This window comes from Cavia porcellus, unplaced genomic scaffold (genome assembly GCF_034190915.1).
Source record: "Cavia porcellus strain 051 isolate PalLab524CR breed Dunkin Hartley unplaced genomic scaffold, mCavPor4.1 scaffold_7, whole genome shotgun sequence".
NCBI lineage: Eukaryota > Metazoa > Chordata > Mammalia > Rodentia > Caviidae > Cavia > Cavia porcellus.
Genome location: NW_026947490.1, coordinates 26,015,701 through 26,087,789, shown reverse-complemented (window position 1 = coordinate 26,087,789; position 72,089 = coordinate 26,015,701). Strand labels below are relative to the sequence as shown.

The 72,089-nt window shown below is 36.5% G+C and overlaps 1 protein-coding gene across 1 annotated transcript; it reads left to right on the top strand.

The window, feature by feature from the left end:
- Window positions 1–36,344: 36,344 nt before the first annotated feature.
- On the top strand, window positions 36,345–58,285 carry LOC134476884 (epididymal sperm-binding protein 1-like). Its single transcript, XM_063253003.1, has 7 exons — window positions 36,345–36,579; window positions 44,277–44,370; window positions 51,211–51,348; window positions 51,894–52,040; window positions 54,148–54,306; window positions 56,640–56,804; window positions 58,101–58,285. Exons 2-6 carry the CDS (start codon window positions 44,301–44,303, stop codon window positions 56,795–56,797), a joined length of 672 nt encoding a protein of 223 aa, XP_063109073.1. The 5' UTR covers window positions 36,345–36,579; window positions 44,277–44,300; the 3' UTR covers window positions 56,798–56,804; window positions 58,101–58,285.
- The last annotated feature ends 13,804 nt before the right edge of the window (window positions 58,286–72,089 follow it).

The following is a 72,089-nucleotide window of genomic DNA, read 5'->3' as shown; positions in this document are numbered from 1 at the left end:
AAACAGTGTTAATTCCATGTTGTGTTGAACTCTTACATTGTTTTCATAATTTTGTTAGATTTGGTTATGTTATGTCTTGTTTTTTTAGAACTTACTGTGTCTGAAGTTAAGGGCAGGTGTTTTGAAGATAATTGGATGTACTAGGGTAAACTTTGTTGTATTTCTGTTATTTTTTTAAAGTCTTGTTGTGATTCCATTCTATTTTAATTGGTTTTATTCCACTTTGGTTTGATTTTATTATGTGTGATGGTGTGGACAGTTATTTTGAAGAAAATGAGAAATTGTGACAGCCATTGCTTCATTTTGTTTTGTTTGGCTGTATTTTAGGAGAATGGAACTGTCTTTTTTTAAAAAGTCCATTTCACTCAAAGTTCGAAAGAAAGAAAAAAAAAAAGGAGCAAATCTACAACAAAATATCAAATCATGTAAATCTGAGGGAAACAATGATACATACAGTGTGCATTTTCATTCCCAAACCATTGACCTAAAGAACAAGACATTTAAGTTCAATTGTCTGAAAAATACCGGTATGAATCCTTCTCTTCAGTAACTCAGAGTAACCAGTACTATAATTGTCTTAACAACTCATAAACACACACACATATGCACATGTTATTTCTTTCAGCTTTTCACACTAATGAAATAATATGAGGTTTACATGTGTGTGTCTTATTTAACTAATTAGTATATTCACGAGGTGTACATTTTTGCCTATAAAAGTGTCCAGTACATCTTTCTTTATGGCTGAGTAGTACTCCACTGCATAAAAATGCCACATCTTTTTATATATTTCTCAGTTGATTTGCATTTCATTTGCTTCCAAGATCTGACCGTTATAAAGTGTGCTTCTATAAATGTGAGTGTGCATATATCGCTCCGGTAGGATGTTTTCAATTATTTTGGGAAGGTCCTCAGAAGGGGAATAGTTGGGCTGAATGGATCAAGACCTGCTTTTGTGGAATGTCCACACTGATTTCCACAATGGTTGCACTACTGTGCAGTCCGACCAGCAGGGAAGAAGAGTTCCTTTTTCCCCACAGCCACTCGGGTTTCTTCATACTAACATTTGTTTCCGGGGCAAGGGGCAATCTCAGTGTTGCTTTAATTTGCATCTCTCAAATGACCATTGATGTTGAAGATTTTTCAAGAAATTATTTTCTGGGGAGTCCTGCAGATGGCGGTTTGATAGGTAGCAGGGTAGAGATCCTTTCTGAGAGAAACGTCTCAGACACTAGAATTTAGCAACATGGAGAAGACCAGATGAAAAAAGAGGGGTTCTCATGACCCAAGAAGAAACAGAGGAAAAAGAAAAGGAAAGAAAGGAAAGAAAAACATGAATGAAAGACTGGACCCAGACATGCTCACTGGGACACATGCTGTGCTGGGCAGGCCTTGAAGTCAGAAAATTCATGGTTGCACTTAAGCCACGGCCATCAAAATTGGGAGTTAGTGAGTCTGAGGCCCTTGGCAGAAGGATGTGGCACAGCATAGAGTGGAGCCAAGGTGGAGAGCTACATTAATTTGCAGTGAGTGCTGGAAATTGGGTCCAGAGGCAGGTATGGCTGGCTGGAAGATATATCGGAGTTGGGCAGGACAGGCTGGAACCTGGAGCCACAGTGGCATCAGTCAGCCACCCCTGGCCCAAAGAGGATTGGGGTTTGCTTGGGCTGGGTCATGCCCCTTGTCAGGACCCAAGAACCAGGGATGAAACTGTCCCAAACTTATGACATCTGCACAGCCCAGACTAACTTGCTGAAGGCACTTGCCAGTTGACTGGCTCATAGAAGAGGGGTTAGCCCACATCATCCCTGTGTGTATCTCAGAAAACAGTTAACTGGAGAAGGCAGCAAGCCCCCAGCCATTTTGCTTACGAAAACCCATAAGCAATATGGAAAGGGCCTGACACCTCCACTATACACCTCTCTGAAAGAAACCAAAAACATGAAAAGAGAAACAAATAAGAATAAGCCTCCAGCTGCTGACCCTTGGAAAATAAGTGCAGGACAGGTAAATGCAGAAGAGATCTAGGGCAGCAATCATGCAATATCTGCCACAGCATCCGTGGACATAAAGAAACACCTTCGTGACCTCATAGACAAACTTAAAACTGAAATTCTAACACAAGTGAGGCAAGATATAAAAAGATTATAAATTAATAAAAGAAGTGGTAAGCCCCTCTCAAAAAGGCACAGATAGAAAAATGGAGGGGCCCAGAAAAAGAAGAGAAATCTTTGGTGAAGAATGTAAACACAATCTAGAATACATGAAACAGATCCAAAGAGATTACCAGGAAATTAAAAACTCCATTGAAACATGGCAAAATGCCTTGATAGAAACTAAAGTTAGCCTTTCAAAATTTGAAGATAGATTTACAATATGTGATTGTGAAAGAAAAGACCAGTTAAAAATAGAAAGGAGTCAGAAAGTAATAATACAAAGGCTAGAAGATGACAAGAGTATCTATAACTTAAGAATAAAAAATGTGAGTGAAGAAGCAGGAGTAAACACAAATGATTACAAAGGCTATTCATAGAAATAATTAAGGAAAACTTCCCAAGCATAGGAAAAGGAAATTATATCCAGATAAATGAGGCATACAGAACTCCAGTCAACTATAACGAAAACAGATCTACACCCAGACATATAAAAATCAAGATCCCAGAAATTCACCACAAGAACAGAATATTAAAAGTGGTCAGAGAAAAGAAACACATCACCTATAGTGGAAAGTCCATCAAAATCATTACAGAGTTCTCAACACAGTCTATCAAATCAAGAAGAGTTTGAAGTGAAGTAATCCAAGCAACCCTGAAAGAAAATAACCTCCAACCTAGATTGATGTACCCTGAAAAACTCTCTCAAAATTAATGGAGAAACAAGATATTTCCACGATAAAGAGGAACTGTGGGAGTTCGTGACCACCAATCCAACACTACAACAAATACTGAAGGACATTCTAGAGACAGAAAAAAATACCAGGATTCCAGGAACATTGGCAGAGGCCTCAACAATGGGGAAGACAGTGGAATGAAGGAAAAAAGTGGACAAATAATAGCAGAAAAATAGAATAGCAGAGATGAGGCAGAGAAGATTGGCTATAATCTCTAATATAAATGGCCTTGGTACACTAGAAAAAGAAATACAGGCTTAGTAGATCAGGGGATAGGATACATTGAGATGCTCTGAATAGGAAATATATTCAAGCTGAAAGAGGGTTAATAAACCAGAAGTCAAAGATGAGAAAATGATGCTCTATGTGACAGGGAACCAGGGAGAAATAGGAACAACTCATCTAGCAGCTACAGATGGGTTGGAAAATCATGACACTTTTATGCAGTGGAGAACTACTCAGCTATAAGGAAGGAAAACTTGAGGCGTTAGTAGGTAAAGGAATACAGCTCAAGATCAAGCTCAGGGTTAAAAAAGGTTCAGCACCACTTACATAGGTAATGGGTTGCACCCATAATCTAAAAACTAAAGGAGTTAGTTGAACTCAAAATATACAAAACACTCTGATAAAGGGAAAGGGGAAGAACTGTCTAAAAAATGGAAGGCAGAGGACATTGTTAATAGTGTATCAGGATTCAAAAGCCACATTAGTCTTATTGCTCTGTTTAGTTTGGTTTTATTCTCTTCCAGTCTGTCTACTCATACTAGATTTGAGGGCACAGACAGAAATCCCAAAAATAGCAGGATATGCTACAGTAACTACTCTTAATTTCCTATTAATTTAAATTGAAGGCCAGTATCACAAACATTGTCTTACTCTGACTGATCTTATTTGAATCTAGTTTGTTAGACTACTGTTTGTCTTGACTAATTTTATTCTAATTTGGTATGCTTGATAGTATCAATGAAGTCCTACAATGTCTCCAATGTTGTATTTTTATCAAAATTGCTGTGTAATTCTATGTTCCATTATATTATGCCTGATGATGTAGACAATTCTGTTGAAAATAACAAGAGACAGCACAGTAACTACTGTAGATCACCTAGTATTGTGGTTTATATATCTTTTACATTTCATGTTTTTCTAGGAATTTATTTGCTGTCTTGTTTTGATCTATTTTTCCCTATAACACAGAAATTATATATATATATATATATATATATATATATATATATATATATACATGTAGAGATTCACACATGTGTAGAATTTCTAAACAGTTTACAGGACCAAATTATATAATGCATGATGTAATGAACAGATACTCTCGAGAAGAAGAGACCCTAAGATAGTGCTAATTCTGTAGCATTATGATATAAAATCTAGCAATACTGTTAATCACCGTACAGAGTGATAATAGTCTATCTCATGTTTAATTTCAACATACATAAACATATGGCCAGCTATTTTAAAGAGAACAAGAGACATTATGGCAGCCATTGTTGACTTCTCTAGTGTCTGTTCTTGAAGACCTAAAATGCCTTCATCATCCTGTTCTGATTAGATGAGTACTATATTGTTCACATATATTCATTCTGTGTGAAGATGTGGACAACTATTTGGAAGAAAACAAGAGACAATATGATGGAAAATGAAGATCTCTAGTGGTCTTGCTTTGAAATCTGTGTTTCTTAATATTATTTCCTTATGATCTGTTTTGTTCTGTGTAATTCTACACTCTTTAAAATAAAAAAAAGAAATTATTTCCTGATTGTATTTCTTTGTTTTTGCAAATTTCTTTAGCTAATGTTTTGAGGATTGTGTGTAAAAACAGTGGAGATGGTGCACATCCTTGTCTTATTCCTGATTTTAGAGAGAAAGTTTTCAGTTTTTGTCAATGTAGTGTAATGTTTACTCTTTCTTTGTCATGGATGAAATTTGTCAGATTAAGACAAAGACAATGCACTTCAATTTTCTATAGAGCTATTATCATAAATGGGTTCTGAACTTCGTCATAATTTTATGTGCATCTATTGTGATGACCATATGATTTTTGTCCTTAGCTCTATTAATATAATGTATTAAATTTATGGATTCACATGTTTAAGCATCCATGTATTCCTGGGATTAATCACAATTGATCATGGTGCGCAATTTGCTTGACAATTTCTTGCAGTGTGCTTGCCAGTATCTTAATGTGGATTTTTATTAGGGATACTGGCCTGTATCTCTCTAAAAAGAAGTGACAGACCAATACATACAAACATGTGTAAAGTTTCAACAGTGTATTAGCAAGTAAATCTCATGATGTATAAATATTACTTTGCACCCTGACCAACTTAGATTCATTCCAGATATACAATTGTGGTTGAGTATTGAAAATAAATTAATGAAATATTTTATGCCAGCATACTAAGAAAGGAAAATCATATGGTGATATCAACAGTTGGAGAAAAAGTATTTGAGAAAATTCACCGTTCATCATGATAAAAACTCAGGAAACAAGGATGAAGGACTCCAATTATAACATCTATAATGACTACATATTTGATATAATCCTTGTTAATGAGTGATAATGGTTTCCACTTAAAATTGAGATTGCAATCTCAGGAGCAGAAGGGAACCTTGGTCACTCATTTTCCACACCCAGAGCATATCAGCAGCAAAAAGAAAACTTGACCACTCATACCTTACACCAGGCCACCTCAGCAGCTGAGTGGAGTCTCATCCACACATTCTCCACATCCAGAGAATCTCAGCATTAATGGAGTGCCTTGGACATCCATCTCTAATAATCAGATGACCTCAGCAGCTGAGGGATTCTCAGCCACCCATTCTCCACATGTGGAGAGCTTCAGCATCCAACAGGAGCCTTTCCCCATACAGCATCCACACCCAGACAACCTAAAAAGCAGGCTATCCCTGCCTCACTCCTGGAAAAACCTCAGAAGCTCATGTGACCACCAACAACCCCTTTCACCACCTGCAATACTTCAGCAGGCTTGTGGGAACTTTAGTAACACCTCCCCACCATAGGAGCTCACACACTGGAGAGAGCGTAGTGAGCCTCCCTCAAGCTGAGGACCTTAGCGGGTCAAGAGTCTTGGAAACACTCCTCCCACCCTGGAGCACCTTAGTGAGCCAGTGGGAACATGGGTGAGTCCTTGATCTATGCAGAAGATCCCAGTGATCTAGCAAGAGCACCAGAGTGGCCTCTCCCCACCTGGAGAAAGCCAACTGGGTCGAGGAGAACCCCAGTGATGCAGTAGCATCCCGACTGGGAAGTACACAATATAGACAAGTGGGTCTTCATGACTGAAAGAGCCTGCAGCCACCATAACAATACAAGTTAAGCATTGTTTTATATCAGTACTCCTAGGCAACTCAGCCAAGGAAGAATATACGATTCACACAAGTTGCCCACAGGAGGAATTCAGGTGACTAATCCCTACCTTAAACCATAGAACACAGAAACTAGGTGAATGTCAGCCAAAAGTAAGACACTAAGATACAAATGATGAATAGTTGAGACAAGCAGGAATGAAAGGACTGGAATATTAACCTAAGAGATGAAAATGACAAAATAAAAAAGTAAAATTTAGTCTCAAACATGTCACCCATGCATGGCAACAATAGGAGTAATGGCAAGAGAAGTCACTGGAAATCACACATTTGAAATTTCTGAAAAGATAACAAATGAAATAAATAAAGAAGTCTATGAAGCTAGAGAAAAAAATCAGATAAGAAATAATATCTCAGGCAAAGAAAGACATGACAACCTTAATAAAGGAGTTGTTCAGCAATGCTAGAGAAGACATAGATAAAAAAAATCACAGCAGCATGAGAAAATGTTGGAAAACTTGAATGAACAATACAGGAAAAATAGAATGCATTAAACAAACTCAAACAGATGTAGAAAAATTAAAAATTATATTAAAAGCTGGAAATACCACTTAACTAAAACTGAAGATAGATTTTTCATACCTTGAAGACAGATCATACTAAATGGAAAAAAAAACTGAAAGCTTTCACTGTGAAATCAGAAACACAAAAAGGATTTCCACTATCACCATTCTTATTCAGTATAGTCCTAGAAATGTTAGCCAGAACAATTGGACAAAAGATAAAAAAAAAAAAAAGAAATAATGTTAGCAAAGGAACAAGTCAAATGCCTATTGTCAAATTAAATGATAATCTACACAGAAGCCACCAAAACCTGCATTGAAAGACTACTAGAGTTAATAAGGAAAGTGAGCAACACATCTTTTGCATACCAAGTCAGAACTCAAAAATCAATAGTTTTTCTGTACACAAACAAAAATCTTACTGAGATAGAAATTATGAGAATAACATCTTTGACCATAACATCAAAAATGAAATATTTAGGAATAAATAAAAGGATACAAAATATCTATACATTGAAATCTTTAATACTCTGAAAAAACAAGATTGAAGAAGATATCAGAAAGTGGAGAAATATACCTTGCTCTTGAAACCAACAGAGAAAATGGTCAAACTCCCAAAACATGTCTACAGCTTTAATGCAATCCTGATCAAACTACCCTTAACATACATCACAGATCTAGAGAAAAAATTCTTAATATTTGTTTGGAGATGAAAGTGACCTAGAATGGGAAAGATAACCCTGGGCAATGAAGGAAAGGTAGGAGACATCACAATCTCTGATGGGAAATTGTAATGCAAAGCTGCTGCAATAAACTCAGCATGGACTAGCAATAAACAGATGGGAGGATCGATGGAACAGATTAGAAGATATGAATACAACTATACTCTATACTAGCTTATTTTTGAAAAAGGGCCCAAACATGTTTAATGAAAGAAAGAGCCTCTTTAATAAATGCTGCTGGTAAAATTGGCTTCCCACATGCCAAATACTGACAATACAATCATGTCTATCACCATTTACTAAACTAAAGTCAAAATGGATCAAACATCTAAATTTTAATAATAGAAACACTAAATCTATTGGAAGACAAGGGAGGTTGAAATGTTGAAGACATATGAGGTAGGCAGAATGTTCCTGAACAAAATGCAAACCACATGGCAAATACTTCAAATAATCAAAAAATGAAATCTCATCTTCTTAAAAAGTTTATGCATTTCAAAAGAAATCATCCATAGAGTGAAAGAAAACCCACACAATAAGAAAAATTTAGTCAACTGTCTCTCACACAAAGGACTTATATCTAGAACAAGAAGAACTGAAAAATATCAGGTATCTAAACTCAAAACCCAACACAGAAATTGGCATCTTAGATGAATACGCATTTCTCAGCTGAACATATACAAATGACAAATAAATATATGAACAATAATCAATATCAGTGGTCATTCAAGAAATGCAAATTAAAATATTGATATTCCATCTCACTGAAGAAAGAATGACTACTATCAAGAAATCAATCAATAACAATTGTTGGCAGGACTGTGGGGGAAAAAGAACAGTTCTCCAATGCTGGTGGGAATGTAGACTGGTAGAGCTCAGGGGTAAATCCATGTAGAGATTTCTCAAAAACCTAGAACTGGAGGTCCAATTGAGCCTGCTATTTCTGTTTTGGGTATTTTTGCAGAAGCACTGAAACATCATGCCACAGGGACATACAGGCACTCATGTTTCTAGCAGCACAATTTTCAATAGCTAAATCTTGGAAATAACCCTAATGCCTATAAACTGCACAATGGAGCCCAGCCTGTTTGGGACTCTCGCTCCTCGCCATCGGTGTGCAGAGGAGGGGCTGGGCGGATCTGGGGCGCCTACATCAGCCTCCTCGTATGTCTGGAGGACTGTGGATATCTCAGCAAGCAGGGAAGGATTGCAGGTTCCAGAGGTACCGCGGCCTATGGTAAGTGCTCAGCACATTCTGCCCAAAGCCCAGACTGTTCGGGACCCTCCAGGCTTCCAGGTAAAGTGGAGAAGTGGATTTGAGGCTTCTACATCCACCTCCCCATCCAGGCTGCACTTAGAGAGCTGTGGGGCTTCCAACAGACAGGTGGGCGCACAGTATCTCTGAGGCCAAGCTTATCTGGAACTTCAGAGCTCTAAACAGGCAGAGGAGGGCCATCTCCTTCTAGAATTTCTTTCAGTAGTCTTTGTAGGATTGGTTCAGTCTTCATGAAGTTCTTCAATTGTTCTTTGTCATGGAAGTATCTTATTGCTACATTGTTTGTTTTTTTTTTTTTTTTTTTTGTACCAAGAATGCAATCTAGCACTTGCCAGGCAGGCACTTATGTTGCTAAGCTAAGCCCCCAAACCCCTCTCCATTGATTTTGAAAGACAATTTTGAATGGTACATCAGTTTGGGTCAGAAGTTGTTTTCTTTCAGCACTTAAAATACTTCATTTCATGCTCTTCTTGACTTGATAGTTTGCGTTGAGGAGTCTGCCATGTATCTGATTCGCTTTCCTTCATAGGTAACCAATTTCTTTTCACTAGCAGCTTTTATGTTCTGTCCTTATGCTAAATTTCTGTGATCTTGATTATTATATGTTGAAGTGTAGATTTATTTTGATTATGTTTGGATGAGTTCTGTATGCCTCATTTATCTTCATGTTATATTCTTTTCCAATGTTTGGGAAATTTTTGGCAATTACTTCTGCAAATAGCCTTTTTATGTCATTTATGATATCTCTGTCTTTTTGTTGACGTTTACTATTCTTATATAGCTTTTATTTCAATCATCTCACAGATGTTAATTATTCCGGATTCTTTATGATTTTAAAAGGTCTTTCCTTTCATGATCACTAGCTTTAATCCCATTTTCAAGATCTGAGAGTCTGTGTTTAGTCTTATTCTAGAAGTTTTGCCAGTTTTAAACGGAATTTTTGATTTCCTGGGTATGTCCTTGAATCTGTTTCAATTATTCTGTTTTCTGTATTTTTCATTCAAGGTTTTTATCATTTTCCTGTGCCCCTCTATTTTGTTTTATCTACTTCTTTTTTGGACACAGTAACAAATTCTTTCACTGCATTTATCATTTCTATTTTTACAATCATTTCTTTATTTTGAAAAGAAAAAAGTCAGAAGAAAAATAAAAAGCAAAGGAGATAAACAACAACAACAAACCCAAAACAATAACAATATAGGCTTTCAAAACACAATGAAAGAAATTTAACAATGATTGTTATATTGCATATTGTTAAATTTTTCAAAAAAAGAAAAGAAAATTTAAAAAAAACAAAATAGAAAAAAGGTAAAACAATTCTGAATTCAAAAAGAATTAACATCATAAACTTGCTAGTTGATATAGTGCCCATTGTCATCTTGAAAATAGTTGCTAAAGTCACAAAATCAAAGCATAAAAGGTGTCTAGACACCCAAACACTGACAGTACAAACCCTTCTGCTCAATGATCCAACATAAATTCAGTAATACAGTAATCTGTCTTACATATTATACATATCTTTATATCCTTTAGAGCACTTTCCTTCCCTTTCATTTTCACAATATGTTATATTTTGGAGCTCATTATTCTGTCAGTTTTTATTATTTTTTACATTAGAGAGGCAATATGATATTTACTAATGTGAGTCTTGTTTATTTCACTAACGAGGATATTCTCCAGTTGCCTCCATTTACCTGTAAAGACCTCAAGATTATCTCTTTTTTATAGCTGAGTAGTATCCCACTGCATAGAAATACCACATTCTTTCATATACTCTGTGGTTGATGGGCATTTTGGTTGTTTCCAAGATTTAACTACCCCAATTGGGCTGCTATGAACATGGGTGCACATATATCACTATGACATGACCTTTTCAATTGTTCTGGGAAAATACCCAGAAGGAGAATAGCTGAGTTGAATGGAACCTCCAAATCCTAGTTTTGTGAGAAATCTCCATAATGACTTCCACAATGGTTACACCAGTCTGCACTCCCACAAACAGTGGAGAAGTGTTCCTTTTTCCCCACACTTTCATCAACATTTGTTATCAATTGTTTTCTTAATGGCAACCATTTTTTCCAGGGTGAGATGAAATCTCAGTGCTGTTTTAATTTGCATTTCTCAAATGAGCAGTGATGGTGAATATTTCATCATGAATTTGTATGCCATTAGTATATCCTCATCTGAGAAGTGTATGGTCATCTCCAATGTCCATTTTTGGAAAGGGTCCTTGAATTTGGGGGGGGGGTGATGTTTTTCAGTTCTTTATATGTTCTGGATCTAAGTCCTCTGTCTGACGGTTTGTTGGCTAAAATTCTTTGCCATTCTGTGGGTTTTCTTTCCACTTTATTAGTGATTTCTTTTGAAGCATAGAAACTTTTTAGTTTAATGAAACCCCAGTTGTTGATTCTTTGAAGTATTTCCCATGCAGTTTGCATTTTATTCATGAATTCTCTGCCTAACCCATGTCTCCAAGATTTCTATCTACCTTGTAATCCAGTAGATTTGGTGTCTCTGTTTTAATATTTAGATCCCTGATCCACTTTGACTTTAGTTTAGTGTATGGTGATAAACATGGGTCTATTTTTAGTCTTTGGCATGTAGAAAGCCAATTTTTCCAACAGCATTTATTAAAGAGGCTTTTTTCCAATGAACATATTTGACCCCTTTGTCAATTATAAGGTGCCTGAGTGTCTTTGAAGTAGTGTTTGTATCTTCTAATCTGTTCCATTGATCCTCAGGTCTACTTCCTTTCCAATACCATGTTGATTTTATTACTGTGGCTTTGTAGCATAGTTTCAAGTCAGAGACTGAGATGTATCTTGTCTTGTCTTTGTTGCCCAGAATTACCTTTGCTACTCTAGGTTTCTTTTGTTTCCAAATGGATTTTATAAATATTTTCTCTACATCTGTAAGATATGTTAATGGTATTTTGATTGGGATTGCATTAAATTTGTGTAACAGTTTTGGGAGTATGGCCATTTTCTCAATGTTGATTCTTCCTAACCAAAACCAAAGAATGTCCTTCCATTTTCTAATATCCTATTCAATCACCTTTTTTAGTACAATTTTCAGAATATAGATCTTTTACATTCTTGGTTAGGTTGATTCCTAAGTATCTGATTTTTTTAGATGCTATTGTGATAGGTCATATTTTCATAATTTCTCTCTCAGTAAGTTTTTTGTTTGTGTACAGGTATGCTATCAATTTTTGAGTGTTGACTTTATATCCAGCTATGCAGCTGAATTTATCTATAAGTCTTTTAATGGAGTTTTGGAGGTCTTAAATGTAGAGTATCATGTCATCTGCAAATAATAATTTCTTCTTTTCCTATTTTTATTCCTTTTATTTCTCCCTCCTGTCTGATTTCTCTGGATAATATTCCTAGAACTATATTGAATAGGAGTGGTGATAGTGGACATCCTTTTATTTCCCTGATTTTAGAGTGAAGGCTGCCAATTTTTGTCCATTTGGTATAATGTTGGCTGTTGGCTTTTCATGAATGGCCTTTAGGAGATTGAGGTACATACCATCTATTTGAAATTTCTGTAAGGCTTTTCTCATGAACAGGTGTTGGACTTTATCAGATGCTTTTTCTGCATCAATTGAGTGGTTTTTATCTATGGCTCTATTGATACGGTGTATTGCATTTACTGATTTGTGTATGTTGAACTATCTCTGCATTCCTGGAATAAATCCCACTTGGTCGTGATGTATAATTTTCTTGATGATTTGCTGCATTCTATTTGCTAGTATTGTATTGAAAATCTTTACATCAGTGCTCATTAGTGATATTGGCCTATAATTCCCCTTTTTCTTTGGGTCTTTCTCTGGTTTTGGTATCAGAGTGATACTTGCCTCCAGGGATGAATTAGGGATGACTGCATCTCTTTCAATTTCATTGAAGTGTTTAAGGAGTATTGGCATTAAATCTTCTCTAACTTTCTTATAGAATTCAGCTGTGAATCCATCAGGACCTGGGCTTTTCTTTTTTTTTTTTTTTTTAATTTTATTTAAGAAACACTAAACAGAACAGAAAGTGGGTAGGAAGTCCAGCGGAGGCGTGGAGCTCTCCTCCTCAGGCCAGCCTCCTCTGGCTCCCTGTTGTCCGGTAAGATTAGTGGAAGCAGGGAACCCCGCCCAAGGCCAGGGAACTGTTTTCTTCACCTGGGGCCCAGGATTTGGCTGCCTGTGGGTCATGTAAGTCCAGCAGAGGCGTGGAAATCTCCTCTTCACCTGCAGGCAGGCCTCCTCCGGCTCCCTGTTGGTCTAGTAAGACAAGAGGAGGCAGGGAACTCTGCCCAAGGCCTGCAAACTGTTTTCTTTGAATGGGGCCCAGGATTCGGCTTCCTGTCAAAATCAGTGAGTAAAGAGGAAGCAGGGACCTCTGTCCCAGGCTGGCTGACCTCTTTACCTCACTTGGAACAAAACTTGAAGCACAAAAATATAGGAAAATGACAAAGCAAAATAACAAAATGCAGTCTCAAACATCCAGCCCATCCCAACAAAGCCTAGGAGCCATGTGCATAGAAGAAAATATATTCCACATACCTGAAATATCTGAAATAAAGAGGCAAATCTGGGAAGCCTTAAAGGAAATCAAACTAGAAATAATCTCCCAGGTAAAAGAAGAAATGATAAAAGAAATGAAGGAGATGTTGAACATATAAAAAGAAGACACAGTTAAAAAACATGAGGACATAGACAAAAAGATAGAATCCCTGGATGAACAATATAAGAAACAAACAGAATATATAAAGCAGATGCACAGAGATATACAGGAAATCAAAAACTCCATCAAAAGTTGTAAAAACCGCCTCAATGAATGTGAAGATAGAATTTCAGACCTTGAAGACAAGATTGCAGCCAGTGAACAGGAAAGGAAAGATCCTTAACAAGAAATCAGGATATAACAATTCAACACCTGCAAGATGATGAAAAAAGGAACAACATAAGGTTAATAGGGATAAATGAAAAAGAAAGGAACAACATAAAGGATGTCAAGAGGATATTTAGAGAAGTAATTGCTGAAAATTTCCCAAACATGAGACTGGAAACTGATATTAAGATCAGTGATGCATATAGAACTCCAAATAGCCATAATCAAAATAAAACTACACCCAGACACATAGTAATGGCCATCCCAAAAATTGAACAAAAGAATAAAATATTAAAAGCTGTAAGAGAGAAAAGACAGATCACCTATAAAGGAAAACCTTTCAGAATCACAGCAGACTTCTCAGCACAAACAACAAACTCAAGAAGAGCATGGAGTGAAGTATTTCAAATCCTAAAGGAAAAGATTTCCAACCTAGGCTGATGTATCCTGCAAAACTGTCCTTCAAAATGGGTGGAGAAATAAGATACTTCCATGACAAAGAACAGCTGAAAAACTGCATGATCACCAAGACAACCCTGCAAAGAATACTGAAAGACAGGCTAGATGCATCTAGGAAAAAAAACCACTAAACAAAGCAGACAATTCAACAGAACCGAAAGACAAACATGCGACAGCAGAAAGATAACATGTCAACAATAAACCAATATATAACAGTTATAACCATTAATGTAAATGGTCTCAATGCACCAATTAAAAGAAACAGACTGGCAGAATGGATCAAGAAACAAAATCCAACCACATGCTATCTACAAGAAACCCATCTAACCCAAAAGGATACCCACAGACTGAAAGTCAAACGATGGAAAACAATACTTCATGCAACAGGAACCCCCCCCCAAAAAAGGGGGGGTGGCTATTCTATTTGCAGACAATGTGAACTTCAAGCCAATAATGATCAGAAGGGATGAAGAAGGTCACTATATAATGGTTAGGGGAAAACTACAAGAGGAAGAGATAGCTGTCTTAAATATATTGCACCAAATTCCAGAGCACCAAGTTATATAAAACAAGTACTAACAGAAATGAAAAACCAAATCAGCAGTAACACAATTCTAACAGGAGATCTTAACACACCATTGACAACAATGGACAGATCAACCAGACAGAAAATCAGCAAAGAAATAAAAGAACTGATTTGCACTTGTGAACAAATGTACTTAATAGACATTTACAGAGTATTCCACCCAACAACCACAGAACACACATTCTTCTCAGCAGTACATGGGTCATTTTCTAAAACTGACCATATATTAATTCACAAAACATATCTAAATGAATTCAAAAGGGTCGAAATCATTCCTTGCATGCTATCAGACCATAGCGCTATGAAATTAGAAATTAATGATAAAAGATACTACAAAATTCCCACAAACACATGGAAACTGAATAACACACTCTTGAGTAATCAGTGGGTCACAGAGGAAATCAAAGAAGAAATTAAACACTACCTGAAAGAAAATGAAAACACAAATACAACTTACAGTAATCTGTGGGAAGCAATGAAAGCTGTCCTCAGAGGAATATTTATAGCATTGAGTTCACACATCAGAAAAACAGAAAAATAGAAATAAATAACCTGATGTTACACCTCAAACATCTAGAAAAAGAAGAGCAAGTCAAGCCCAAAGCCAAAAGAGAATAAATTATAAAAATCAGAGCAGAAATCAATGCAATAGAGATGAAAAAAAAATAAATGAATCAAAGAGTTGGTTCTTTGAAAGAATAAATAAAATTGATAAGCCCCTAGTCAACCTTATTTTTAAAAGGAAAGAAAAAGCTCAAATTCATGCAACAAGGAATGAAAGAGGACAAATCACTACAGACCCTAGAGAAATACAGAAAATCATCAACAACTATTTTGAAAACCTCTACTCTCAAAGGTTTGAGAACACAGAGGAAATAGACAAATTCTTAGAAGCATAAGAAGTAACAAAGCTAGGTCATGAAGATGTAAAACTACTGAAGAACCCAATTTCCATTAATAAAATCAAAAATGTAATTAAATCCTAACCTACAAAGAAGAGCCCAAGCCCAGACGGATTCACTGCAGAATTCTATGAGAAATACAAGGAAGACCTAATGCCGACACTCCTCAAACTCTTCAGTGAAATTCAAAGGGAAGCAATCCTTCCTAAGTCTTTCCTGGAAGCAAATATTACTCTAGTACCAAAACCTGAGAAAGACCCAACTAAAAAAGAGAACAATAGACCTATCTCCCTAATGAACACAGATGCAAAAATCCTCAATAAAATATTGGCAAATAGGATGCAGCAAATCATCAAGAAGATCATACACCATGATCAAGTGGGATTCATCCCAGGCATGCAGGGATGGTTCAGTATATGTAAATCAATACATGTAATACACCATATCAATAGAGCCAAAAGTAAGAACCACATGATCATTTCTATAGATGCAGAAAAAGCTTTTGATAAAGTCCAACATTCATTCATGATAAGAACCCTGCAAAAAATTGGAATAGATGGTCTTTATCTTAATATGATAAAGGCCATCTATGACAAACCAACAGCCAATATCATTCTAAATGGCCAAAAATTGAAGGCCTTTACTTTAAAATCAGGCACAAGACAAGGATTTCCCTTACTGGTGCTCCTATTTAATAAACTACTGGAAATACTAGCCAGAGCAATTAGACAAGAGAGAGAAATAAAAAGCATAAAGATAGGAAAAGAAGAAGTTAAGCTATCATTATTTGCAGATGACATGATACTCTATATAGAAGATCTCCAAAATTCCATTGAAAGACTGCTAGATATAATAAATAAATTTAGTAATGTAGCTGGCTATAAAATCAATACTCAAAAATCAATAGCATTCCTATACACTAACAACAAAGTCACAGAAAGAGAAATAAGAGAAACCACACCCTTCATTCTAGCAACCCAAAAAATGAAATGTCTAGGAATTACTCTCATGAAAGAAGTGAAAGACCTGTACAGGGAAAATTATATTATACTGAAAAATGGAATTAAAGATGTTCTCAGAAAATGGAAAAACGTCCCTTGCTCATGGATAGGAAGGATAAATATTGTGAAAATGGCCATGCTCCCAAAAATGTTATACAGATTCAATGCAATCCCGATAAAAATATCATCAACATACCTCATAGAACTCGAGAAATCGCTCCTAAAATTCATCTGGAGTGAGAAGAGACCTAGAATAGCAAGGACAGTTCTAAGCAGCAAAGGCAAGGCAGGAGGTATCACAATCCCTGACTTGAAATTATACTACAAAGCAACCATAGTAAAATCAACATGGTACTGGAACCAGCTGAAGATCAGTGAAATAGATTAGAAGATACAACCACAACTGCAAACACACTCAACCACCTTGTCTTTGATAAAGGGACCAAACATGTTCACTGGGAGAACGACAGTCTCTTTAATGGTGCTGGAAAAGCTGGCTCCCCATATGTTGAAAACTAAAACTAGACCCATGCCTATCACCATGTACTAAAATAAAAGCTAAATGGATCAAAGATCTAAATATTAAAACAGAAACACTAAATCTATTGGAAGACAAATTGGGTAAAAACCTTGAATATATAGGAATAGGTACAGAATTCATAAACAGGACTGAAACTGCACGGGCAATACTTCCCAGACTCAATAACTGGGATCACCTCTTATTAAAAAGTTTCTGCATGTCAAAAGAAGTCTCCAGCGTGGTGAGAAGAAAACCCACAAACTGGGAAAATATCTTAATGAACTGCCCCTCAGACAAAGGACTTCTGTCTAAAACATATGAAGAATTTAAAAAGTGAGACCCCCAAAATTCAAAGACCCAATCCAAAAATGGGCATCTGAGATGAATAAACAATTCTCAGATGAAGAAATACAAATGGCAAATAAATATATGAAAAAATGTTCATCATCATTGTTCATTAGAGAAATGCAAATCAAAACCACACTGAGATTTCATCTCACTCCTGAAAGAATGGCCAAGATCAAAAAAAAAAAAAAAATGCTGGAGAGGCTGTGAGGAAAAAGGAACTCTCCTGAACTGTTGGTGGGAGTGTAGACTAGTGCAACCATTTTGGAGGTCAGTCTGGAGATTTCTCAGAAAACTAGGACTGGAAACCCCATATGACCCAGCTATACCACTTCTAGGCATATTCCCAGAAGAACTGAAAGCATCATACCACAGTCATATACATGCACCCATGTTTATAGCAGCACAATTTGTAATAGCGAGATCTTAGAAACAACCTAAGTGTCCATCGACTGAAGAATGGATAAAAAAGTTGTGGTATTTTTATACAGTGGAGTACTACTCAGCTATAAAAATAACTGCATTGAGACATTTATAAATAAATGGATGCAGCTTGAGACCATACTCATAAGTGAAATAAATCAAACTCACATGTATAAATACCGAATAGTTTCCCTAGTGTAAGAAATGATAAGAATACATAGAAGTATGTGGTAATCATGATTCCCAATCATATTGGTTTAAAGCCAGATAATGTTTTCACTCATTAACAGCGATGGTTTTAAGCTGGGTTGTTCGATTTTAGTATCTATGATAGCACGAATAGCTACTTTAAAGAAAGCAAAGCAACATAAAAGCTAGTGCTGATTTAATATCATCTTGTTTTGAAGTCCCATCAAGCTGTAGTACATCTGTTTCCACTGGTTTTTACATGTTGTATCTTACTATATTTCACTGTAAGCTATAGTATAAACAAAACTCTTTGTAGGCAAGGAGGTGATACAGAAACCATTGTTTGTTTTCTGTTAACAGGTTCTAAATACCCTGTAATTATTGCATTCTCTTGAAAGGCTTCACACTGTTTAGATATGCTTGATATTGTAGCATGCAAAGTTACACTCAAATAATTTAAGGAAAGAGGCACTGTGGTGACTACTATTGTGTTAGGTTATCTGATGTGAAAGACAATGATGCTTGAATTGCTCGGTTCTGCCCTGCATTGTTCTATTACAATATCCTCTCTTATCTCAATCTTCCTCCTACTTTTAAATTAATCTATTTTCTCTCATTTTTTTAATTAAGGGAAAACTAAACTAAAGAATGACGGGACATATTATAGTAACTTGTTGTTGTCCTATTAATCTGACTTGAACCCCAGTATTGCTCTCCTCATCTTGTTCTGTCTGATTTTTATATATTCTATTTTGTTTGATAGTATCAAGTTTGAGGGTATAGTCAATCACTTTGAAGGCCATAAGATATACTATGATGCCCAATATGGATTGACTATCATCCTTTTTTTTTTTTTTTTTTTGAAGACCTGTAAGGTCCTCAGTGTAGATTTTATTGGTTTTGTTCCATATTGTTTTGATCAATTCTATTTTACTTGATGATATAGACAACTCAATTTGAAAATAGCAAGAGGCACAATGGTAACCACTTTTGATCACCTGCTATTCTATTTTTGCATCATGTCTATGCCCACCCTTCTGTTCTAACTGACTCGGTTTTTCTTAGTCCCATTTGGTTTTATTCTCTTCAAAAAAGTAATAAGAACCGTGAGGGTAATAAAACCCTAAAAGTCTAATTGTTACTGTAAAAAAGAGATGAAAGTAAGGTGGACTAAGGGATATAACTGGAGATATGTTCGAGAGTGTAGAACGGAAAACCATATAACTGAGCTCTTGTTGGATCATTGAACAGAACTGTCTCCAATTCCACTGTATGAATATTCACTTTATATGCTTTAATTTAGTGATCTGGACAACTGTTTCTGGGAAGATAATGTGTAGTTTGTTAACTGGTGATTTTGTACTGTATATATTTTTTTCTAGAAATACTGTATTATTTGTACCCTTTTACTGCATTGTTTTTTTTATGTCCTTTCTTTTTTTTTTCTTCTCTCTTTAAATAAAACAAGTGAGGGAAAGAAAGTGCTCTAAAGGAAACAATTGCAAGTGTGTTTAGGTGTGTTAAATAGATGACCCTATTAATGTTTTTGATTGGATCATTGAACACAACTTTTTGCAGTCTCACTGTTTGAATGTCCACTTTGTATGCTTTAATCCTGTGACTTGAACAACTATCTCTAAGATGATAATGTGTAATCTATTAAATGGGGATTTTCTACTGGTTTTTTTGTAGTTTTGTAGTTTGTAGTTCGTATTACTTGTACCCTTATACAGTTTTGCTTTGTTTTGTTTTTTCTCTTTTTCCTTTTAAATAAAATAAAAAAAGAAAGTGGGTAGAAATAATACATATAGTCAGAGAAAAAATAAACAGTAAGAAATCACACTAGTTGTTGTTTACATACTATCATTTTACAAATAGTTGTTCAAGGTACAAAAGTGGAACATATAAAGTGGGAATTCAAACAGTGAGACTGCAAACAATTCTGTTCAACTTTCCAACAAAAACTTAGTAATATGGTTGTCAATCCTATACACTTAAATATACATGCAGTTATCCATATCTTCATTTATGTTGAGATTAAACAAACTAAAGCAGGCTAAAGTCATTCTGAACAAAGAATAATAGTATTGCTGGATTTCACATCATGACACTCCAAGATCAGCACTGGGTATGACATTGTCTATTTTTAAAATTTTATTTAAAGAAAGACTAAACAAAACAGAAAATGGGTAGAAATAATACATACTTTCAAAGAAAAAATAAACAGTAAGAAATCACTAGTTGATAATTTCAAATTAGGACCTGGGCTTTTCCTTGTTTATAAGTTTTTAATCACATTTTTTATTTCTGTAGCTGATACTGATTTATTCAAAATTGTTATATCTTCCTGACTGAGTAGTTCATATGTTAATAGAAATCGGTCCATTTCCTCTGTGTTTTCCACCCTGTGTGAATAGAGATTTTCAAAGGAGCTGTTCATGATTTTTAGAATTTCCATAAGATCTGCAGTAATTTCCCTCTTCAGGCCTTATTGCATGATTTTGAGTTTTTTCTTTCTTTTTCTTGATAAGGTTGGCTAGAGATTTATCAATTTTATTTATTCTCTCAAAAATCATCTCTTTGATTCATTAATTCTTTATATTGTTTTTCTTTCAAGTGCATTAATTTCTGCTCTAATCTTTATAATTTCCTCTCTTCTATAAGCTTTGTGTTTGACTTGCTCTTCCTTATCTAGTAGCTTGGGATGTAGCATTAGGTTATTTAATTGTGTTCATTCCATTTTCTTGATGTGACTATTTATTGCTATATATTTCCCTCTTAATACTGCTTTTATTGTGTCCCAGAGGTTACAGTGCATTGTGTTTGCATTTTCATTGTATTATAGGCATTGTTTTATTTCTTCTTCAATCTCATCTGCAACCCACTGGTTGATCAGAAGGTTGTTATTTAATTTCTGTGTATTTATGCATGTTTCACAGTTTGATCCCCTTGACTTCTCATTTTAGTGCACTATGGTCAGATATTATGTATGGGATAATTTCACTCCCTTTGCATTTACTTAAGAATGATTTGTGAGGTAATATATGGTCTATGTTGGAGAATGTCTCATGCACAGCCGAGAAGAATATGTATTCTGGTGTGGGTGGATGGAACACTCCGGAAACATCTATTAAGTTGATTCAGTCACAGGTATGATTCAGTTCTGTTATATCTTTGCTGACTTTTTGTCTAGTTGATCTATCGCTTTGTGACAGTAGGGTGATAAGGTCTCCTATTCCAATTGTGGTTTTGTGTACTTGGTTTTTCATGTCCATTACTATTTGTCCATATAGTTGGGTGCTCCTGTATTTGGTGCATATATTTATAATTTTTAGTTCTTCCTCAAGTAATTTTCCACTTATAACTATATAGTGGCCTTCTTTAACTCTTTTAATCATTTTAGGTTTGAAGTTCACTTTGTCTGCAAACAGAATAGCTACCTCTGCTTTTTTCTGGGTTCCTGCTGCATGGAGTACTGTTTTCCATCCTTTGACTTTCAGTCTATGAGTTTCTTTAAGTCAGATGTGTTTCTTCTATACAGCATATTGTGGAGTCCTATTTCTTAATCAATTATTCTTTTGATATGTGAATTGAGCCTATTTACATTTATGTGTATCACTGATATGTACTGGCTTGACTTTGCCATATTGTGTTCCTGTTGTTGGTTTCTGCTTTCCTCCCTTGTTTAATTTCTTGTCTATCCTGGTGGTTTCTTTCTGTTGTTGTTCTAGAGAATATGGCCACTTTTATCTCTTTCTGGCATGTCTTATAATACTCTTTCTAGGGTTGGTTTGGTAAAATTTCTTCAGTTGTTCTTTGTCCTGTTTCCTGTTTCTCCATTAAATTTGAAGGACAGTTTTGCTAGATTCATCAGTCTAGGTTGAAAGTTGTTTTCTTTAAGGACTTAAAATACTTCACTCTGACACCATCCTGAGCCCTAGAAGAGTTTAAGATCATCGCTCCCAGTGGTCAGGGATTCACTCAGCCTCCAGCCACACTAAACTGGGCTCTGCAGGTTTCGGACCTACCTGGGCTATGCCCAGTGACCTTCTTTCAATCTGGGAAGCTTGGCTGCTGGAGGGGTGAGTTTCTGCACAGGAGCTGGGGTTTTGGGAGAGTTTAAAGTCATCACTCCCAGTGGTCAAGTACCTGCCCAGCTTCCAACTACTGTGGAATAGGTGTGGGAGGTTTTGTGGCCTTACTAGGTTATGCCCAGTGACTTCTTCAATCAGAGGAGCTGAGGGAATGTGAAGTGAGTAACAGCCCACTGGTCCTTGCACAGGGAGAGCTTTGGACCATCATCTACAGTGGTTAGGTGTCCACTCACCTTCCTGAAACACTGGAGGTGGCAGGAGGACCAGTTGGCCTGAATGGACCATGCTCAGCAACCTCCATTCAGTCCCAGGAGCTGAGGGCATAGGAGACAATTTCCAACACACCAAAGGGAAGCCTTGGAAGAACACTTGAAAAAAGGAATTATAGGAAAATGACAAAATGAAAGATCAAAATGCAATCTCAAACCTCCAGCCCATCCAAAGAAAGCATAAGAGCCATGTACATAGAAGAAAATACATGCTATATATCTGAAATATGAGAAACAATAGCAACTGAAATAAAGAAGCAACTCCAGGAATATTTAAAGGAATTAAAATTAGAAATAATCTCCCAGGTAAAAGAAGAAATGATAAAAACAATGAAAGAAATGTTGAACACATCTAAAGTAGACACAGTTAAAAAATTAGAGGAACAAAACCAAAAGATAGAATCCCTTGATGAATAATTTAAGAAAAAACAGAATACATGAAGCAGATTCAAAGAGATATACAGGAAATCAAAAATTCCATTGAAAGTTGTAAAAGCCACCTCAATGAAAGTGAAGATAGAATTTCAGACCTTAAAGACAATATTGCAGCTAGTGAAAAGGAAAGGAAAGATCTTTTAAAAATAACAAAGAATCAGGAAATAATAATTCCACAGCTGCAAGATGATGCAAAGAAAAACAATATAAGATTGATGGGGGTAAATGAAAAACAAGTGGACAACACAAATGATATCAAGAGGCTATTTAAAGAAGTAATATCTGAAAATTTCCCAAACATGAGAATAAAAACTGACATTAGGATTAGTGAAACATATAGAACTCCAAATAGCCATAACCAAAATAAAACTACACCCAGACATATCATAATCACCATCCCAGAAACTTAACATAAGAATAGAATAAATATTAAAAGCTGTTAAAGAGAAAGGACAGATCACCTATAAAGGAAAACCTATCAGAATCAGAGCAGACTTCTCAACACAATGAATTCAAGAAGAGGTATGTATTTCAGATCCTAAAGGAAAATCATTTCCAACCTAGAATGATGTACCCTGAAAAACTATCCTTAAAAATGGATGGAGAAATAAGATATTTCAATGATGAATAACAGCTGAAGAACTTCATGATCACCAAGCCAACTGTGCAAAGAATACTGAAAGACAGTTTCAATGCACATAGGAAAAAACCACAAGGCAGACAAACAGAATGAAAAGGTAAAGATGCAACAGCAGCAAGATAACATGTCAACAACAAACCAATATTTAATGGTTATAATCATTAATGTAAATGGTCTCAATTCACCAATTAAAAGAAACAGATTGGCAGAATGGATCAAGAAACAACATTCAAATATATGTTGCATAAAAGCAACACATCTAACCCAAAATGAAATTGATAGACTGAAAGTCAAAGGATGGAAAACAATACTTCATGCAACAGGAACACCTCTCAAAATAATAATAAGAGGGGATACCTGTTCTTTTTGCAGGCAATGTGAACTTCAAACCAATAATGATACAAAAAGAAAAGGAGGTCACTACATATTACTTAGGGGAAAACTTCAAGAAGAAGAGATAACAATCTTAAAAGTATATGCACCAAATTCCAGAGCACCCAGTTATACAAAGCAAGTATTAATAGAAATTAAATATCAAATAAGCAATAACACAGTTATAACAGGAGAACTTACCACATCATTGACACAAAAGGACAGAATTATCAGACAGAAAATCAGGAAAGAAATAACAGAACTGAATCACACCTGTGAACAAATGGCCTTGTTAGACATATACAGAGTGTTCCTTACAACAATATCAAAATATATATTCTTCTCACCAGTACATGGGACATTCTCTAAAACAGACTGTATACTAGCCCATAGAACATATTTAAATAAATGCAAGAGAATTGAAATTATCCCATGCATGTTATCAGATCATAGCACCATGAAACTAGAAATTAATGAGAAAAGAAACTGCAAAAACCCCACAAGCACATGGAAATTGTATAATACACTCTTTTTTTATTTAAGGAGAAAAAGGAAAAAACATAAAACGGGTACAAGTAATATAAGATTTAAAAAATAAACAGTAAGAAATTACTAGTTAATAGATTACATATTCCCATCTTAGAAATAGTTGCTCGTTACAAAATTGAAGCATATAAAGTGGACCTTCAAACAGTGAGTGCAAACAGCTTTGTTCGATGATCCAAAAAACACTGAGTAACGTGGTTATCTATCTTCTACACTTAAACATATATGCATTTATAACCTTTAGAGCACTTTCTTTTCTTTTGTACAATGACAATTGCACATTTTGGGTTTTATTACTCTCACAGTTCTTATTACTTTTTTTGAAGAGAGTAAAATCAAATGCGACATATCAGAACAGAGTCAGTCAAATTAAAAGGATGGACATAATAGATAATATAAAAACAAAATATAAGGTGATCAACAATGGTTACCATACTGCCTCTTGCTATTTTAAGAAGAATTGGCAGTTATAATAAAATTGAACTAAACAGGAAAGAATAAAAGCAAAGCATTAGAGACAGGATTTTAAAAGAAAATTAAATAGTCAACCAGAATGGGCATCATAATGATTCTTATTGTCTTCACAGTTATGCCTATTCTTTCGAACTTGGTACTATCAAGCAAAGCAGAATAGAGGAAAATCAGTCAAAACAAGATGGTGAGAGCAATACAGGATCTCAAATCAAGTTAATAGGAAATCAAAGTAGGTTACTATAATGTATCCTGCTATTTTTTATTTATTTTTCCCTTAATTAAAATGATAAAAAGAAAAAAGTAAATAATTTAAAAGGGGGGATTGAGATAAAAGAGGGCATAACAACAGAACAGCACAGGTCAAAACATAACCATTTAAGCAAAATAGTGTTTCACCACAAGATATCCTGACATAAAAATAGTTACCATAGTGACTCTTTCCTTGAAATCTTTGAGTATAACTTCTTATACTGTAGTACCAAACATATCAAGACACTATAAAACCATTCAAGAGAATGACATTGTTACAGGGTATTTAGAACCAATTAACAGAAAATGAACAATGATTTCTATATAAACTCCTTGTCTATAAAAATTTTTGCTTATATTATCATATATAATAAAATCCAATAAGATACAACCTTTTAAGACCAATGGAGACAGAAGAATACAAGTTTGATGGGACTTCAAAACAAGATGATACTAAATCAGCACTAGCTATTATGATGTCTTATTTTCTCCAAAATAGCTGTTCCTACCTTCCAATCTTCTCTGCCTCATTTCTGTTGAGCTCTTTTTCTGTTGTGTGTTGTCAGTTTGTCTTTTTCATTTTGTTTTCTGCTCCATTCATTGTGGCCTCGCTGCCACTATTTCATGATCTTGGTATTTTCCTTTTTTAAACTATCCTGCAATATTCTCTGTAGAGTTGAATTAGTGGTTGCAAATTCCCCTAGTTCCTCTTTATCCTGGAAGCACCTTGTTTTTCCATCAATTTCTAGGGACAGTTGTGCAGGACATATCAATCTTGGCTGGAGGTTATCTTTCAAAGCTTGAATTATTTCCCCCCACGCTCTTTGTGATTTGATGGTTTGTGCCGAGAAGTCTGCTGTAATTCTGATGGGCATTCCCTTGTAAGTGATCTGTTTCTTGTCTCTGATGGCTTTTAATATTCTGTTCTTATATTAGATTTCTGGAATTTTGATTATTTTATGCCTGAGTGTAGCTCTGTTTGGGTTGTAGGTGGCTGGAGTCCTGTATGCCTCATATATCTGAGTATCTTTACCATTTACTAAACTAGGGAAATTCTCTTGGATTATTTCTGTGAATAGCTTTTGTAATCCATTTGTTTGTGTACCCACTTCTTCTCTTATGTTCTTAATTCTTAAGTAATAGATCCTCTTATCTTCTTCTAGTTTTTGTATTGTTGCTGTTTGGTTTTTTTTTTGTTATTTTTAAGAAGTTTTTCATTTCATGCTCCCATATTACAAATCTACCCTCCAATTCAGATAATCTGTCCTTAGTTTCTTTCAAGCTGTTATGCCAGTTTTTGATAGAGTTTTTACTTTCCTGGTAATCTCTTTGAACCTGCTTTACGTATTCTATGTTTTCTCTATCTTCTCCATCAAACAATTCCCTTTTTTTCTGTTCTTCCATTCCACCATCTGTTTTTTCTTGGGCAGTGCTTAGCATTTCTCTATTCTGCTTATGTCTTGCTTCAGGTCATTAATAACTTCATTCCTGAACTCGTCTATGAGGCTCTGGAGAGTGATTTATGTCTATTGGTGCTGTGTCTGCTATTGCATGTTTCTCAGGATTGGGGGCCAAGGACCCTTTCTTGTTGCTCCCTCTTCCCATATTCTTTGTTTCTTATATTTAAGCATTTATAGGAGGCCCAGCTTCCTTCCCTGTCAGCCACAGTCTATTTGATACTATCACAGGCTAGGTATTCCTTTTATTTCACGGGCTAGGTGTTCCTGCTGGTGGGAGTGTAGACTAGTGCAACCATTGTGGAGTTCAGTCTGGAGATTTCTCAAAAGGCAGGGACTGGAAGCCCCATTTGACCCAAATATTCATCTTCTAGGCATATTCCCAAAAGAACTGAAAGCATCATACCACAGTGATATATGTGCACCCATGTTTATAGCAGCACAATTTGTAATAGCCAGATCTTGGAAACAACCTAAATGTCCATCAACTGAGGAATGGATAAAAAAGTTGTGGTGTTTTTATACAATGGAGTACCTCTCAGCTATAAAAAATGATCACATTGAGACATTTATAAATAAATGGATGCAGCTTGAGACCATACTCATAAGTGAAATAAATCAAACTCACATGTATAAATATCAAATATTTTCCCTAGTGTAAGAAATAATAAGAATACATAAAAGTATGTGGTAAACATGATTCCCAATCATATTGGTTTGAAGCCATATAATGTTTTCACTCATTAATGCAATGGTTTTAACCTGGGTTGTTTGATTTTTAGTATCGGTGATAATACAAATAGCTCCTTTGAAGAAAACAACACATCATAAAAGCTAGTGCTGATTTAATATCATCTTGTCTTGAAGTCCCATCAAGCTGTTGTATATCTGTTTCCACTGGTTTTAATATGTTGTATCTTAATATACTTTACTATATGCGATAGTATAAACAAAAATTTTTATAGGCAAAGAGATAATATAGAAACCATTGTTCATTTTCTATTAACTGGTTCTAAATACCCTGTAATTCTTTCATTCTCTTCAATGGCTTCACACTGTTTTGATATAGCTTGATGCTATAGTATACGAAGTTATACTCAAATATTTCAAGGAAAGAGACACTATGGTAACTACTATTATGTTAGATTATCTGGTGGTAAAACGCAATAATGCTTAAATTGTTCGGTTCTGACCTGCGTTGTTCTGTTACAATGTCCTCTTTTATCTCAATCTCCCCCTTTTTTATAATTAATCTATTTTTCCTATTTTTTTTAATTAAGGGAAAACTAAATTTAAAAATAGTGGGATATATTATAGTAACTTTTTTGTTTTCCTATTAACCTGATTTGAACCCCAGTATTTCTCCCCCCATCTTGTTCTGTCTGATTATACTATATTCTATTTTGTTTGATAGTATCAAGCTTGAGGGTATAGGCAACCACTTTGAAGGCAATAAGATTTACTATGATGCCCATTATGGTTTGACTATTATCTTCTTTTGAAGTTCTTTAAGGTTTCCAGTGTAGGTTTTATTGGTTTTGTTCTGTACTGTTTTGATCAATTCTATTATACCTGATGATATAGGCAACTCTTTTTAAAAATAGGAAGAGGCACAATGGTAACCAATTTTGATCACCTGATATTCTATTTTTGCATCATGTACTATGCCCATCCTTCTGTTCTAACTGACTCTGTTTTGTTTAGTCACGTTAGGTTTTATTCTCTTCAAAAAAAAAATAAGAACTGTGGGAGTAAAAATAACCCAAAAAGTATAACTGTTATTGTAAAAAAGAGAGGAAAGGAAGGTAGTCTAAGGGATATAACTGCATGAATGTTTGAGTGCGTAGGATGGAAAATCATATTACTGAGATTTTGTTGGATCATTGAACAGAACTGTCTGCAATTTAACTGTATGAATGCCCACTTTATATGCTTTAATTTATAAGTTGGACAACTGTTTCTAAGATGACAATATGAAACCTATTAACTAGTGATTTCTTAATGTATATTTTTTTCTTGAAATTCTGTATTATTTGTACCCTTTTACTGCTTTGTGTTTTTCTATTTTCTTTCTTTTTTCCCTTTAAATAAAAAAAATAACAACCTCAGTTATATTTCTACCACCTTGTTTTGAAAGCCTGTGTTTTCTGTATTTTGGGGTCTTTGTTATTGTTATTTATTTGTCTTTTTTGTTTCATGTTTTTCTAGGAGTGTGTTTTGGTTTTTTTTTTCTCTGTAATGTGGAAAGGATAGGTATATGTAGAGAGGATAGGTATACATATAAAGGATAGGCATGCATGCGTATACCTTCTCCTAAAAGCTTATGAGAATCAATTATTTAAAGCGTGATAAAGTGAACAGCTACTTTGAAGAAAAAGACACACTATGGTACCCAGTGCTGATTCTGTAGCATCATGCTGTGAAATCCACCAATACTATTATTCTTTTTTCAGAGTGATTTTAGTCTGTTTTGTATTGTTTAATTTCAGCATACATGAAGGAATGGGCAGCTATTTTGAAACAAACAAGAGACATTATGGCAGCCATTGTTGATTTCCCTATTGTCTGATTTTGAAGACCTAAAATGCCTTTATCATCCTGTTCTGATCAGTTTAATACTATATCATTTTTATGAATTCATTGTGTGTGAAGATATGGACAACTGTTTAGAAGAAAATAAGCGACAGTGTGATAGATAGTGATCTCCTGATGTTTCTGCTTTAAAATCTGAGTCTCTTGTATTGTTTTCTTCTGATCTGCTTTGTTCTGTTTTGTTATGTTTAGTTTTACCTTCTTTAAAATAAAATTCAGTAAAAACACACTCTATACTAAAATGACCTCTGTCCATATAATCACCAAGAAAAAAGAATTGTGTATTAATCAGCAGTTGACCTTCGTACTTCAAAAATTTCATCAGATCAAAGTCATACATATCACCACACATGGAAAATAATTTCTCTAGATCTGCAAGGTATGCTAATGGTATTTTGATCAGAGTTTCATGAGATCTGTATACTAGTTTTCTGGAGTATGGCTGTATTGACAATATTGGCACTTCCTATGCAAGAGCAAAGGATATATTTCCATTTCTGATATCATTTTCAGTCCCCTTTTCCAGAGTACTGGAATTTTCAGTATATAGATCTTTGATGTCCTTTGTTAGATTAATTTCTAAGCATTTCATTTTTGTATACTATTGTGAAAAGTGTCATTTCCATAATTTCTATCTCATTCAGCTGATTGGTTATGTACAAGAAGGCTATTGATTTTTGAGTATTGACTTTCTATCCAGCTATGCTGCTGAATTTACTTATCTCTAGCAGTTTTTTTGTGGAGCTTTTGGGTTCTTCTATGTAGGGTATCACGTCATCTGCAAATAATGATAGTTTAACATCTTTCTTTCATAAACTTATTCTTTTTATTTATCTTTCTTGCCCAATTGATCTGGCTAACACTTCCAGAACTATATTGAGTAATAGTGAAGATAGTGAACATACTTGTCTTGTTCTTGATTTTAGAGCAAAAACTCAGTTTTTGTCCATTTAGTATGATGTTGGCTGTTGGTTTGTCACAGATGACTTTTATTGTATTGAGGTAAACACCATCTATTCTGATTTTCTGTAGGGCTTTTAACATGAATGAGTGGTAGACTTTATCAGAAGCTTTTCTGAAATTATTGAGATTATCATATAATTTTTACCTTTGGTTCTATTGATGCAATTGTTATGTTATTTATTCCTGCATGCCTGTAATGAATCTCACTTGGTCATGATGCATAATCATGTTGATGATTTGCTGCATTTTATTGAGCATTTTAGTGTTTTATTGTGAACTTTTGCATCTACATTCATTAGGGAAATTGGTTCGTAGTTCTACTTTTTGGCTGGGTCTTTTTGTGGTTTTGGTATCAGAGTATTATTTGCCTCCAGGAATTATTTAGTGATAATTGCTTCCCATTCCATTTGATTATTTTCTCTAACTAGTATTGGAATTAAATCTTCTCTAAATTTCTTGTAGAAGTCAGTCATGAATCTATCAGGACCTGGATTTTTCTTTTATGGTAAGTTTTTAATTATGTTTTCACTTTTAATAATACTGGATCATTCAAACTTTTTGTATCTTCTTGATTCAGCTTTGGTAATTTGTATGTTCCTAGGAATCTGCGAATTTCTTATGTATTTTACAGCCTATGAGAATACACATTTCAAAGTAGATATTGATGATTTTGTGAATCTCCACAGGATCTATAGTAATTTCACCCTTTTCATTCCTTGAAATGAATTTCATTTCATGAATGAATTTCATTTCATTGCATGAGTTTGAGTTTTTCTTTTCTTGATAAGATTAGCTAGGAGTTTATCAATTATTTTATTCTTTCAAAGAACCAACTCTTTGATTCATTAATTGGATTGTTTGCTTAGGCTCAACTGCATTGATTACTGCTCTGATCTTTATAATTTCTTTCCTGTTGTATTGGTTTTAACTTGCTGCCCTTTTTCTAGAAGCTTGAGATGTATCATTCAGTTGTTTATTTGTGCTCATTCTATTTTCCTGGTGTGAAAATTCACTGCTATATGCTTCCCTCTTAGGATAGCTTTCATTTCATCCCCTATCCTCATACCATCCCACATGGTATGTTATATCTGAATTTTCATTTAATTATAGATATTGTTTAATTTCATCTGTGATTCAGTGGCTGTTCAGTGTGGTGTTATTTAATTTGCATACGTTTATGCAGCGAAGTTCTTGCAATTTCTTTTGCCATTAATTTTCAATTTCAGTGCACTATGGTTAGATAATGTGCATGGGATAATTTCAATTCCTTTGCATTTTCTTAAGCATGTTCTATGAGCTAGTATATTATCTGTTTTAGAGAATTACAGCTGAGAATTTAGAGAATTACAGCTGAGAATCCCATTACAACTGAGAAGAGTGTGTATTCTGACATTGTTGGGTGGAACACTGTAAACATCTATTAAGTCCATTTGCTCACAGGTTTAATTTAGTTGTATTATTTCTTTGCTTACTTTTTGTCTAGTTGATCTGTCTCTTTGTGATAGTGAGGTGTTAAGGCTCCCTGTTACAATTGTGTTGCATGTTATAATTTCTATTAATATAAATATTACATACATTATAAATGTTACATAGTTAGGTGTTCCTATATTTGGTGCACATATATTTATGATTATTATGTCTTTCTCTTCAATTTTTTTCTAGTATGTATTGACCTTGTTTATCTCTCTTTATAATTCTTGGTTTGAAGTTTGCATTTCTGCAAACAGAATAACTACCCCTGCTTTTTTGTGAATATCTGTCACATGGAATATTGTTTTGTGTTCCTTGATTTCCAGTGTATGAGTTTCTTTCTGAGTTGAATGTGTTTCTTGTATTCAGTGTATTGTTGGATCTTATTTCTTGTTGCCTTTTGCCATTCTCTTTGTTTTAATTGATGGATTGAGACCACTGACATTAATGGTTATAACTGATATGTTTTGGTTTTTCTTTGTTGTTTTCCTGCTGTTAGTTCTCTACTTTTTCCCTGTGTTAAATTGCTCTCCCTGCTTAATTGTTTCCTTCTGTTGTTGTTCTGATAATGCTGATCATTTTTATTTCAATCTAGAGTATGTTTCATTACTGTTTCTAGTGTTAATTTTGTGGACATCAATTTCTTCAGTTGTTATATGTAATGGAAGCATAATTTGCCCATTAATGTTGAAATATAATTTTGTAGTGTACATCACTCTTTGTTGGAATTTGTGTTCCTTCAGAGCTTGAAATTTTCACTCCAATCCCTTCTTGACTTAAGAGTTTGTGTTGAGAAGTCAGCCATTATTCTAGTGGGTTTTCCTTGATAGGGATCTGATTGTTTTCTCTAACAGTTTTTAATATTCTGGTTTTATGCTGTATGTCTGGGATCTTAATTATTATATGTCTGGGTGTAGATTTATTTTGGTTATGGCTGTGTGGAGTTATATATACTTCACTTATCTGTATATCAGATTCTGTTCCCATACTTGGGAAATTTTCCATTATTATTTCCATGAATAGTTTTTTAATAATGTCTATTAGGTTTATTCCTGCCTTTTCATTGATATCTATCAATGCATATGTTTTCTTTGTATCATCTTGTAGCTGTTGAATTGTTTCTTCATGGTCCCTTGTTATTTTTAAAAGTTCTTTTCTGTCCTGTCTAGTTCTGAAAGTCTACCTTTAGTTTCATTCAAGCAGTTTTGCCTGCATTCAATGGAATTTTTAATTCCCTGTATATCTCTTTGAATCTTTTTCATGCATTCTATTTCCTTCCTACATTGTTCATTCAAGGCTTCCATCATTTCCCTATGCTGTTGTTCTTTTTGTCTATGTCTTCTCTAGCTATGCTAATTAATCCTTTATTAAGTTTGTCATTCATTTTTTATTTGAAAGAGAATAAAACCAAGCAAAACAAAACAGAGTCAATCAAAACAAACCAGTGTAAGTGACACAGGACTTCAGGACAATAGGAAATCAACAATGGCTACCATAATGCCTCCTGCTGTCTTCAAAATACCTGCAGATACCTTCAGACATAGTAAAAATCAAAGCAGAAAAGAACAGAACCAATAAAAACAAAACAATGAATGCAATAAGGAACTTCAAAACAAGATAATAGTATATCCAAAATGGCCACTGTACTGTATCTTGTTATCTTTGAAATAGCTTCCCATGCCATCAGATACAACAGAATAAAAAACAAAACAGAACAAAATCCAACCTAACCAAACAATGAAAATGATACAGGACTTCAAAACAAGACAATAGGGAATCCACAATGGTCAACACCCTCAGAAGAGTATTGGTCCATTGGTACCCCCATTGAGTATTGACATCCTGTAAATAGATGATTAGATCACCAGCTTTACACCTGCAAAGCCAGTGAAACACTAAACATTACAAACATTAAACTATATCCACCTCAATAGCCATCATCACAGCCTGCATTTCTCTGAACCAGCTGGTCACTTATGGTAAGGGATTGGCTTTTATTGTTTCCCAGCCCACAGGGAATGCTTGCTTCTTTGTGACTTCATTCTCTTCCTTTGCAGTTCATGAATGGCACTGACTCATGGTAAAAGACTAGCATCTGGATCTCCCCCAGTGGCCTGTGCAGGACACTGATTCACAAGAACTGCTTGTTTCTTTACCCACAGTCCCTGAATGGTACTGACTCATGGGAGAAGGCTAGCATCTTCCCCCACCAGCCTGCAAATGATGCCAATTCTCTGGCAGGGCTTATTTCTTGGTGATATCTTGTTCTTTTCATCTGAAGTCCATGAATGATGCTGACCCATGGGGAAAAGCTGGCATCTGGCTGTCCCCGCAGCAGCCCCACATGATGCCAGCTCTCAGGGAGGGCTTGCTTCTTAGTTCCTTTCTTTCACAGTCCACAAATGGCACTTGTCATTTCTTTTTTTTTCTAAGAGATTATTTCTGATCTAATTTCCTCTATAACCTCATGGATTTATTTCTTTGCTTCACTTGCCAGCTTTTCAGAAATTTCAGGTGTATGACTTCTGCTATCTTCTATAGTGATATCTCCTGTACTTGTCCCAGATGGGCTGGTGGTTTGAGATTTCACTTTTTTGTGGAGTTTTTTTTTTGTCACTTTGATCTCTTGATTATTATTTGGTCTTTTTATCCAACTTGTCTTGACTGTCCATTTTGTTTCTTAGGATTCTACTGTGTGGCTGATGTTCACTCAGTTGCCGGGCCCCACAATATAGGGGAGGCACTGGTTCCCTGAATTACTCCTGTGGGACCAATTGGATGAGTCCTGGATTTTTCCTGGGCCAACTAGCCGAGAACTATTGATGTGAACCAACAATGATCATATTGTTATTGTGACTTCATACTCTTCTAGGATGCCAGACCCACCTGTTCATGATGTGCATCCCAGCCATGGCCCTACTGTGTCACTGGGTTCTTGTAATACCAGTCAGGTTCCTCAGGGTGGGGTAGGAGGGAGGAACCCTCACTCAAACTCCTGCTGGCCTGCCAAGGTCCTCCACATGTGAAGAGGACTCACCTGTGCCCTCACCTGCCTGAAGTCTTTAAGGTGGGAAAGGGGTCTCTTGAGACTCTTGCCAACCCACTGAAGTCCTCTGGTTGTGAGGAAGACTCATCCATGCTTTCACCTGTCCACTGAGGTCCTTGCATAGGGTGACAGGGTACCAATGCTCCTGCTGGCCCACTGAAGTCTTCTTGTGGGGGGAGAGGTTACTGATGCTTCTGCCATCCCACTGAGGTACTGCTGGTGGAAGGAGGTGTTGCTCTGGGTACTAAGGACCTCTGTGTGTGAGAGAGGGGTGATTGATGCTCCTGTTAACTGCTAAAGATCTCCAGGGGGATCACAGGTATAGCTTTAACAACAGAGTCAGTAGAGGGAGTCATGGGGTGGGAGAGAGTTTCAGATGAGGTGGGGAAGGTTGGTACCAGAGTCAAGTGATGGCTCCACTGGGAACTTTGGCCCTTCTTGCTTTCTTAAAATTGAATAAGACTCACTTGAAAATATAAGTCCCATTTTCTGTACCATTCATCCAATAATGATACCTAGGTTACCTCTGTGTCTTGGTTATTGCAAATTATGCTACAGTGAACATGAAAGTGCAGATGTGTTTTGGCTGACTGATCTCAGTTTCTTTGGGTATACACCAGAAATGAGACCGTTAACTTACATTTTTACCAACAGTGTACAGGAACTCCCTTCGTTCACATCTTCACTAGCCTAGCCTTGCTATTTTTTGTCTTTATCATAGCAGTCATTCTATAGTCTGTATTTGAAATTTTCTCTGGCGTTCCCACTACATAGGCTATTTTAAAATAATGAGTTCATAGAAAGAAAGAAGCATGCAGGGAGAAAGAGAAACAGAATAACAGAAATATAAAGAAGAGGAAAGGAGACAGGAACAGGAGAAGAAAGAGGGGCAGAAGAAAAGAGAAGGTAAAAGAGAATGACAGGTGAGCCTGAAAAACAGCAAAGGAATCAGAAAGAAAGAAAGAAAGAAAGAAAGAAAGAAAGAAAGAAAGAAAGAAAGAAAGAAAGAAAAATACAGACAAGGGAAGTGAAAACCAAACTTTGAAGCCTCTTATTCTAGAAATAACCAAGCCTGCAAAATGAAAACATGGCATAAAGGTGACTTATTGTCACACTGGTTCATGTATCACTTTTAAACCAATTTACAGTATGACTTTAGTAGTACTTAGCACATCTGTGTCTCTGTTTCTTCATCCATAAAACCAGGGAGTGCTATTCAGGATCAACTGTAGTCTTGGTATCTTGAGTGATATCAAGAGGGAGCTTACAGGTGTTTCCAAAACATATCAGGATGATAATAAAATGTTTAAGAATTAGGACAAATTGGACAATGTATTTCAGAAAGCTGAGTTCAATTCTCTCATTCCTACCTTCTCTATAAAAAATTCTAGAGCTCTCGGGCTAGCATTAATCAGTTGAAAGCTCTCCACATCCTTATAGCTGAGTATCCAGGAATGTGCTTTTCTATTTCATAAACATTCTTGTCCTTGACCCAAGACCCTGCAAGAACCCATCATCTACACATGATTGAATTTAATGGCCTCATGTATATGCATGAGATCATGGACATTGTTAACTAGATGCAGAGTGATCCCGTTCAAACTGCCTTCTCATAATAACTACTTACAGGGAACATTTTTGGGAGAGCCACTGTTGGGTCATAAAGATAAACTGTGGCCAAAATCATTTGGCCAATCTCTGGATTATGCAGAGATCAGAATCTAAAACATCATTTATGAAGAGAGAGAACTAGAGCCAAGAAGGACTCTCTCAAAGGTACAAAAACCAGTGGATGTGTGAGAATTGGACTCTGAGGTCTCCACAGCAAGAAAAGAAGGTCCACGAGAAATCTAAATCCAGCCACATACAGACTTGTAAGTTTCACAATAGTTATATTTTTGAAAAAGGTAAAAAGACTCAAGTATGATAATATATTTTATGGAAGGTGAAAAGAATCAAGTATTAATAATATATTTTATGGAAGTCATGATCTATTTTAATACATTATAAATACAAAAATATTGTTGATAAGATAATGTACTTTCTTTTCTGTTTTTTTTTTCCTTCAAAAATCAGTATCTTATTCTTACAACATAGGACAATTTGGACTTACCATAGTTCAAGAGCTTGAGTCACATGTGGCTGGTAGCCACCATATTGACTCTAAGAGAAAAAAGCCAGAGGAAGTGGGCAAATAGGAATTGGGGACACGTTCCTTTCTCTGTTAAAAAATTTGAAGTAGGTGAAGGCAGATTATGTGATTGATGTAATCTTATCTGTGTCCTAAGTTTTTGGAAAACAGAATTAGAGTGAATATTTTGCCTATTAAATTCTTCATAGTGGACTAAGATTATTATCATTCAACGATTATTTGTACTATCTATCTACTTGAAAACATATTCTCCTTATTTTAAGAAAAACAAAGCTCAGACTCAAATAGATGTCCTTGATGTCCTGTCATTTTTCCCTCTAAAAGCAGCGTAAATGCAATAAAAGAGGAATTTGTGGGGGAGGAAAGGGAGGACTTACATGAGATTTGTTTCAGGCGTTAAACCACTCACTAACAAGGAGCAAGGAATCAACATCTTGAAGACACCTAATATTCCAATGACCTTACCCCCATGAGCTCTTGTATTTCTCATAATAGCTTTTATTGTTGGATTATCTACTTTACAAAAGTAATCACTGAAAACTAGAATTCAGAGGGTGAAATGATTGAGACCATCCAGTTGCTATATGAGTGATGTGTGTGTTTTTTTTAATACCATTGTTTCTTACCACTCTACTGTAGTACTGCTGGTTTCAGAGAACCAGAGAGCAGAGCCTGTGTGATAAGCTGCTTCCTATGTCCCTGGTCAGTGCCTCACTACTCCCTGTGGTTGCTACTATCAATTTTCATTTTAGTTGATAGATATTGGTGCTCATGTCTTACGTCTGACTGTTGGAGGCAGAAATCATATCTGGTTCCTCTTGATGCTTTGCCATATTTTTTCTTATTGCTATTATAAATGTCCTTGTACAACTAATTTTTTAAAATTTTGTGGTCTTTTATCATTGACACATCTTTAGAAAATGAGATACTATGATCCTTGTTTAATAGCCAAACAAAATTTTTTGAAACATGTTGGTGTACTGGGTAAGACCGTAATAAATGGCTGAGGAATCAGGTCAAGTCCAATGGCAATCTTTTAAACATGTAGTTGAAGTATTAACTTTGGAGTAGACTTTGTTGTGCACAAAGAGAACTGTGAACGTTAAAGAGGTTTATGTTCTTGCTTCTTCAGTCAACCTAAGAGAGGTGCCAATTATTCACTTTGTTCATGAAAACTGATCAATCCTGTTGAGCCAAAGGCAGTGTGGTTAGTAACAATCACAGGTACAGTATTTTGCAGTTGATAAGCTTTAAGTTTAAGATTGCATTTAACACTGTCAAGACCTTACTTGCTCTGTGGGAAGGCATCTCCATGATAATATGGAAGTTTGATATGATGACTGAATGGCTCTTCATATTGCCTAATTTAGCCATGGTTCTTCATATTTGGGTGTTACCTTTTCATGCCTTGGCTTTCTCTCTATCAGACTAACAGTAGTGCATGCCTTACAAAGTTTTGTGATGATTAAGTAATAAATTTTAAAAGTGTTCAGAAATTCTCTTTGACCCATGTGTACTTCTACAGGATATAGTCCCCTAAAGAGTTAAGGCCACCCGTACTATAGCAATACATTCATACCCATATTTATAGCAGCACAACTCACAATAACTATGCCGTGGAAACAGAATGGATACATAACAACAGATGAATGGATCATGAAATTGTGGTGTATGTGTTCACAGTGGAATATTATTCAGCTATAAGGAAGAATTAAATTGTAATTTGCAGGAAAATAGGTATAACTTGAGACCATAATGTCAACTAAAAATATCAGATGCAAAAAACCAACTTTCACATGGTTTCTTTTACATGTGAGCCCCAAAATATAAATAAATGAAAGAGTAAAATAAAATAGAGACAATAGGAAAAAATACAGACATTTCAGAACTGGGAAAGAGAATGAAGGAAGGAAGACAGCAAAAGTAAGAAGATCAAAAATGATGAAGGTACTGTATCTTATATATATATATATATATATATATATATATATATATATGCCAATTCCTCAAAAACAGATACAAGTATTACATGTTGCTTATAATAATTTTTAAAATAGTAGCTACTAAGTAAATAAAAATAAAAATTGCAGTGTTCACAAATGTTCTTTCATACAGCAAGTGTTCAATAAATGTTAACCACTATCATTTATTGAGCACCAACCATATACCAAGAATTCTCCCCACAATGTATCATTTAATTCCTTAAAGTAATCCTAGGGATAGATTTCAATAACTCTACATAAAGAAAAGGAAAGTAAAGGCAAGCACAACTCAGAACATGTTCTAGAACACAGATAAGCCAGAAGTCATATCCAGGACATCTTTTGTCAAAGTCACCACCATTAATATGTTTAACTCTGTGGAAATTGGAAGGCTGAGATATGAAATATGTGTGTTTGGGCCCTTTTTTCTGCAGACGTCTTCCAGAATGACTGACAGGAGTAATGGAAACAAAAATGAGTAACGTTTATTATGCACATTTTATATGCCAGTATTTTGAGGTCTTTGTGTAAGTACTTGTTTCTTTCAGCTGCTATAACAAATTGTCATGTAACTGACTTAAAACATATATTTATTTATTCTCTTGCTGTTCTGTAAGTCACTGGGCTAAGAGCAACATGATGATAAGGCTGCATTCCTTTCGCAGGTTGTCAGAATGAAGCCATTTCCTGGCCTTTTCAAGTTTCTAGTTTGCCTGAATTTTTTCTTTGGCTCATAGTCACATCCAAACATAACTTTGACCTCTGCTTCATTGTCACACAATTTCTAAGTTCACTCTTATAAGGACTTCATGATGGCATGGGGTCCACCTAGATAGATAATCCAGAATTCCCTATCTATAGACACTTAAATTCATCATATCTGCAAAGTCCCTTTTACCTTGGAACCTAACACATTCAGAGGTCCAAGAAATACAGATGTGGACAGATTTCGTTAGGTTGGAAGGTTGGTATTTTTCTACTTTCTGAAGCATCTGTTTAGTATCTCATGGGAATATTCTGAGACAACAATAATGATCTCTCACTCTCCCCTTTTTTTCTCATCTTCTTCTTCTCTTCCTCCTCCTTTTCCTCCTTCTTCTCCCTCATCTCTATTCTAAAGATGAGGAATTGAGATTTAAAGCATGGATTAACTTTGTTTAGGTCAAAATTTATTTTTTGTTATTTTATTATTTTATTTTAGAGAAAGGATCTTGCTATGTAGTTCAGCTGGCACTGAACTTGCTATGTAGCCCAGGATGGCTTTGAACTCAGTAATCCCCCAGTTCTATGACTACAGGTATCCACCAACATACCAAGCCTAAGTCAAAATGTAATGAGAGGAAAGGGTTTAAAACCCAAACAGTCCAGCTCCAGAGTATTTGAAGCATTGTGATTTTCTGCAGTATGGATTTTAGTGTCTAGCTCAAAAGCAAATAAACAAGAAAGCATTGCTAATTGTACTTGAATCTTGAGGGGGAAAACGAACATGAAAGCTGATTGCTGAAGTAACTAAGGAGTGGCTATTGGGGTTTTATTGAGACAAGGATGTAAGTATGAATCCATAGTAAAGAATTTAGAGAAAGCGGAAAAAATCTATTTCTTTTCCATTTCCATAAGTAATAACTAGTATCTGTATCATACAACCTCCCTCTGCCACTGACAAAATGTTCCCTGTATTGGCCACATATATTATAAGGTTTCAAGATAGATTTTATTTTCTCCTTTCTTGACACTGGGAAAATTGTACCTACACTTGACTATAGTTTGCTCCAAGCCTATAACATTGTCTTTCCAAACAACCAACAAATAGTGACAAGTGGCAGGATGTCAGTTCTAACCACCCCATAATTCAGGGCAAAGGTGCCTCCCACTATTGAATGTGCCAGTGCACAAAGAATAACATAGTCCTTCCCTGAGTATTCCCACATGGATGTTAGGCTATTGAATCTTGCCTTACAGTTTACTAATTGTCTTGAACCATCACCAAAATATTTTCCATGACTTTATCCAAGAGATTTCATTAATTTTATAGATAATCAACTTATCTGTAGTCAGTTCATCATTTGAATAAAATTCTTCATGACACCATGAAGTAAGCCTTACACACACCTAGGGGCAAAATCATACCGGGTGAAGAGGAAAGCAAATTCAAAAGTCCTGTGACATAAACAAGCATATCTTGCAAAGAATCAATAAAAATCAATAAAAAGTCAATTTTAAAAATCCAATCCAAAAATGAAGCTAGGAAGCAAGGAAGGGAGAAGTAAGAAATGAGTTCTTAGGGGAAGGCTGGATGAAGGTGAAGGGTTTTGAGTTAATGAATTCCATTTTCCCCTCTTTAATCTGCTCAACAGTATTGGTTGTACTTGGAACATAAAGAAACAAGGTTCTACAGGGTGCAACTCCATCCATGTACCAAGTATCCCTCTGGCCTCACTCTTTGCTCACAACTTCAGTCTGCAAGTTCCTTGACCACATCTGAGCTGTTCCCATCTCATATCATTTTCACTTCTATTTCTGTCTGAATGAGTCCTCAACCCCACCCCCAGCTCCTCCAGCTCCTTCTCCACTCATCTTGGATTACACAGTATATAACTTTCTCAAGGACCCTTTCCTGACATCCCAATCATCAAAAATAACCATGTCCTAATGTTTCCTCTTCTCAGCCTCCACTGTCCTCCATCATAGCCATGATCATGACAAAGAGCTATAATGCTTATTTCTGTTTTTTTGTTTGTTTGTTTGTTTGTTTGTTTTGCCTTGTGTCTGTTTCCTTCATGGCCTCAGCTCCCTAAAGAAAGAGGCCATCCCTTCTTAACGTATTGCTATAAACTCATTGTCTAAGCCTCTACGGTGCATCATGTGTGATTAATGAATATTTGTTTCTAAATAAATGCTAAAAGTATGCAATAGGACAGACTTTATTAGTTGCCTTGTAAAAAATACACTCACATCTTGATACTTGGCTGGTTTGAACTTTGATGTATTTGGCACTCGACGTATTTTGACATGAAAAGTTTTTTCCAGAACTGATTATTTGCTTGGTACTCAACATGCTAGTATTTGGTGTTGAACATTTCATGACTCTATACCCTTTCCATCCAAAACAATTTGTTCTGTCTTCATCTTTTTAGTGCTCATCATGCCTTCCAGAGTCAATTAAAAATGAGTACCTAGGTATCACTGTAGATAGAAAAGGCAAAAGCCAAAGTCCAGGATATCAGCAAGGAGTCACAACAATAGTTAAAAGGAGAGATAGTGAAAAGCTCTCTTCAGTCAGCACCAGCAACAGCAGAGGAGAGGATGACTTCAGGAGTTATTCAGAAGGCAAAACTAACTGTATGTGATAATTGATAGAATCTCCACAGCAGAGGAAACAGAAAATTTTACAACTTAGATTGTTGGAAAGTCACATTGTACAATGGAAATAAATGAACTAATGAATGGTGGCATGCTTTAGAATATATATCAAAAGCCAAATCTTAGAACTAGAGGTGCTTGAGTGACACCATGACAGCTGTGTCTAGGTGGCAGGATTGAAAATACAATCCTCGGGCTGGGGATTTAGCTCAGCGGCATAAGCGCCTGCCTTGCAAGCAGGCAGTCGTGAGTTCGATCCCTGGTACTGATAAAAAGGAAAAAGACCAAAAAAAAAAAAAAGAAAAGAAAAGAAATTACAATCCTGACATTTGGTAGTGAGGTTTGGCTGGAAATGTCTATTAGCACACATAGAGTGCCAGGTTCAGCCTAGACATTGTACCACAGGCACAGTGGTTGGGAACCTGGTGTCTGGAGTCAAACTGGTGAAGGTCAGTTACTAACCACATCATGTTTGTGATCCTCTTTTGGGTTCTTATGCTTACTGCTCCTCATCCTATTCATGAGAATAATAATAGTACCCATTTCCTTAGGCTATTTTCTATCAGGATTTTAATGAATTTAAATATTTCAAGAGTTTTATGTTATTTCTTTATCATCACGTTAATACTATGGCAAGCTTGGTACATAGGATTAGCAATCCTGTGTTTTCAGCTAGTGAAGCTGAAGAATACAGAATTTAAGTAATGTTTCTGTCATTGCTCTACCAGTAAGTAGTAAAATTGGATTTTAACCTGGATCATTCAGCCTCCTCTGTCAAAGGATGGTCCAAATTCATAGTCTAAACAACCAGTCCAAGAGAATTAAAATTAGACAAAAAATGAGGCAGGATCCTTCAGGAGAAAACAAGCAAACTTGTTTGAGGCATGCTGTAGTGTTTAAGAGTAAAAGGTCTGAGGAAAAATGACAAAATAAATGCATAAGATTCTCCATATGTAACAGGAGAGCTAGGCACCGATAGACAAAAGAAGAAAAGTTGGGCAGAAGCTCTATGTCTTGCATGCTCAGTGTGCCATCCATGTATTGAAGGACCTGAACAATGGCTTTGAATTTTTAATTCTCCTTCAATTGTCTGGATTTGTTGCTGAGCTGGTGCCATATGATTCTTTCCCTGAACTGCTCTTACTTTTCCTTTAATAATTCATAAATCCTAATAATATATAACAGAAAAGTATTTTCACATCGCATTGAACCCTCATGACCATCCTGAGAAGTAGAAATTATCACCCTACACTCTGTATATGAAGAAATAAAGGCCTATACTGATAAAGTGGTTCTCTTTGGTGTAAACAGGCCTGCATTCACTCTGAGAGCTGTCACTTACCAACTGTGATCACTGGATAAGTTACTTCCCTCCCAAGGCTCAGTTTCTGTCCTAAGTAAACAGGAGATTAGCCTTTTTACTCCTTAGGTCATTAAAATGAACTCACAGCATGTGGCATACCATAGGAACTAAATAACTATGGACCAGGGATGGAATCAATTCTAAACTCTGACTGTTCGTTGCTTCTTAGACAGGCATGTTTGTGTATCATTGAAGAGAAGGTACAAAGGAAAATATAGTGAGTGGTTATCATGACTGGTGATAGTCACAAAGGTACTTTAATATCCAGCTAAGTAGAGCTGCATGATCCAAAAGGGAGATGTAAAGCTATTGTTAAGTTTCTGATGATGCATAGGCCATCAGCCATCTGAGAATCTAGATCCTGTTATTCCTCACTGTACAACTAACCCAGACCTCTCTGAACATTAGTTTTCTAATCTCTGAAATGGAGATTTTAAAAAGTCAATGGATTTATGAGAACCAATTGGAATAAAATGTGTTGAACATCTACCCTGGAATAAAGCAAGTGTTCAACAAAATCTTTGAATGCTTTCATCACACCTTTCTCTTGATGAAATACAGATATAAATATGGATATGCTGTTCTTTTCTGTGAAAATAAATTTTTAATGGACAGTTTAGGATAGAAATAAAAATAACATGCCTGTCCTTGAAACTGGAAGTTAATGAGAAGAAGAAAATGATCTGCTGGAGTAAAAGTTTTATCTTTCTTCAGTTCCGACAGAAAAAGCCAACCAAGATGACTCAATGGTCCAGTTATCTGTTGGGATGGATGACCTTTCTCCTCTATTTCTATGAGACAAGTGGACGTAAGTATAATGGAAAATAATGGGGAGGATTTAGAGACTGGAAAAGAATGAAAAGGCCAAAGTCAAGATCACATGGCTGAAGCCATGTGGAGAGGGAATGGTTTAGCAGAAATCTCAGACAGGCCTGGGATTTAGAACGTGGGTCTGCTGCATTTTCTAGCTGTGATCTTGGTCAAGCAATGTAATCTCTTTGAAGTTCATTCCCTCTCTGTAAAGTGAAAATAATGACCTTTGCCTCCTGTGGCTATTTCAAATACTTAATAAAATAATGAATGCAAGTGTCTTTCACAATGCTCAACAAATGTCTTTCACAATGGGGAAAAGTAAGTATGTTGACTGAAAAGAGAAATATGAAATTAATTCTAGTAGGCTGAACCCTCAGACTCTAACTTGGACATCCTAGTTATAATTTTAATGTATGTAGGAGTCTAAACTATCTATCAAAGACTACAATAAGCACGGACATAGGACACAGAGAAACTTTGATTCTACAGTTCCATCAAATCACAGTGAGACATTTTCTACAATGAAAATCCTATTCAACCTGAAAAGTTCTGCTCCCTTGCATAAGACTCAAAAAATACATCTGCATGCACTTTGTTTCTTTGATGATCATATTCTTTATTACAGAGACTCCTAATCAAGGTCACTAGATGAATTTTAGGGTGTATGAAACCCTGAATTTGTATTTTTAAAATATGCATACTAGCAGGATAGTGAGAACAATTATTATAACAAACGCCAAGCTATCAGCAGTGTACTACACGCACACAAACACAAACACACACAATCCTTTTCTTGCTCATTGTTACATTTTGGACGTCAGGTGACCCCCAAAGTCCAAGTGTTAAAAGCTTAGTCCTCAGCCTATAGTGCTAGTGGGAGATGGCAGAACCCTTGAGAGTTAGGCCCTAGAAAGAAGTTCTCTTGTCACTGTGAGCATGGCCTTAAAGGGGATCATGGGACCCCAGGTATTTCCTCACCCTCTTTCACCTCCTGGCCTTGAGATGAGTGGATTTGCTCTGTCTCCTCCTGCCAGGATGAGCTTCCTTACCATAGGACAAAAGCCAATAGAGCCCACCAACCAGGAACTGAAGCTTCTGAGCCCAAACAAACCTTTTCTCTTCATCAGCTGCTTATCTCAGGCATTTGTTATAATAAGAAAAAACAAACTAAGCCTGGGATAGGGGTGGGAGACTTGGTCAGCCAGCAGTGTTCCATGTGGTGACTCGGGTGTCTACACCCCTTCCGTAGTAGGGTCCACCAACCCCTAGGATCTCAGGTTCCCTGAGGATTCTTTACCTTAGCTGAGAGGAAAAGGTGTAAGAATCTACAGGATCTTGGGGAAGAGTGTTTTTTGTGGGAGAAATAGGGCAATGATGGTATTTGTTTGCTTGTTTTGTTTTTTTTTTTGACCAGGCTAGGCAGTAACACACATCACTTCCTCCCACTTCCATAATCCAAAACACATGTGATGCTTAGCTGCATGCAAGTCTGGAAAATGTAATCCAGCAGTGCATTTGGGAGGAAAATGAAACTGATTTTGGTGGACACAAAGCCTTCGTAACTACAAGGGCATATTTAGCTAATATCTTTCTAGAGAAAACTTCTGAGTTCTCAAATAACTAAGTCCATTAACCTAAAAGACCAAGAACCAACTATTTATTCAGATAAGGAGAAAGATACTTAGTGGGATGTAAGGTTTCCTAGTTACGATCTTGTTTGACCTTACTTCCCTAAACCCACACCGACATTCCTGTAGGTAAACTTGATATCCCCAAGTCTCCTCTAACACATTTCACCAGATTTACCCATTTCCTGTGTGACCCCTAAGTTCCAGGCACTGTATTTGGACCAGAAATGCAGTTATAAATAAAATCCACTTCCTCTATTCAGGGAGTTCACAGCAAACAGAAATTTAGATACATAAACTAGTAATCTTTTAAGTTGGTAAATGCATGCATAGAGATTAGCATTGACTATTCTTTTGTGTGGGAGGCGGTAGTGGGGATTGAACTCAGGGCCTTGTGCATGCTAGGCAAATGCTCTATCACTGAGCTACATCATCCCCAGCCTAGCTCATAACTATTTGACACATGAGGAACAGTATTGATGCAGGGAGCAGAAATAGAAATAGAGTAAAGGTGTCAAGCATAGAATGAAGCATGTGACCAAAACACCAAAGGTCAGAGAGAGCAGAAGGAAAGGTCAAAGAAATGTTAATCAGAGGGTGAAAACAGGCAGGTCAGCAGGATGCAGATTGTGGGAGATTGTAACTCAGTTAAGAAGATTAGGCCATCTGTTGGATTACTTTGCAGATGGCTAATAGCATTCATTATGTGTTGATTCTAACAACTCCCACAGATAACCTTAATTCTACATGCAGCCCGCATCCCTCTCACTCAACACAGTATCTCACATATCCAGTGGTGTCCATGATTGTGCAGAAAGCATTGACAATGATGATGATAATGATGATGTTCAGGTTGATGGATGATGACCATGATCATCTTGACAGCCTAAATTATTTCAGGATCAGTGATGTTTCATATGTTTTTCTAAGCACCCTTCTTGATTTGAATTGGCTTAAAATTGCAAAAACATGACTCAACATTTCTGAGATCCAGAGGTGAGAAATGATGTGTTACATCCTACACAGTAGGGTCAACCTACTGTCAAGGGTGGAAGTGGAAATCAGCGTTTTCCACTCCATGCAATTTATCCCTTTGACCCATGATGGCCCTGTCACATAATGCAAAGTAAAAACTGAATGCAGAAAAAGGGATGAGGCAATGTGTAATTGTTATTGTAAAAAAGAGAGGAAAACAAAGTGCTCTAAAGGATACAACTGCAAGTGTGTTTAGGTGTGTAAGATAGATGACCATATTACTAAGTTTTTGTTGGATAAATGAACACAACGGTTTGCAGTCTCCCTGTTTGAATGTCCACTTCGTATGCTTTAATTTTGTAACTTGAACAACTATTTCTAAGATGACAATATGTAATCTATTAACTAGTGATTTCTTACTATTTATTTTTTGAAATTCTGTATTATTTATATCCCTTTACTGTTTTATTTTGTTTTGGTTTTTTCTTTAAATAAAATTTAAAAAAAAAGAAAAATGGATGGGGCAACTAGACTATGCAGCTTAAAGACAGAGATCACATCTTGCTCACCTGTAGTCACAGAATATCTGGGACCTGGTCAAGATCACCAGCTGTATCAAGGTGTACAGCGAGAGGATAAAATAAGAAAGAGACAAATTTAGTAATACACAATACATGATGAGTGACTGGGAAGTTAATCCCTCCAGATGAACCAAGAGAACAACAGTACACGCCAACCACTATTCATTGGGTATTGACAGTAATAGGCGAGGCTAGCAGAAGATTCAAAATTGGCAAAAGACTCAGAGATCTATGACTCAATGGTCACGTATAATCTTGTGATGACTGAAAAGGGCAGAGATGAAATTATACTGAGATGAATCTTGCCCTGGAGTGCTTATATAATTTAGTGGTTTAAATTTTAGTCTTATTAGATGGGAGAGGATGGCTCATCCATAAAGAGTTCATGGGAAATCTCAAATGTGTGATACCAATAATCCCAAGCCTCCATTTGTCCGATAGGGAAGTATGTAAAATTAGCCATTGTGAACTTGTGGCCACCAACAGTAGAAAACTAACCATTGTAACCACCCCACAGTGTCAATGACTTACCTCAACAGAAATTCAGGTTCATGTGAATGTTCAGCGGAAAAAAATCTTCTGCTGGGATCCAGAGAACAAGTTCCTTCTCTTTTGTCTTTACCACGTGCTGGAGCCTCAGTCTTCTTTGTCTATTTATCTTTCTCAGTTTCCCCACTTCAGCCCTATTGACATTTGGAGCCAAATGAGTCTCTTCTGGGAATTTTTCTGGGCATATTAGGGTGATGAATAATACCCTGGCCAAGTGGTAGATTCTAGACACACAGCTGCCAGTCCCTTTCTATCACCAGTGGTAACAGCCAAAAAATGTCTCTATCAATGTCCACAGTGTCCTGGGGATGATCATTGCCCCTTCCTTTCTATTGAAAATCACTGCCCACTATTCAACTGGCAAACAGGAAAGAAAAATAGCACAGAAGATTGCTCAGGACTACTTTTGAACCAGGAAATGACAAACACCATCTTCATCCACAATCCATCACTCATGCAGAAAGCACTTAGCAAAGTTCCTTACTCAGAGACTCCTGGTTGTGACTTAGAGGAAGGAAGGAAAGGACAAAAATAAAGGAGATAAGGACAAGAAGGAAGCTGTGATCCTGGACTAGCAGATGAGAAAACTGAGTTTTGTTCTACTGTAATTAAAACAAAAGTATTAACATTAAATTATTTCTTTTGTTGTACAAGTATGAATTCATGTAATGAGAAGTTGGGGCTAGAATAGCATTTCTTAAGATACATTTTAAGGAATATTAGTCTCTAGTGCTATTGAGTAATAAAAAATAGGAAATATTCATTTACTCTATCCTTCAGTTCTCATATTAATCTCCTCTGATGAGTTTCTACCTCAATGAGAAACCTGTTTTATTTGGTGTAGAATTTGATAAAATTGCTTTTTTCCTGTCAGCTTTTACCCTTCTTTCTCCACTACTATGAGCAAGTGGGTATTCTAGGTCTTGTGAATATATTGAGTAAAAGACAAAGTCTGTATTTTGTTTTTACACTAAAATATAAAAAATCCAATGCTATGTTTCCTGATCTGAACACATCCGAGTACCACTCTCCTTATATACTTCCACATTTTCTCGCCAACACTATTACTTACTCAAAAAATTCTTTAAATTTTCTCATTGTGCTTCACTTTAATAAATTCTTTCAAGAAGATTTATGCAAGGTTTGTAATGCAAAAAAGCATTACTACTGACCATACACAAGAATTGTGAATAAAAGTAAATTCTATGAAAAAACCCATGACTTAACTTCTCTGGATACTGTTGTTCAAATGCAGCTTTGAGCCTGAGTGTTACTCCCTTTTTTACTAAAAAGGGAAATTATTAAGTATTAGAAATGTGGTAAAGAAACACCAGCATTAAATTGAAGTTTTCTGTACAATTAGAAGTATTGAAAACAACATTGAAAAAGAAGTTTGTACCAGTATGCTTCAAAATTCGTGTGTCTCTGCACTGACTAACATGATCTTATAATCTGCCCTAACACATCTTGTGTAGGACTTATGGTGCCCATTGATGGTGCCCATTGATGATGCCCCTTGTACATGCTGACACGCAGAGGCCTAGGGAATAGTATGTCTTAGCTGCCTTCATTATATGTGAAACTTCACCGGTGCATTTTTTTAGTCAGGGTCTCTCTATGTAGTTCATGATAGCCTTGAACTCATTTTGTAGCCCAGGCTGGCTTGGAACCCTTATGATCCTCCTGTCTCAGCCTCCTGAGTGCTAGGATTATAGATGTGTACCAGCATGCCCAGCTTTCCCCATTACTCTTGATGCAAATATAAACTGGACAGGCACTTACATGGCATCATGAAGTCTGATGCTTAGCTTAAGTATATTAGCCTTCCAACTATCAGAGAACTTCAATAGGACTACTCCTACACCTTACCCTAGACAGAACAGCTTATGAGCAATAGACATAAGCTGTGACATTCAAGATCACCACAGCCACATTTTTGTTGTAACCTCACATGGTGGAAGAGGCAAACTGACTTTCTTAGGTTCTTCTTCTTCCTCTTCTTCTTCTTCTTCTTCTTCTTCTTCTTCTTCTTCTTCTTCTTCTTCTTCTTCTTCTTCTTCTTCTTCTTCTTCTTCTTCTTCTTCTTCTTCTTCTTCTTCTTCTTCTTCTTCTTCTTTATTCTTCTTGTTCTTCTACTTCTTCTTTTTCTTCTTTCTCCTCCTCCTCCTATTCTTCATTTGTTTAAATAAAACCTTTAGTTGCAAACATGAAGGCTCTGATGCCATGATGTAATCACTCCCAAATGCCCCCCCGACCTTGTAATATTGCCACCTTAGCTGTCAAGTGCTATGCCAAAAGATATTTAGAAGGCCAGGGGTGCTGGGAGTAAAATAATTTACCAATAGTCAAGGAATATAGAAAAAGCAAAAGTTTTTTTCAGATCAGAGGACACTCTCAAGAGGGCCAGCAGGTGGGTTTCTAAGAAAGGAATCTCACTGTTAGGAGTAAGAGACTGGGAATTTTTGTTTTGGAGAGGTTGAAAATGTGGGGCAGGGACTGAGTTAGTAAATACAGATATCTCAGAAATGAATTTTTCAGGGTATCTTATTCCTTGTTAGCCTTTTAAATACACTTAACATAGTAAACTAAAGTTGCACGTCAGGCTCACAAACTAGTGAGGCTTTTTGCTTACGGCTCACAAAAGTCTTTTCAGACTTAGAAAAGAAGGTATGTATGCTTTAATTTTAGAGGAAAAGATGAGCATTAACTCAGCAGGAGGAATGAATAGTTCTTGTGTTTATTTTGTATTGCACATTTATAATATATAATGACCACATTCACTGTGGGAAATTTGTACACGAATATAATACCTCTTAATTATTTTTTTCTTTCCTCCCTCTCCCCAACACTTCTTCTCATTCCCACTTGTAAGAAACTTTATTTTCATTTTTCTTCCTGTGCTGTTTTTAGCAAATGGTAGTAGAGTGTCTTGTGATGACCTGCACATGCTGAGGAGGATTGTGTCAGCAGAGAAATTTACATGCTCAGAATTTTAACAGGGTTTCCACAGGGTTTAACAAGGGGTAGGGGAACATAGACCAAACCAAGATGCATCTCATCCATTGTGACTTATCCCTCCTGCTTTGTTCTTCCATCCTTCAGAGCTGAACGAAAACTGTGTTTTTCCTTTTATCTACAAGGGATCTATTTACTTCACTTGCACCAAAATCAATAGCTTCCTGCCTTGGTGTTCGACCAGAGCGGTTTATGATGGCAGGTGGAAGTACTGTCTGATAGAAGGTGAGTGACAGAACACTACAGACTGGGGAGCTTACAGTGTTTCTATTTGTGTTAATTAATTTATAATATATGTAACTGCTTTATTAATTAATTTTAAATTTATTTTTACATGTGGACTACAAGAAGATACCAACATCCAGATAAATTTATTTTCACTGGCTTTTTAAAAGTACCACTAGCATTTTTCATCAATCATGATTTTGACTTTATCTCTTGGTCATAAATCAAACAACATTCTTAGATCCTTATAGATCTGTTGGTGGTCTAATTATTTATTTCAAGACACTACATAAAGTGTGTTAGATATGCTTGCTTTGTAGGTGTGAACATTCTTGGTTGAGCTTGGGAGCCCTATTGGAGAAGTTATGTGGGGGAGGAGACATGGAGAAGGCTTTACCAAAAGCTTGATGAAATGTGTGCAAAAAAATCTCTTCCAAACTATTTGTGCTCACTTTGATTGTTGACTGATGGATAGATGGTGAACTGACTCTTTGCTGTGAATAGCTACACGAAGTTAGGCTGCTCATGAACTCTGTTCTGTACAGATTATCCACGATGTGTCTTCCCCTTCATCTTTCGTGGAAAGACCCGTAACAGCTGCATCTCAGACGGCAGCCTCACAGGAAAGATGTGGTGCTCAGTCACATCCAGCTTTGATGAGAAGCAGCAGTGGAAATACTGTGAGATGAATGGTGAGCCATGGGAGGCAGGAGGGCAGGGTGGTGGGAAGGGAGGTACGCAGCCACTGTCATCAAGTGGGGATGTGGACAACTCAGGGAAGCCCTTCTAGGGAACAGGCATGTTCTCAAAGACAACATCACAACAACCACAAGTGGTACTTTCCAAGATCACCTTCCCCAAGGCCTCAAAGCCAGCATAACAGACCAGGAATCCTGCCAACTGAATATATAGGATGTAGTCCTGATTTTTTTTGAGTACTTGTGTTTCAAGAATTGAAAAAAAAAAAGTAAGGGGAGTTACAACTTAGACATAACCAGCTTCACCCATTGACAGATCATCCCTGAATTTTAATGCTTTTTAACACCTAATCTTAATTCTACACTTAGTCCTAAAATTTTAAGGACCAACATTCATTCAGTGGCTTCTGTGGGCTAGATTCTGATTCAAGAGCTTTGCATACAGTATCCTGTTGAGTCTTTCCAAGGCAGTTCTTTCCCAACCCATTCCATTCAATAAATGGTCCGAGTAAAATTAAGTCTTTCCCATGATTGTATTCCTAGGCTATGCTGGAGTTAGAACTTGAATTCAAGTCCACACAGCTCCAAAACCCATGCTCTCTCATTAAGCATTGTTGCTTCCAAAGAGATAAAAATGTGTGAAAGGTCTTTGTCCATGGCCATACAATTCTTAATTACATTCTTCGCTTGGCATAAAAAAAGTGCTAATCCCTTATCAAACCTTGATTTTATCCTATTTAGCTCTAGGCATCCCTTGCTTGTGTCCCTAATGCTAAACTTATTCTTAAATCCTACATAATCTTGTGCTAATACTTCTACTCTTGGCTCTAAATTCCACTATTAACTCTCTCATTGCCACCATTTTAACACTGAAACAAACCTGTACAATGAGACACTAAAGCTGACCTCACAGAGGACTATTTCCTCCCTCTGGGACCTACTTCCTAAAGTTGGTACCACCTCCCCAGAGCACCATTGGGTGGCATACAAGCTTTTGGGACCTGGATACTCCAGGTACAAACTGTAACACCAAAGTAAGGGAGTTACAACTTAGACATAATTAATGGAATACCAAAGCAAAGAGGGAAAAGCCTGGCAATGAGTGAGGTCTGGGGATCTGGCAGGTCTGGTGAGTCTTTCAATGTGATGTGATGTAAACTGGATAAGGTTCACAACAGAGTGGTATAGGGTTGGTGACAATGATGAACTAAGGAGAAGAATTCAAAGAGTCATGTAAAGATCTGCCAAAACTACAATCTACTGAAAAGTTTAGCAGTCTGATCATTTTTACTTTATGAATTGATTATCATGTGAAAACCATCTCACATCTGTTAGACTGACTTATCAAAAACATAAAAGATAACAAACATTGGCGTAAATGTGGAGAAAAGAAGACCCTTGGGTACTGCTGATGAGAATGGAACTTTGTGTAGCCATCATGGAAAGTAGTATGGAAACTAAAAGCAGATCAATTGTATGACCCAGTAATCCTACTTCTAAGTATATTTTTAAAGACAATGAAATCATCATATGGAAGATACAGCTTCACTCCTGTATTCATTGCATCATTATTCACAATAAATAAGGTAAAGAAATAACCAACATGCCCATCACAGATACATGAAGCTTTAAAAGTAATATATAGAAGTTAAAACACCATTTAGCCTTTAAAAAGCAGAATGTGCTATTACTTGTCACAACATGAACCTAGTGAACTTCAACTAAGTAAAATAAGCTACATACAATGTTTATTTAAAACACTTTTCAGGAAGTTTCCAGAATGGACAACAAAGCTATTTGCAACTCTTATCTTCCCTTGCAAGTACTCTTGAGATCCGTAGAGTTAGCTTGATGAAGATCATGAAACCGTAAGGTCCTATTAATGCAGACAGTAAGCTACGTGGGTGTTGATTATTCTGGTTCTCACTTAATCATGATGCTACTTGGAGCATTCAGTGTGATGTTACCCTTCATGAAATAAAGTTCAGGGCATTTTGTGTGTGTGTGTGTGTGTGTGTGTGTGTGTGTGTGTGTGTGTGTTAAATGGAAGCCCTTTACATCTCCTCCTCTTAACCTGTCAACTTTCCATGATCATTTTCAGAGTACGGAGGAAATTCTTTCAGCAAGCCCTGCATCTTCCCCTCCAAGTACAGAAATAGCGTGATCTCAGAATGCCTTGAGGATAACAGCAACAAGCTCTGGTGCCCAACCACAGAGGACATGGATAAAGATGGAAAGTGGAGCTTCTGTGCAGACACCAGTAATTTGAGGGAGGGGACTGGGTGGGCATGAGTGGATTCTTCCATTTAATTGCTTAGAAAACATCACATGCAGCCCTCTTGTCTCCCAGGCACTGTGCTGGGTGCTGGAAATGGGGGCAGGAGTGAAACAGACAGAGTTCCGCTCTCATAAATCTGAGAGACAAACAGTGCTAAAGGGAAAGGTGCCAAAATAAAAATTTCAAAATCTTATACATCTCTCTGACCAATACAGAGTAAACAATGGTTAAGGTTTTGAAAAATTATCAATGAAGACATAGAAAAGAAGCACGAAAAGCCAATTTGAAGGGAGGTTAAAAAATTGCTGATCTGGAAAACATTGCTAAATTAGATATGAGATCCACTGATGTCTAAAGAGAAATTTGAGCAATTTGAGCCTTTGAGCAATCTTATCTACCAGGTAGAAGTTATCTGCAAAGTTATTTTGTGTTATCCACAGCACAAAAATGATTCACAACCTGTTGGTCCTCTACAAGTTATATCTAACAGCTAAATGGCTGGGCCTCTAGCTCACAGCAAACAGTAGGGCTGCAATTATACTTTCCCTTGAGGAAGGGTTTGCACACTTGCTCACACCACTGAGGCAAATCTGGATGAATTCTTGTATATTTATAGTTCCCAGCCTAAGACAACAATGGTCAGAGGAAAGCAAAGGAAGGATAATACTTTGTGACAGATTAGCACATATGAAATTCAAACTCCAGCACCTGTCAGAAGATTTACCAGAACATGGCAGGGTTATGGAGCACCATGGTTACTGTGCACCTACAGCAGCAGAGTTAAGTAGCTGTGATGGGCACTGTATGGTGCACAGATCCAAAAATATCTACAGGAAAATTGTGTTGACTCTGAATCAGAATATCAAGTGGCTTTTAGGGACTTCTTAGATGATGTTCAAGGAGGACTTTAAAATTTAATGTGACAATGTTATGACTCTTTAAGATTTAGATAATTTTTTGTTAAAAGAAGATTGTGAATCTAGATTTGGCAAGGTGATCAGAGAAGACCTCAAGAGAATAAAAAAGGCGACAAAACAAAAGAAAACAAAACTGTAAACTCTCGGAAAGTGTGTTCACTATTCTGTGTTTGGGCGATGGTTAGCAGGACCTGTTTTGGTTCCATTTCACCCAGGATGAGATTTTCCTCTTGTGCCCCATTTCTTAAGGTTAGTCAGGTCTCCAGCCCTTGTTCCAGTCTCCAGCTTCTGTGTATCTGGAGCTGTTTTATCCTCTGTGACTATTCACCTGGAAGCGAGTCAATTACAATGAAGATACAGCTTGTTATACTTAGTCACAGTAGTTATCCACAGCACATATATATAAAGTCTCTGCGAACACAGTAGTTATAATTTACAAATCACTGCTCCTTTGGGGGAATATAGGATTAGGTTCCTACCAGCCTCTGGTCACAGTTTGTCAGCCAGTCAAGGAATGACTTCAGTTCAGAGGTATTTCTGTTCAAAGACATCTTATTTAATTGATTCATTCACAATGAATTCCCAGGTACCAACACTGTTATTCATGCCCAAACTCACACCAACAGCACTTCCACAAGTGCCCAGAAGTCACTTATCTTGTATTTTCTCCATAAAGCACATCTCAGCCTTCCCATGTGTGCTAACACTGGTAAACATTTCGACAGTAAGCTTGGGGGTCATTATAAGAAATGACATTGCCAGCAAAAACTAAAATTAGAAAAACATGGTACTGGCCCATGGAAAAGGCACTCATCCACAGTATGGGACCAGAAACAAGCAGGCAGCATCACCTCCCTTGACTTCAGCTGAGAACAGATCCATCAGGGGACTCAAATTCCCCATTATGGTGTGTGCCTACAAAGTCTGCAGAAGTACTGTGCATATTCACAGTACTTCTGTGAAATTTGAGATTTCAAATACATTTTACTGAGTAGGTAAATTTGTAAGTACAAAATCCATGAAAAATTAAGGTCCATTGAAATTTGCTCCATATGTGCCTCTACTCCACTCCCTAGTCCTCCTGGTGGCACAAGATTCTCCTCTTTTTTTTTTCCAAAGATCTCAGTCTGCAGTTCTTTCCTATTCTCTCCCATCACCCTTTCTTAAGTCTCAGACTCAGATGATTCATAAGGAAGGAAATCCAGGTAATGAAATTTTCCTAACATAATTTGGGGTCAAAATTTACTCCTCCAATAGAAGCCTCTGGGCTAAGCCCAAACAGTGCAGTCCCTGCAGTGCACATCTGATTTTGAACCTAGGATGGGCTCTGATGCCCAAGCCCCAAGTACAGTGTAATCATCTCAGAAATTACCTGTTTTATCCATTTTCTCTCTCTAGGACTTTCCTCATCTGGTCCTGGTTTTCCCTGCCACTTTCCATTCAACTATAAAAACAAGAATTATTTTAACTGCACCAACAAAGGATCGAAAAATAACCTCACATGGTGTGCAACTTCTTACAACTATGACCAGGATCACACCTGGGTATACTGCTGATGCTAAGGTGAGAGCCAAGACCAAAATAGGGTGCACCCTTGATGTGCAGATGACAGAGGTAGCACACCTGGATGTGTCACGGATAAGAAGGTGAGATTTGTTCTTTCCAGTATGTCTGATCAACTGAGGTTTCCAGCAAGGTGCACTCTGCTTTCCAAAAATAAGGTCAGGTAGTTGAAAGGATAGAACAGCTTCTCAAACTGAAAGGCTGGAGGGAATTAGGGTTTTCCTGGAAAGCAGGAGAGCATCAAGAGGATGTTAAAAACTTTTTCAAACATTGAAAAATATCATTCCAAATTGCAGACATGAGAAGCTTTAGATACGAAAGATTAGAAAAACAGAATTTTTCAAACAGAAGATGGTATAAAAACGGGATTAATCCGGACTTCCTGGTCCTGAGAAAGAATGGCATCATGTTGCTAATCTGTTACTTACCATTGGGTAGTAGATTAAGGAAAAGGTGTAGGTTCAATTTGCTTCTTTCAGCTTTTGGGCTCCGTCCTCAATCTTAGCCCATAAATCACCCCCCACCTCCAAGGACTAAATCTATCTGTCCTTTTCTTCCAGCCTTTTCCTTCTAGCTCTTCTCTTCTCTTAGGTTATCTCCAGTATTCTCCAACCTACAGAAAATATTCCTAGACCTCCCAGGCAGATCAACTGACCTAATCACCCTAGAACTTCTAGAATCTAGATGCAAAGAGAAAGCCTTTTCATTGTTGTGTGGACAAAACACCACTACTTCCTTTTCCATGCTTATGGCAAACATCAATAATTGATTCAAGAATCTGGTTCCCTCTGAGGCCAGATGCAAATGTTTATTGTATTGTTACTGATGTTATTCTTCTGCTCCTCTTCTTACTTCCCCTCTTCCTCCTTCCACTGTCTTTATAGCAAGACCACCTATTTGCAGGTCTGTCTCCCTCCTCTGTTGTCACAAAGGTGAGGTCCGTGGTTCACTGGGGGGGGGTGGTACCTAACTGCTTCCTCTTACTTCTAATTGTGTCTTCATATCAATACAGACTCACCACTTGTGTATGTAATGCTAGACATGGAATAGGGGGCCTCGCAATAAAAAAAGACAAGTGCTTTACCACAGTTAACATCCCTGGCCTTTTTTATTTTGAGACCAAGTATCACTGTGTAGCCCAAGCTGGTCTCAAATTCCTGCCTCAGGCTCCCAGATAGCAGAAATTAGAGGTGCAGGGCAGCACACCTGTAACAAAATTATCTGTACTGAAAATACTGTAATTTTGAGCTAACACATATTTAGTCCTTGAACTTTGATATTGAATTGCTTTTTCAGGGAGAAGAAAAACATCTTCAGAGGAAGACTGCCACATTGAGGCTGGAATCCTGTCTATCTTTTGCATTGCACCTTCAAAACCTACAAAATCACTCTTAGAAATACCACACACTTAGTTCTTCAGTCTTTACTGAAGATCAGAGGGAAAATGTGGCCTAATCACCAATAAAGGTGTCCTAAATCAACCTAGGGGCTGCCTTTCTGCCTTCTTGAATGAGAGTTATGGTGGATACGTGGGAAAGGAAGAGGTGGTGGCTAGGTACCTGAGTCTTACGATGGAAGCTCAGATTCTCATCCCAAGTACCTTCAGAAGTAATCACAGCCGGTTAGTTCTTTCTGGGAAATCACAGATTCAAGCAAAGCAGTCGTAGGTACCTATCAATAATAAACTATCACATAAATGGTGGGTAGAGAACTTATTGTAAGAGTGCCCCAATTATTCTTTATTCCTGCTGTGGAAGACATTAATAGCTGATTACAGAATCTTTTTCTTTCTCCTTCCCAGATACAAATGGACATTGCTGTTGTTGTCATTGTTGTTATTCTTCCTTCTCTTCCTCCTGCTCTTTGTCCTCTCTGTTCCTTTCACATAAAATACCTTGAGCTACTACTACCACAGCCTCTTACTCCACCCAGATATCAATCACAGATTTTAGCTGTTCAGCCCATATGCTATCAATCTTAGTTTTGAATTACAATAATATCACTCATATAGGGGAGAAGTTTAAAGCTTTAATGATAGTTCTTTTTTCATTTTAGTTCAAGAATAAATCCTCATCCCACAACACAAAAACACTCCTTAGTAAGATGGTTCTCTTACTTCTGGTCCTGCATCTCCTTTCCCTACCTTGGGTCTTCCCTCCTCTCAATTTTTTTTATCTCAATTTCTTGAACACAGTATGCCCACTTAGCCTCTGGACCTTTGTTTGTCACAGCTCTGCCACTATCTTCCTGTAGCTATTTTTGGCTATCTCAACCCAAGTGAGACAACTTGGCAGAGTTGTGTCTGGAACTTTATTTTTTTTTTATTTAAGAGGAAAAAGAGAAAAACACAAAACAAAACAAAGCAGTGTAAGGTTACATATAATACAGAACTACAAAAAAAAGCATAACAGTAAGAAATCACCTGTTAATAGATTACATATTATCATCTTGGAAATAGTTGCTCAAATCACAGTATCAAAGAATACAAAGTAGACATTCAAACAGAGAGACTACAAACAGCTGTGTTCAATGATCCAAAAACATTAATATAGTCAGCTATTCAACATCCCTATACACACTTGCTGTTATATCCGTTAGAGCTCTTTTTTCCCCTTCCTCTCTTTTTACAACAAAATTTACACATTTTAGATTTTATTACTCCTTAGTTCTTATTACTTTTTTTTGGGGGGGGGGAGAATAAAGTCAAATATGGCAGAACAAAGCTGTCAGTGAAAACCAAGGATAGACTTAGCACATGATGTAGAACAGAGTATACGGTTATTAACAATAGTTATCAACGTTGTCTCTTGTTTCCTTAAAAAGATTTGTCTATCTCATTAGATATTATAAAGTTGGACAAAACAGTAGAGAACAAGACCAATAAAACTTAGACATTGTAAACATTACAGGACTTCCAAAGGAGACAATAGTCAAACCAGAATGGGCATCTTAGTGAATCTTACTGCCTTCAAAGTAGTTGCCTATACCCTCGGACCTGATACTATCCCACAGAATGGAACAGAGTCTAATCAGTCAAAACAAGATCGTGGGAGCATTACAGGACTTCAAAACAAGTTAATAGGAAATCGAAAAGAGTTACTATTATATATCCTAATTTTTTAAATTTTTCCCTTAATTAAAATAAACATAAGAAATAACTAAATAATTTTTTTAAAGAATAATAGTTACCATAGTGTCTGTCTTTTTCCTTGAAATATTTGGATAAAACTTCATATACTATAGCTTCAAATATTTCCATATCAAGAAGCCCGGAATAAAGCCTTTCTAATTAATAAGTGAAAATTTTATAAGGCTTCAAGGCCACATAATGGGGAATCATGATTGCCACATATTTTCATATATTTGAATCATTACTTACATTAGGGAAACTATTCGGTATTCATACATGCGAGATTGATTTATTTCACTTATGAGTATGGTCTCAAGCTGCGCCCATTTATTGATAAATATCTCAATGTGATCCTTCTTTATAGCTGAATAATATTCCATTGTATAGAAATACCACCACTTTTTTATCCATTCCTCAGTTGATGGACACTTGGGTTGTTTCCAAGATCTGGCGATTACAAATTGTGCTGCTATAAGCATAGGTGCACATAAATCACTGTGGTATGATGCTTTCAGTTCTTCTGGGAATATGCCTAGAAGTGGAATAGCTGGAATAAATGGGATTTCCAATCCCAACTTTTTGAGAAACCTCCAGACAGACCTCCACAAAGGCTGTACCAGTCTACACTCCCACCAACAGTGCAGGAGAGTTCCTTTTTCCCCACATCCTCTCCAGCATTTGTTGTTGTTGGTTTTCTTGATCCTGGCCATTCTTTCAGGAGTGAGATGGAATCTCAGTGTGGTTTTAATTTGCATTTCTCTGATGACCAATGATGATGAGCATGTTTTCATATATTTATTTGCCATTTGCATTTCTTCATCTGAGAATTGCGTATTCATCTCAGATGCCCATTTTTGGATTGGATCTTTGAATTTTGGAGGTCTGAGTTTTTTTAATTCTTTATATGTTTTAGACAAGAGTCCCTTGTCTGAGAGAGAGTTCACTAAAATCTTTTCCCAGTTTGTGGGTTTTCTTTTCACTATGCTGGAGATTTCTTTTGACATGCAGAAACTTTTTAATAAGATGTGGTCCCAGTTATTGATTCTGGGAAGTGTTTCCCGTGCGGTTTGAGTCCTGTTCATGAATTCTCTACCTACTCCTATGTCTCCAAGGTTTCTACCCACTTTGTCTTCCAATAGATTTAGTGTTTCTGTTTTAATATTCAGATCTTTGACCCATTTAGATTTTAATTTAGTACATGGTGATAGACATGGGTCTAGCTTTAGTTTTCGGCAAATGGAGAGCCAGTTTTTCCAGCACCATTTATTAAAGAGACTGTCGTTCTTCCAGTGAACCTGCTTGGCTCCTTTATCAAAGATAAGGTGGTTGAGTGTGTTTGTAGTTGTGGTTGTATCTTCTAATCTATTCCATTGATCTTCGCCTCTGTTTTGATTCCAATACCATGTTGATTTTACTACTGTTGCTTTGTAGTATAATTTCAAGTCAGGGATTGTGATGCCTCCTGCTTTGCCTTTGCTGCTTAGAATTGCCTTTGCGATTCTAGGTCTCTTCTGGTTCCAGATGAAATTTAGGAGTGATTTCTCTAGATCTATAAGGTATGTTGATGGTATTTCTATTGGGATTGCATTGAATCTGTATAAGAGTTTTGGGAGAATGGCCATCTTCACAATGTTTGTTCTTCCTATCCATGAGCAAGGGATGTCTTTCCATTTTCTGAGATCATCTTCAATTTCCTTTTTCAGTGTATTATAGTTTTCACTGTATAAGTCTTTCACTTCTTTCGTAAGAGTAATTCCTAAATATTTCATTTTTTTGCTTGCTAATGTGAATAGTCCAGTTTCTCTTATTTCCCTCTCTGTAATTTTGTTGTTCGTGTATAGGAATGCTATTGATTTCTGAGTATTGATTTTGTATCCAGCCACATTACTGAATTTATTTATTGTATCTAAGAGTATTTCAATGGAGTTTAGGGGGTCTTCTATGTAGAGTATCATGTCATCTGCAAACAATGATAACTTAACTTCTTCTTTTCCTATCTTTACCCCTTTTATTTCTCTTTCTTGCCTAATTGCTCTGGCTAGTACTTCCAGTACTATATTAAATAGGAGTGGTGATAAAGGACATCCTTGTCTTGTGCCTGATTTTAAAGTAAAAGCTTTCAATTTTTGGCCATTTAGAATGATGCTGGCTGTTGGTTTGTCATAAATGGCCTTTATTATATTGAGGTAAAGACCATCTATTCCAATTTTCTGTAGAGTTTTTATCATGAATAAATGTTGGACCTTATCGAAGGCTTTTTCTGCATCTATAGAAATGATCATGTGATTCTTATTTTTGGCTTTATTGATATGGTGGATTACATTTATTGATTTGCGTATGTTGAACCATCCTTGCATTCCTGGGATGAATCCCACTTGGTCATGGTGTATAATCTTCTTGATGATTTGCTGGATCCTATTTGCCAATATTTTATTGAGGATTTTTGCATCTGTGTTCATTAGGGAGATCGGTCTATAGTTCTCTTTTTTAGTTGGGTCTTTCTCAGGTTTTGGTGCTAGAGTAATATTTGCTTCCAGGAACGACTTAGGAAGGATTGCTTCCCTTTCAATTTCATTGAACAGTTTGAGGAGTGTCGGCATTAGGTCTTCTTTGTATTTCTTGTAGAATTCTGCAGTGAATCCATCTGGGCCTGGGCTCTTCTTGGTGGGTAAGGACTTAATTACATTTTAAATTTCAGTAACAGAGATTGGGTTATTCAACAGTTTTACATCCTCTTGATCTAGCTTTGGCACTTCATATGCTTCTAAGAATCTGTCTATTTCTTCTGTGTTATCAAACTTTTGAGAGTAGAGGTTTTCGAAGTAGGTGTTGATGATCTTCTGTATTTCTATTGGGTCTGTAGTGATTTCTCCTTTTTCATTTCTTATTGCATGAATTTGAGCTTTTTCTTCCCTTTTTTTAATAAGGTTGGCTAGGGGCTTATCGATTTTATTTATTCTTTCAAAGAACCAACTCTTTGATTTGTTGATTCTTTGGATTGTTTTCTTAGTCTCTATTGCATTGATTTCTGCTCTGATTTTTATAATTTCCTCTCTTCTTTTGGCTTTGGGCTTGACTTGCTCTTCTTTTTCTAGCTGTTTGAGGTGTAGCATCAAGTTATTTATTTGTATTCGTTCTGTTTTCCTGATGTGGGAACTCAGTGCAATAAATTTTCCTCTCAGGACGGCTTTCATTGCATCCCACAGGTTCCGGTAAGTTGTATCTGTATTTTCATTTTCTTTTAGGTATTGTTTGATTTCTTCTTTAATTTCCTCTGTGACCCACTGATTACTCAAGAGTGTGTTATTCAGTTTCCATGTGTTTGTGGGATTTTTGCAGTATCTTTTATCATTAATTTCTAATTTCAGAGCGCTATGATCCGATAACATGCAAGGGATGATTTCAGCTCTTTTGCACTTGTTTAAATATGTTCTGTGAGCTAATATATGGTCTATTTTAGAAAATGATCCATGTACTGCTGAGAAGAATGTGTATTCTGATGTTGTTGGGTGGAACATCCTGTATATGTCTATCAAACCCATTTGTTCACAGGTATGATTCAGTTCTGTTATTTCTTTGCTCATTTTCTGTCTGGTTGATCTGTCCCTTGGTGTCAATGGCGTATTAAGGTCTCCTGTTACAATTGTGTTACTGATAATTTGAGTTTTCATTTCTGTTAATAATTGTTTTATATAACTTGGTGCTCTGGAGTTTGGTGCGTATATATTTAAGATAGTTATCTCTTCCTCTTGGAGTTTTCCCCTTACAAGTATGTAGTGACCTTCTTTGTCCTTTATGGTCATTGTTGGTTTAAAGTTCACGTTGTCTGCAAACAGAATGGCTACTCCTGCCTTTTTCTGGATTCCTGCTGCATGAAGAATTGTTTTCCATCCTTTGACTTTCAGTCTGTGAGTATCCTTCTGGGTTAGATGGGTTTCCTGTAAACAGCATATGGTTGGATTTTGTTTCTTGATCCATTCTGCTAGTCTGTTTCTTTTGATTGGTGCATTGAGACCATTTACATTAATGGTTATTACTGTTAAATGCTGGTTAATTGTAGGAATGTTATCTCTCTGCTGTTGCATCTTTATCTTTCTGTTCTGTTTAATTATTTGCTTTGCTTAGTGGTTTTTTCCTTTGTGTATCTAAACTGTCTTTCAATATTTTTTGCAGGGTCGGTTTGGTGTTCATGAAGTTCTTCAGCTGTTCTTTGTCATGGAAGTATCATATTGCACCATCTATTTTGAATGATAGTTTTGCAGGATATATCAGTCTTGGTTGGAAATCATTTTGCTTTAGGATCTGGAATATTTCACTCCATGCTCTTCTTGACTTTATCGTTTGTGCTGAGAAGTCTGCTGTGATTCTGATAGGTTTTCCTTTATAAGTGATCTGTCTTTTCTCTCTGACAGCTTTTAGTAATCTATTCTTGTGTTGGATTTCTGGGATGGTGATTATTATATGTCTGGGTGTAGTTTTATTTTGGTTATGAGTGTTTGGAGTTCTATATGCTTCACTGATCTTGATGTCAGTTTCTGATCTCATGCTTGGGAAATTTTCAGCTATTACTTCTCTAAATATCCGCTTGACATCCTTTATGTTGTCTCCCTCTCTTTCATTAATCCCTATCATTCTTATGTTATTCTTCTTTGCATCGTCTTGCAGTTGTTGAATTGTTGTTTCCTGATTCCTTGTTATTTTCAAAAGATCTTTCCTTTCCTGTTCACTAGCTGCAATCATGTCTTCAAGGTCTGAAATTCTATCTTCACTTTCATTAAGGCGGTTTTTACAACTTTCAGTGGAGTTTTTTATTTCCTGTATATCTCTGTGCATCTGCATTATGTATTCTGTTTGTTTCTTATATTGCTCGTCTAGGGATTCTATCTTTTTGTTTAGTTCCTCCAATTTTTTATCTGTGTTTTCTTTAGATATATTTAGAATCTCTTTCATTTCTTTTATCATTTCTTCTTTTATCTGCGAGATTATTTCGAGTTTGAATTTCTTTAAAGCTTCCTGGAGTTGTTTGTCAACTTCAGTAGCTATTATGTCCGATATATGAGGTGGATGGGATATATTTTCTTCTATATACATTGCTCCTAGGGTTTCCTGAGATGGGCTGGAGGTTTGAGGTTGTAATTTGGTCTTTCGTTTTGTCATTTTGTATATTTCTGGAAGAAAGATGACCTCTATAATAAATGGTGCTGGAAAAACTGGCTTTCCATACACTGAAAACTAAAACTAGACCCATGCCTATCACCATGTACTAAACTATTTCTTGGAGAATTCAGCTGTGAATTCATCAGAACCCAGGCTTTTCTTTGTTGGTAAGATGCTAATTACATTTTCAATTTCATGAATTGAAATAGAATTATTCAGCAGTTTTACGTCTTCTTAATTCAGCTTTGGTAATTCATATGTTTCTAGGAATCTGTCTATTTCTTCTGTGTTACCAAACCTATTTGAGTAAAGGTTTTTTAGGTAGGTATTGATGATCTTCTATATTTCCACAGGGTCTGTAGTGGTTTCACCCTTTACATTCCTTACTGCATGAATTTTTATCTTTCCTTTTTAAAATAAGATTGTCTAGGGACTTATTAATTTTATTTATTCTATCAAAGAACCAACTCTTTGACTAGTTAACTTTTTGTACTGTTTTCTTAGTCTCTATTGCATTGATTTCTACTTAATCCTTATGACTTTCTCCCTTCTTTTGACTTTGGGCTTGCCTTATTTTTTTTTTCTAGATGTCTGAGGTGTGGCATCAGGTTGTTTATTTGTTTTTGTTCTGTTTTCCTGATGTGGGAGTTCACTGTAATGGATTTCCCTCAGAGGACTGCTTTCATTGGATACCATAGATTCTGGTAAGTTGTATTTGTATTTTCACTTACTTGTAGATATTGTCTAATTTCTTCTTTAATTTCCTCTGTTACTCATTGATTGTTCAGGAGTATATTATTTAATCCATGTTTTCATGGAGTTTTATATGCAATTTCTTTTATTATTAATTTCCAGTTTTATAGCATTATGATCAGATAATATGCATGGGATAACTTTGATTCTTTTGCATTTAGTTAAGCATATTCTATGGGCTAGTATATGGTCTATTTTAGAGAATGTCCCATGTGAAGCTGAGAAGAATGTATATTCTGATGTTGTTGGGTGGAACACTCTGTACATGTCTAAGTCCATTTGTTTACAAGTTTGATTTAATTCTGTTATTCTTTGCTGACTTTCTATATCTAGTTGATCTGTCTCCTTGGGTCAAAGGGGTGCTAAGTGCTCCCATTATAATGATGTTATTGCTTTTTTGATTTTTGATTTATACTAATATTTTTTTTTACCATAGCTGAATTCTCTAATATTTGGTTCATATATATTTAGGATTATTACCTCTTCCTCTTGAAATTTTCCCCTAAATTATATGTAGTGATCTTCTTTATCTCTTCTGATCATTCTTGGTTTAAAGTTCATGTTGTCTGAAAATAGTACAGATACTCCTGCTTCTTTTTGGGTTCCTGTTGCATGAATTATTGTTTTCCATCCTTTGACTTTCTGTCTAATAATTTCCTTTTGGGTTAGAGGGGTTGCTTGTATACAACATATAGTTGAATGTTGTTTCTTGATCCATTCTGTCAGTCTGTTTCTTTTAATTGGTGAATTGAGGCCATTTACAATAATAGTAATAATATGTATTGGCTTATTTTTGTCATGTTATCTTTCTACTGTTGGTTCTATACTTTTCTTCTCTGTTTAGTCATCTGACTTGCTTAGTGGCTTTGTTCTGTTGTTGTTCTTGGAATTATAATTGTTTTTATGTCTATCTAGAATATCTTTTAGTATTCTTTGCAGGGTTGGTTTGATGGTCATATGAAGTTCTTCAACTGTACTTTGTCATGGAATTATCTTATTTCTCCATCAATTGTGAAGGACAGTTTTGCAAGGTACATCAAACTGGGTTGGAAGTAATTTTTTTTAGGATTTGAAATACTTCATTCCATGCTCTTCTTGACTTCAATCTTTGTGGTGAGGAGTCTGCTGTGATTTTCATGGACTTTCTTTTATAGGTAATATATCTTTTCTCTAATAGCTGTTTTATATTATGTTCTTATGTTGAATTTCTGAGATGTTGATTATTTTATGTCTGGGTATAGATTTATTTTGGTCATGGCTAATTGGAGTAGTATATGCTTCACTTATTGGTATGTCAGTTTCCTTTCCCATGTTTGGGAAATTTTCAGATATTACTTCTTTTTTTATTTTTATTTTTTATTTTTTTATCAGTACCACGGATCGAACTCACGACCATGTGCTTGCAAGGCAGGCGCTTATGCCGCTGAGCTAAATCCAAAGCCCAAATTTTCAGATATTACTTCTTTAAATAATCTTTGATATCATTTGTGTTGTTACCTTTTTTGTAATCTTATATTATTTTCTTTGCATCATCCTGAAACTGTTGAATTATTATTTCCTGATCCCTTGTTATTTTAAAAAGATCTTTCCTTTCCTGTTCACTAGCTGCATTATTGTCTTCTAGGCCTGAAAATCTCTCTTCACATTCATTCAGGTGTTTTTTCCAGATTTCTGTGGAATTTTTGATTTTCCCAATATCTCCTTTTGAATCTGCTTCATGCATTCTATAGCATTCTCATATTGTTCATTCAAGGTTTCCATCTCTTGCAGTGCTCCTCACTTTTTTTACTATGTCTTCTTTTGATGTGTTTAGCATTTATTTTATTTTGTTCATCATTTCTTCTTTTACCTGGGAGAATATTTCTGATCTGAATTCCTTTACAGCTTTATGGGATTGATTCTTTACTTCACTTCAGGGGTTTTAGGTGTATGGCCTACAATTTTTTTATGTCCATGTCTTCTAGGCTTTTTTGGGATGGGCTACAGGCTTGAGATTGCATTTTGTCATTCATTTTGTCATTTTCCTTTATCCTCTTGTGGAAGCCAAATGCCAGCTGTCGGTTGCCTCCCGAGTTGAGGATGTCTATCCATACTGTAGGGAGTGTCATCGGTTGAGTGGCGGATGTTAGGCCATCCTTGTCACCTCCCTAGTGGCACTCAAGGGCTCCTCAGATGGGGGTGTGTGCGCTGGGTGTACTTTCAGCATATCCCATGTGGCTCACTGAAGCTCCCTGGCTGCTTGAGATCACTGGGCAGGACCCTGTTAGGTTTTGAGTGATGTACTAAGACTGAATGATTTGTGGAGTATACTGGGCAGTCCTTCAGCTGATAACACATGGCACCCCAAAGCTCCCTGGCTCCTTGGGGACACTGAGCAGGGCCCTATCAGATTCTAAGCAAAGTATAATGGCTGCCCAGCTAGGCAAGCATTGCTGTGGTGGGCTTCAGCTCACACACAGTAGCTCCCAGCTACTTGGAGGTCACTGGGCAGGGCCTAGCCAGGACTCGAGTGATGACTTGGACATCCTAGACTGTTTGGGGATGCTGAGCAGGGCCTTACCAGGTTCACCACAAAGTCTCAGAGCTGCACAGCTATGTAGGGATCACTGAGGTGGGCTTCTGCTCACATGCAGTGGCTCCTGGCTCAGGACATTGGTAACTCTTGCAGATAGACTAAAGACCTTTTGCAAAAAGGGATGTACATGAGTCTTTGGGGAGTGAAAGACAAAATGTTATGATTCTGATATGATATAGTATTGAAAGACTTAATGCTGATTCTTACGGATTGTTAAACATGTGTTATAATACATTGTTAAATGAAAAAAAATAAGCATGTCTTTGTAGCTGGATATCTGTTCAAAGAAATGTGTCTGCTTGACAAGTTGACAAGAATTGAATTATTATGGTTGATACATAGTGTCAATTTAATTAAGAGCCTCAGCAGGCAGCCAAGATCTTTACTTTGTAAATATCCTAAGCCAGTGCAACAGGAATACATGGAGATTTTGTGAGTGCTACACCACCCTGGGAATGGGTGACCTGTATACAATATAAGGGAGGAAAAAGAGGCTTGTTCTCCCCACTTTTGTTTTGGCTGCTTTTGCTAGCTGCTGCCTTAAAGTGTAGCTGATTCCCAGACATTCTGTCTTAGAGTCAAACGATTCTGGACTGAAACCTCCACAAACATAACACAAAAATAAACCTTTCCTGCCTTCATTTTGGATGTCAGGTATGTCTCAGAAATGAGAGGAAAATAACCAGGACAACTCAGTTTCCAGTCCTTTGGTTTAGGGTTGTGGTGATATTACTCCAGGGCTTCCTAACATTGTTACAAAAGAGAGAACAACTGATTACAACAGGTTTGGTATTCTAGCTAAAGTTGTAAAATTATCAATAATAATATCATAGCACAATTTAGAAATGGACAAACTGTGGAAACTCTTGATTTTGTACTTTAGAACATCAGAGCAGAGTCTATAATTATGTAAGAGAACCGATCATAAATTAGGAGTTTGTATGCAATGTGCTTCCCCTTTGCAGAGTAGTTTTACCCTTCTCAGTCATTTAGACAATAGAGGGAAAAAAGCAAAGCAAAGCAAAGCAAGCAAGGTAAAAAGAAAGAGAGAAGACTGTGAGACAAGTGTCAGTTACTAAATGATATTCTTTCTTAGCAGGTTGTGCATACCACAGAGACCTCGGTTACCTGTTGACTCATAAATTATTATTGTTATGTCAAACTTTTCACATCACTAGAATCGCCTGTCCATCCTGTGTGACTTTGTTGGGACCATACTGTGTCACTAGCATTTCTTCTGGTCTCTGTGGCTTCCCAAGCAGTTCACCTCAGTGGCAGTGCAAGGAGAGGGCCAGCCCTCCTCTTGTGTGGCTCAACTGGATTCCCCCAGTGGCCAAGAGACAATGGGAGGGATTTCTCTTTTTTGGTGCCCTTCAGCTCGGTTCCCTCAGTGATCAAGAACAGTACCATTTTCTATGGCACGAAAGAACATCAAGAATGACTTCTGGTGACTAAAAAACAAGTCATGGTCACTGGCTTCATGGGCAAAATCAGCCACTTTCATTGTTGCTCAGTAGGTGCCACATTTGTGCCCAGTTGTTTACTCACACTATGTCACAAAATCCTGACACCAAACCTATGAGGCAGACATAGTTTTATCACTGAACAAATGATTGCTGAGTATGTGTCATTTGTGAAATGCATGTGTGTAGACACCGATTTAAGTATACATTGTGATATCAGGTAGAAAAATTTCTGTTGTAAATGTTAAATCATGGTAAAAAAAGGATTCATTTGTGAATGTCACAGTTTCAGAGACAGTCAGGTAGAAAGGCCCTGCCAGCAAGTGAAAAATATTCTTTTCAGTCTTAAGGAAGGAGCCCTGGGGCTGGGGATATAGGTCAGTGGGATAAGCACCTGCCTTGCAAGCAGGTGGTTCTGAGTTCGATCCCTGGTATTGATAAAAAAAAGAAGGATCCCTTCTTGATGTCTTTGAGGAATATTGTTTCTGATAGAAAGAGCCAAAAACCCAATTTCCTGAAATAAGAATGTGTTGAGATGTTTACGGAATGATGGGGAAACCCATTACTGTGCATGAAGACTTATGTGTCAGTTCACTCTGCTCTGGGGTGCTTTGTACTGACTAGCATTACTAACAAATAAACAATTTCTGGAAGACGTGTGTATCTCTCAGTTATCTGACTCTTAAAAGCAACAGAAACTCATGAAGTTTGAACACCTGAAATGCCACATGGGCTGTGCATCTATGAAACATGGTATTTGACAACATCTAACACAAATAGAGAGTGGTCATTTAGCTAAAATCCCTACTAATAAATCAGCAACTAAGGATTTGAATATTATCCTTTCTGTATTAATGTTTATGCATCTTTCATTAGCTTGAGAACTAGCACTGCTAGTAGATATTCTAATTCAAACCCAGAGCCATATCCTTTTATTTTTGCAGAGGATAACTGAGCTCCTGTGTGACCCCCTTCTCTGTCAGAATCAGTGGTTATTCTTTAGAACTGTTATCAGTGGTATTCATAGGGAACCCCTGGAATACAAATCCATCCCTACTACTTGGTAGGTTTATGAGTTTGGACAAAATTTGTCTTTTAGGACTATCTCTGCTCATCCATACTGTTTGCTTCATATAAACTTTGGCTCTGAAAAATATTTTTACACAGTTTGCCAAAGTGCCTTGAGACATAATGACTATTCAGTTGAGAAATAAAAGAACAGTGACTTCTCTTTAATATCTTTCTTAGTCCTTCAGAGGGTACAGTGTTCTGGCTTTTGCTCACAGTGTCCTGGACATGCCTGTTCAATGCGCAGCATGGAGTGAATTTCTAGAACTTTTCTCACCAGCTATAAAGACATAATAGCCATTCAACAAAAATTCAGGGATAGAATTGCCTATTGATTTTAGGACTAGAATTCAGAGCATGGAAACAGTGGGTTCAACAAAAATATCAAAAAACAGCCAAGTAAACAAAAATCAAAAATGTAAAAAATATAAGATGAACAATCTTCACTAATAAATAAGGGGAACTTAATTACTTGCTATGAACATTGACTACTGAATACGAGATATAGAAATGGGACTCCCCTCCAATAATGTTTACCCTGGATTGTGATAGTTGGCCCCAGAGATTATAGTGTTATGGAAAATAACTCAAAAAAGAAGTAAAAAGAGAGTATACATTGGGCTTTCAATTTCGATGCATATGGACCATGCATGTTAGATTCAGGAAACCACCCATAGTCACTGGCCTAGCAAATGTCAGAAACAAATTAAGGCCTCTTTTTTATGATCTGTATTCTTTTGCATTCTACACATGAAGACTAATTTGGTTTGTAACTGGTAGTAAGCTAGTGTTTTCATGTGAATGTTTGCATATTATCTGCTGCTTTAAAGACACAAGGCTTCCTATGAAGACTCTTAGTATGTAAGGACTCGCTAACTATGGAGTGGAGAAGGACAGATAAGATAGACTCTGGATCCCTGTATTGGAGACATCCACCTACCCATGGGTACTCACTTTCTCTTTGTCCTCTTGTGACTTCTTAGGTACCTCCAGAAATTATAAAATGGGAGGAGGACTGTAGCATAAGCCAAGAACACACATATTCTTTCCAACTGGTAGGCTGGCTACAAGCAGATGCCTGAATTCTCTGAGATATTCTTGTCCAGGAGACCCATACTGACTTTGCCTTTCTCACTGTA

What these genes read in the sequence shown, in the direction of transcription:
- LOC134476884 (XM_063253003.1), top strand. Translation starts at nt 44,301, where the DNA reads ATGACTCAATGGTCCAGTTATCTGTTGGGATGGATGACCTTTCTCCTC. An exon ending in TTTCTATGAGACAAGTGGAC is followed by an intron (nt 44,371 to 51,210) that starts GTAAGTATAATG and finishes TCCATCCTTCAG; the next exon opens with AGCTGAACGAAAACTGTGTT. An exon ending in GAAATACTGTGAGATGAATG is followed by an intron (nt 52,041 to 54,147) that starts GTGAGCCATGGG and finishes GATCATTTTCAG; the next exon opens with AGTACGGAGGAAATTCTTTC.